The sequence below is a fragment of the Haliotis rufescens genome, unplaced genomic scaffold (assembly GCF_023055435.1).
Source record: "Haliotis rufescens isolate VD_foot unplaced genomic scaffold, xgHalRufe1.0.p SCAF_6, whole genome shotgun sequence".
Classification (NCBI taxonomy): domain Eukaryota; kingdom Metazoa; phylum Mollusca; class Gastropoda; order Lepetellida; family Haliotidae; genus Haliotis; species Haliotis rufescens.
This window is the reverse complement of record NW_025964334.1, coordinates 33,649,370-33,719,559: the sequence shown is the minus strand read 5'-3', so window position 1 is coordinate 33,719,559 and position 70,190 is coordinate 33,649,370. Positions and strand designations below refer to the sequence as shown.

The 70,190-nt window shown below is 40.3% G+C and overlaps 1 protein-coding gene across 2 annotated transcripts; it reads right to left on the bottom strand.

The window, feature by feature from the left end:
• Positions 1 to 17,749: 17,749 nt before the first annotated feature.
• LOC124116041 (nitric oxide synthase, inducible-like) lies at positions 17,750 to 69,690 on the bottom strand. 2 transcript variants are annotated; one of them, XM_046477250.2, is made up of 28 exons: positions 69,503 to 69,690; positions 61,868 to 62,285; positions 58,672 to 58,814; positions 58,066 to 58,228; positions 55,492 to 55,583; positions 54,716 to 54,857; positions 53,901 to 54,040; positions 53,031 to 53,205; positions 51,619 to 51,720; positions 50,689 to 50,883; positions 49,595 to 49,668; positions 49,206 to 49,338; positions 48,396 to 48,500; positions 38,308 to 38,357; positions 38,072 to 38,128; positions 37,266 to 37,440; positions 36,067 to 36,211; positions 33,641 to 33,719; positions 32,314 to 32,507; positions 31,785 to 31,954; positions 29,028 to 29,238; positions 26,933 to 27,014; positions 23,385 to 23,518; positions 22,588 to 22,745; positions 21,376 to 21,567; positions 20,876 to 21,046; positions 18,232 to 18,335; positions 17,750 to 17,930 (listed from the first exon to the last, which is right to left on the bottom strand). In XM_046477250.2, the coding sequence occupies exons 2-27, from the start codon at positions 62,228 to 62,230 to the stop codon at positions 18,255 to 18,257; spliced, it is 3,726 nt and encodes a 1,241-aa protein (XP_046333206.2). In that variant the 5' UTR covers positions 62,231 to 62,285; positions 69,503 to 69,690; the 3' UTR covers positions 17,750 to 17,930; positions 18,232 to 18,254. The 2 variants fall into 2 exon arrangements, with proteins under 2 accessions (XP_046333206.2, XP_048242375.1); XM_048386418.1 differs by lacking the exon at positions 69,503 to 69,690 and adding an exon at positions 66,020 to 66,093.
• Between the last annotated feature and the right edge of the window lie 500 nt (positions 69,691 to 70,190).

The following is a 70,190-nucleotide window of genomic DNA, read 5'->3' as shown; positions in this document are numbered from 1 at the left end:
AAGTGATACATCGCCTGAATATGCGAACCAATCACTTTGTGAATCCTATTAACAAAGACATCAACACAGAATGTCTTCTTTTATCCCATCAGGGTGCAAATGCCGCTGATGATGGCCTTGGGACTATATATATGAACACCTACATTGGAGTGTATTCATGATAATAATCATATCTACCAATGACACCTCTTATCTGTGATATATTCAATATTGGAAACTTAAACATTCCTCTGATCTAACCCTGAAGATCCAGGGTAGAATGGTCTTCAGTAACCTATGCTTGACGTAAAAGGCGACTATGCTTGTCGTAGTAGGTGACTAATGGGATCGGGTGGTCAGGCTCGCTGACTTGGTTGATGCATGTCATCGTATCCCAATTGCCTGGATCGATGCTCATGATGTCAATCACTGGATGGTCTGGTCCAGACTCGATTATTTACAGACCGCCGTCATATAGCTTGGAATATTGCCGAGTGTGGTACAAACATATTTATGCTTGTTACTTTGCTTTTTATGTTACATATCCCTTTGTTTCTGATGTGTTGTTGTATTTATGTCTGCATCCATGACGTGTATCAAACTTTTAAGTAATCTGCCCTATCAGAGAGTTGCAATCCTTCTTTAACCAAGGTTTAATTAATTCCCAAATACTCCTCCATCCCAAATGTCCAAGAATCACAAACTCAAAATGCAATTCTGAAAGCACATATATCTAACTTCTATGTGTGTCTTCCCCAGCCAAGGGAGTTAACTATGTACATGCTATTGCGAGTTAAGTCACTTCTGCTTCCCTCCTATTGACCAATCAGATTCTGCCTCTCACATCACTACCATTTATTCAAACTAAAAAGGCGCCCAGTCAAGAAGTTCTGATCAATAATCAAAATCTCTATTGTTATAAAATGGGTCTTACTTCACGAAGTACATCAAATCACATGGCACCTTGATTAAAAACAAGAAAATATTTGGAAAATATCTGTTGACACTGAGTTGGTGGGACACATGTTTTGCAAATCCTGCAATCAACGAAATCTACACGTCAGTTTATGAATTGGATGTCGATTTTGTTAAACAATTTTGATTGGACCATGCATAGACTCATTATTCCAGCCAAAATATAACTTCATAATTCCAGCCTAGTTTGGCATGGGTGGAAACAGGACTTTTATAGTAAGTTAATTCCCTTGCCTCAGGAAAATGTCTATTGTGGTACCTGCTTCAAGAGATGCCATAATGCCCTGTTTTTGTTGAACTTATCCTGATATGTCATTATGACTCTTCATTTCCATTAGGAATTGGTCTGTATCACTTTAGGCTAAATACATGTTTTCTCTCAACTATTGACACTACTAACAATACATTAGACATTTTACTTTCTACTTACACCAGTATTATCCCATGGTTTTTCCTAATGAACCTGTTCATCAGCATTTATGCATTTTGGGTTTTTGATGATTTTTAGAGAACCTTCTATTCGGGAAGTGTGGTGTACTTTTTGCAGTACATGGTATTTTGTATGATAAGTGATGTAATATTCATGTACGAGGGTGGTTGAAATGTTCTGAGCCTAACTGTGATGGACTGCAGCTGCCTGGAGGGAGTTGGCTGCTAAATGGGGCGGTCGGGAAGCCTAGTGGTTAAAGCGTTCACTTGTCACGCCGAAGACCCGGGTTCGATTCCCGACATGGGTACAATATGTGAAGCCCATTTCTGGTGTCCCCCGCCGTGATATTGCGGCGTAAAACCATTCTCACTGACACTGGTTGCTAATTATTTGTGAACATGGATCCCACTGATGTAGGAGTCTTCCTCTTGGTGGTGTTTTCACACAGCGGTACCAAAGTTTGTCCATGTTCATCAACAGCAGCTAAATGCAGCTTGTAAGCATGGGACGTATTTTTTAAAAACACTGCTTTCACCCTTTGTAGTTTGGCTCAGAACCTTTTATCAACTTCTCGTAGTTTGGGAAAGTTTAAGACAATCATCTGTCTTTGATGCTGTTAACAGAATGTTAACTGTCTTAGTTGTATTATTTAAGGGCATACTACCAGTTTTAAAATAAATTTTCATCCCTACCTCATATCATTTTATAAGTCTAAAAGACAACTAGAAGTCAATCACTGTGTGTTCCCTTCTTTGTGTATTTGTTTAAATACACACGTTGTGTAGTCCTGCCATACATCCATGCTCCATATAAACAACAGCCGACAGTGACTGTAAATGCCTAGTTTGTTTCTAAGAAAAAATAATCGAAATGTTTGTGAAAAATGGTAGAAAATCTAATAATTAAGTCATTGTGGCTTTAAAGGGGTACTGATCTAACGGACTGGTTGTTGCCTTTGTTATTGTTTTTTCCCCCGTGAGTACCCGGATGATACGCAACGCAACTGAGCGTGACCAGAGACTGGGGTACCGTCTGCAAGGACAGCTTAATAAACTTGGAAGCTGGAGGCAATACTTGTTTTACGCATTTTTGAACACCGATTGGTTAACTGTGATCTATAAAGATTTCGACAAAGGGCGCATGTTAATTCATTTCTTCAGCCTAAACAAACAGACAAAAAGAACAAGGGAGCTCATCGGATGTCGTCATTTGGTAATACCCCAGATGGTTATAGTTTAATACTAAAAACAGTATCCATACAGTGAAAGCATTTTCGGATTTCCGCTTGCGTCGATAATACGATTACTACTCCCTTGTTGTCATCCACGTTTTCTCGTATAACCCTACACTTGTGTATTTGTCGTCATTCACTTGATGCTCAGTTAATGAATTTATTACAGGTACAATTAGTGGTAGCACCACTTATATTACCTGACAAAGGTTCCCATTTGGCATTTATTGTGTCTGGGGTAATTATTCAATCAAAATCCAGGTTTGAAGTGAGGTGAAATGTGTGTTATGTAATATGCACGTGGCAGCCCAGCAAGAGATGAATGATCAGTTGATTTACTTTTTTTTGTAAATCAACGGATCGTTCCTAGTCATCAAAGGATTAACAGAAAATACGTTGATTGATTAATCACTGTTATCTTGCACAGTGGATATGTCAAGAGTGAGTGTTTACATGTCTAGGTTTACTAAAACAAAAGGAATACACTCATATCATGGCGCGAAGTGCCGATGTAAAAACAACATACTTTGTTCAAAGGGTTAACTGATAATACGTTGATTGATTGATCATTGTTATCTATCACTCAATGGAATTTTTAGGAACCGTAGACGCTATGAAAATAGTTGTCACGTGGACTTTCTCAGCCGACCATTGAGACTTGACACCTATGTAAAACACCTGAAACAATCCAAGCGATCAGTTGAGAAACGAACACGGGTTATAATATCCCGAAACGATATATATCTTTTAAAATATTTGATTGTTACTGAGACACGTGACATCGAATAAGTTTCTTTGTACAGCTGCAGACGAGTGGGATATTGTTCCTCTGTGTGGATATTCACGAATACATTCCTCGAACAAGGAAGCTGCCTAAAACGTATACACATAAATTTGGTAGGTTGTAATTATGATATCTGCATTTTGTTTTCCTACATTTGAACCGATTCGTTCTTGTTTCTCTACGTCTTGGTTGGGAAATTCTTCCATGCGCGATAGACGTTGTTGTCACAGGTCTTTTCCTTTGTAAGCGTGTATATATTACCGTCAATTTGTAAAATGTGATTCTCTCAGGCAATTTATAAATATTTCAGTCATTTTGACTAAAAAATCGGTCCAGATTGATCAAGACGATCGAAAGGGCCTACAGACATCACAACAGATTATTATGTAGGATTAAAAGCCAAACAACTTAGAAATGTACTTTTCAACGTTACATTTTCAGTCTCTTGGTGATGACATTAGACATCAAAATGTTTGGAATTCGTTGTCATAATAATACAGATGGAAATGTTTTTTAGTCACTTTGTAAAATAACTGAATATTTAGACGTTTAATAAATTTGTTACACATTTGACAGTAAAAATATATACACACTATAAAAAAAGCATATGCTCAGGTGAAATATATACTTTGTGTTGCAAGTCAAAAGGGTTATAGCTAAAACGGCACCTCAGCAAAACGTCACCTGGCGAAAACGGCACCGATTGGCGAAAACGTCACCTCGCCTCAGGCGAAAACGGCTACTATTGCCTGGCGAAAACGGCACCTTATGTTTTTTTAACCTTGATAAAATAAATGATATTAAATAACATGGTCGCTTGCAAACACCAATAATTGTGAAATGTTACAACTATCTTACATTAGAATTTAGCCTCTACTCCAACTGTAATCAAACTTAGCCTATACGCAACTCAACTTATTGTGAAAACATAACATGCCTTGAAGTAAAATAAATGAAATTAAACTCACATCGACTCTTACAAACACTAATAATAGTGAAATGTTTAAACATGTTTACAGTAGAAATTAGCCCCCTACTGTCCAGGACATTTTTTGTGAGGCCAAGAGAATAAATATCCTCCTGGTAAATAGAGGTGCCGTTTTCGCCTGTCACATAGTAGGCCCTAGCCGTTTTCGCCAAATGCGGTGCCGTTTTCGCCAGAGAAATCGGTGACGTTTTGCTGAGGTGCCGTTTTAGCCTGCACCCAAGTCAAAATAGTGTAAACGAAAATCGCAAATTTACCAAGCAAGTGACTTATCAAAACTTCGTCACTATTACCGATGCTACTCACAAAGATACCTACATTTCCTTATTATCTCGAAAACTGTATTTCATTTTGTTGATCAATGTGACCATACGCCCTTATTACTATCCATAAAAGTGACTAATGCGCTTACGAATGGCGCAGCAGAGGTCGCGAACTAGTCTAGATTTCTGCTATACATCCGGGTATTTACTGGGAAAAAACAATAACAAAGGCAACAACCAGTCCCGGGGAATTGCGTTAGATCAGTGCCCCTTTAAGGAAAGATTTGTCGTTTGCTGCTGTTGACAAAATGTCGCATTTGTGACCAAAGCTAAAGGAACTTATGTCTTTAAACAATGTGGTCACACTTCTTGAAATATGTTTGTTCTTTTTTGTCTGTACATAAAGATTAACTATTGAGTTTATCTTATAATGTGATGAAGTACTTTCAAAGGCAAAAATAAATACCATTTGTTTTGTAACTGAAAATAAGTAATGATCTGGACTGGGAGGCCTCACAGATTGGTCTGTGTACGCAACAAACCACTTGTCAAGATAAAATAGAGTACTTCGATGCTGTTTAAGTGCCTTATCACCCTACAAGTTTCTTTGCCTTTCGACTATTTCTAATAGGAAATGACACTCATTTGAAACTGAATTTGTAATTTACGTCACGCACGAAGATGTCAACTGGCCTGATGCGCTCAACCATATCACATCATGTCATTCGTGACCAACTCGTGTTATTAAGGGACAAGCCGAATAGCGACTCGTGCCCCTCTCGTGGCCATTTTTGCAACCGGGTTCCGTCTTTGCGCAAACGGGCATACCTAAAACAAATGTCAACTCGTTGTGTAATGGTTCACACATATTTCCCCGTATATTATATATATTTTAGATACAATTTAAAGCACATCAGGACATGCGGATTTATACAGTATGTTTGAACACATTTAACTGTGTCTTGGGTATATTTTTAGATGCAAGACACATGTAAAATCAAATATTATTTCTGAGGGATTCTTTGACAAAGAACTTGAAATCAAACGAGCATTCTGATTAGTTTGTCGTATTTTCGCACATAACATTCATCGATAGGGGGACGAGTCTTCTTGCAGGTTACGGAAAGGGGCGAGTGGTGACGAATGCACATCATGTATGAACTATTGCCCCTGGAATCAGTTTCGAGGTAAGCTGTGTGCTTTCGTAATTTTACTAATGATACGTATTATCATGAAGATAGTTTGACATAACCATTAGCTCCAATGAGTTACCGCTCAATCTGAATGAAGGATGCGTTGATTCTTGAGCCAATCAGATGCCAGCTTTCTGAAACGATTCGGCTTCATTTATTTATCACCTCGATTCGGAAATGTCAATATGTTGAAGTGAAACCCGCCACAGAACTATTCCTTTGACTGACTCCCTTTTGGTTCAAGATGCATTGGAGCTTAGAAATGTCAGGTTGTGTGAAGCATCCACCATAAAATTTAGTCGCGGTTACTTTCGGTTTTGAGATACAGATTTGCTGCATTCGTGACCAACTCGCGTTGTTCCTGGACAAGCCGAATACATTCGTAACCAACTCGTGTTATTCCGGGACAAGCCGAATAGCAATTCTTCTTGCAGGTTACGGAAAGGAGCGAGTGATGACGAATGAAGCCGAATAGTGCAGGTTACGGAAAGGGGCGAGTAGTGACGAAGCAGATTGGCTGGTTTCAATGCCGCTCGCACTCGTACCGAGAATGTAGAAGCCTCGACGCTGATTGCAGATTAAAAAAGTTCACCTATAGAGGTGTCCTCCGATCCTCGCGCAGAGAGGTACTGTATTTGATTGAAGATCTGATTTATTGAGATTGTGTTATATTGAGGTTGATTAAAATGTATGGAATAATGACTGATGCAAGTTTGTCTTTATTTGGATTCTTCATGGTCACTTATAGCCTACGGTATGACTGGCCCAGCCGTCAAAGACGAACACGATGTAATTCGTTTTGCAGAATTGCGCTCCTTAGCCGTATCGGATCTACCGATTCAGGGTTCGAATCCCAACCCCCCAAGTTGAAATGCTACCTATCATCTCAGTGATATTAGTATGATATGTTTTTGTCAGCCTCATACCTGTGCTCGTGGGTTTACCAAAGTGGTCAGTGTAATAGAACCGAATCACTTCGAGCTTTCCTCACACATTAAGCTGACACACCATGACAGAGCGGAAATGACAAAGCGGTGTTAAACCCAACTCACTTATTCACTCACTCGCTAATAATACACAGTTGGAGTACATTACTTGGATGTGTCGAATTCCCGTTTGTAATGTAATTACATGTATGCATAAATGTGTGACAGACCTATGGATGTGATATTTTTTGTTTCATCACTGACATAAGTTGTAAACATCCTAAAGCTGCTGTGAAGTATATTGAGACATCGATCGCTCTATTGAACTTAATGCTGTGCAAGTACACACTATAGAGCAGACATGTAAGGTCACTGCATTTTGCCGACTAGATGATTACCAATACATAACTCTAGTTACCATGGTGACATTAAAGCATTTCATTGGAAGGATTAGCTGAAACAATAGTAAATGATCATTGCATAATTGACAAATCCATTATAAATTGATTTTCATTTGTTTCTAAATTATGTTGAATTTTTTTGAAAATAATGACAACTCAGCTGTAAACAAGTATCCATAATGCTGTAAATGGTAACATATTTTTATATATCTGCCTTTTTTCCACTCAATCAATTCTTATTCCATACATTTGAGGTGCATAAGTAATTAACTGCTATGAAATGATTTGTCAAGAAAGTGATAGTGGCAGCATAGTGGTTAAAGCGTTTGCTCGTCACGCCGAATGCTCTGGTTCGATTCCCCACGTGAGTACAAAGTGTGAGGCCTATTTCCGGTGTCCCCCGCCATGATACTGCTGGAATATTGCCAAAAGCGGCGTAAAACCATACTCACTCGCCCACTCGCTAGTATAACTCTAAATACTATTCTTCTGAGATCACTGTGTAATGAAGAACGGTGTAATGTGTCGAAAAACTTTTACATAATAGGACCCAACTTTTGGCTAACAGCATATCCAAGGAGACTATATACTATATCTACCATATATAGTGTGCCTCACTGGAAGGTGGTTACCCGACAGTGCGCTCGTGGCCGATTCAGTGCGGGAAATGGGAATATCTCCGTTCGCTCGTTTCCGTGGTCACTCGGAAATACGCGAAAACAGCATCGGGATAGCGCCGCGCAGAAACTAGCAAGAACAGCCGAAATTTAACCCGATAGTGTTTATGCTCATGATGTCTCCGTGGTTTCTATCCATATCATCTTAAACAAAACTTTTCATGACTGAAATCAATATAAACAAAGAGAACTGAAAAATGTATCTGTACACGCAATTTATTTCGGTTTATAATGCTATAAGCTGACGAATGCTATGGCAAAACGAAGATTTGTTTGTTTATTTTTTGTTTTTAACGCACCACTCAGCAATATTCCAGCTATATGACGGCGGTCTGTATATAATTTAGGCTGGACCAGACAATCCAGTGATTAATATTATGAGCAACGATCCACGCAATTGGTATACGATGACATGCATCAACCAAGTCAGCGAGCCTGACCACCCGATCCCGTTAGTCGCCTCTTACGACAAGCATAGTCGCCTTTTACGGCAAGCATGGGTTGCTGAAGACCTATTCTATCCCGGATCCCAAAACGAAGTGTAGACATTTCCACAGATGGAAAATTTCCCACACCCTACTTTGTTTTGTTTAAAAATATGTCTTCTGAAAAGACATCTTATTACTTGTTAATTTCAGTACGTTTACCATTCCCCAAGGTGTCATCCGAAGGCAGATCTCCGTCATGATGATTCACACGCACGCACGCACGCACGCACGCACGCACGCACGCACGCACGCACGCACGCGTGTAAGCATACACACTGTCATTGGAAACAGCCCCTCTTAATTCAATAACTAAAGATATAATAGGACAGTGCATTTTGGCACTCGTGATATTACCGGGTAATTGCTCTAGAAGTATTTAAACAACGTCACAAATGCCTGTGAGACGGAGGTGCTTCTGTGCTCTTGAGTTTAAGATCTAGACAAATCAGCAACACGTGCTCTTGCCCCAAGTTCTGAACCCCTGGCGACATTTCTCATTATGTGTGCACCCTGTGAAGATCTGGGTTAGAATTGGATTTCAGCAACCAATGTTTGTCGTAAAAGACATAATATATAGGATCGGTTGGTCAGGCTCACTGACTTGGTTGATGCATGTTATCGTATTCCAGTTGCGTAGATCGATGCTCATGATTTCAACCACTGGATTGTCTGGTCCAGGCTCGATTATTTACGGATCGACGTCATACAGCTGTAACATTGCTGAGTGCGGCGTTGATAAACAACAAAGAGTATATCTACGCGTGCTTGCTGGACTGTGTGTGTGTATACATATGTCTATATAGATATATATTTAAGCATGTATGAGGTCATGCATGGACACGTTTGTACAGGTAAAATGTATGCAAGGGCGTGTACGTAATATGTATGCAAGTGCGTAAATATATGTACGTACATAAATGCAGTTGTATGTGTGCTTGTTATCACTTTTTAATATTGTTCATATGTGGAACGTTTTCCCCATGCATGAGCGTAAGTATACTCTTCAAAAAAGAAAGAAACGCAAAACGGATATTTTTGGCCATAAAAGCAAAATTAGCGGACCAAGATGTGCAAAATGAAGAGGTTTAATGTGTTATAGTGTCAGTGACAAACTTCCCGGATCAAAATGATCACAAGGATATGCAAACCATTAGTCGGGAAACACGTACGATTCGGAAAAACGCACCCAGTGCATTAACCAAAGGACCGTGCACTTGCAACAGCACTACGAACGGTATTCATGTGCAGGGTTTTTGATAGCCTGGCATCTGCGTCAATCGAACAATGACAGTTCAACAACATGCCAAGATTAACAGAAGTGCAAAGAAACAACGCCATAGGCCGCTTGCAGACAGGGGAATCCCGATCAGCTGTAGCTAGGGTTTCCAATGTAGCACTCAGCACCATCACAAGGCTGTGGGATCGGTTTCAACAGCATGTGATCGGCCAAGGTCGGGACGACAAAGAGTAACCACCCCCACCAAGATCGCTACACCCGACTGCGCCACCTACGTAAAAGGACGACCACGGCCACCTCAACCACATCCCAAATACCCGGACTGTGCAGAATCTCCGACCAGACCGTACGAAACCGTTTCAGAGCAGCTGGTCGACGAGCAAGACGTCCTGTTCGACGCATCATATTGAGTCGACAACATCGTCCACAACGACTGCATTGGTGTCGTCAACACAGGGTATAGCCTCAACTGCGATGGAGAGATGTCTGGTTGAGCGACAAATCAAGATTTCTCCTCCGTCGAGGGGATGGAAGAGCACGGGTCTACAGACGTCGGGGAGAACGTTACGCCGGAAACTGCGTACAGGAAGTGGACAGGTTTGGTGGGGGTAGCATTATGACGTGGGCGGCTATCTCTCATCATGGCAGGACAGGCTTGTCCACATCCGGGCAATCTTACGGTTCAACGATAACGCTCGACCGGATACAGCACGGATCACAGGAGCCTGTCTACACAACAACAACGTTGATTTTCTCCCCTTGCCCTCCAGATTTGAACCCGATAGAGCACCTGTGGGATGAATTGGATAGACGGCTACGCCGTCGTCAACCACAACCCCTATGGATTCCAACGGGGGACGCTTGCCGTAAAAGGCGACTATGCTTGTCGTAAGAGGCGACTAACGGGATCGGGTTGTCAGGTTCGCTGACTTGGTTGATGCATGTCATCGAAGCATGTCATGTCATGATGTCAATCACTGGATTGTCTGGTCCAGACTCGGTTATTTACAGACCGCTGTCATATAGCTGGAATATTGCTGAGTGCGGCATAAAACAACAAACCAACCAACGGGGGACATACGCGTTGTTGATGGTAGCTGACCTTCACCTTGGACCTTTCCTATATTCCGGCAACTGTGATGACTACGATCACCACAATATTTAGACTCAATACCTTGTTCGGTTCCTCGTATAAATGTATTTTCCTACCTCACACCAATCTGGCTTTTCGTTTCTTTTTTTAAAAAGAGTATATTTTATATTTTGCCTTATGATATGTATGCCTCGTCGGCCTAATAGTGTCCTTGCACGAGTTTTCAATTAATTATCCAGAATATGTGTAAATGTAGATTACATGTATGACATTATATAATATATTGTGGACATTCATCCGTTCGTTCGTTCGTTCATTTATTCGGGGGCACGGGTGGCCCAGTCGTCTAACATGTCTAAGGCACGGCAATTCAATATGCGTCTCTTGGGCACGCCAGAAACCTGTGGTTCGAATCCCGGTTCGCCCCGATTATGTTTCTAGGTTTGTCGGCACCCTAACCATGCTCGTGGGTTTCACCAAATTGGTAAACCTCTGAGACCTGCAACACTTCGGGCTTTCCTCCCACATAAAGCTGGCTCGTCAGGAATATTGTTCAAAGCGGCGTGAAACTCAACTGACTCACTCGCTCTTACTCACATTGATTCATTCATTGATTCATTCATTGATTCATTCATACCGACATGACAGGGGACACAGATATCTTATTCAATAATATGTTTATTTGATATGACATGTTAGTTCAAATATGATATTGAGTTACAAGCAAACTATATAATGTCTTATAACATGCATTCATGCACGTGATTTAACGATAACAACATCGGCTAACCATGATACATCTTATCGAATGACTTGATATGTTTCGATTTTTGAAATATCAAATATATAAAAATAATTTGGAAGCATGATCCCCTGATGACAGTCCTACAATTTAAAATGTTATGTAAATAGGTAAAGATGAAAAAATATTAAAAATATTACCCAGTTATACAAATAATGGTTAAGAAAATTCGAGATTATAAAGAACGCCTCAGTGATCTTGTGGATAGTGGAAGGTCGGTGGTTCGATCCCCGGCCGCATCATATCAAAAAGACGTTAAACGATATAGGAATTCTTGTTACCCTTCCGACCCATGAAGATCCGGATTAGAATAGGTCTTCAGCAATCCATGCTTGCCCTAAATTTTTGAAGGCGACTATGCTTGTCGTGAGAGGCGACTAACGGGATCGGGTGGTCAGGCTCGCTGAATTGGTTGAGACATGTCATCGTATCCTAATTGCTCATTACAAACCGCCGTAATATAGCTGGAATATTGCTGAGTTTGGCTTTAAACAATAAACAAACAAAACAAATTTTACCTTGCCTTGCAATCGGTATTGAGAAGAAAAGACAGGGACTGGTCGGCTCGGAGATAGTATACTGTGTCTAAGCGGGGTATCCATGTTAAACTGCGGCATGGTATCTCACTTGGCTAGCACTATAAAATCGGCATCAGTCCGGACTAGTACAAGCAGCCACACATACAGCATGTACGTCGCTATATAAGTCGATAATCTCCAAGGTTAAACCCGAATTCCCCTCTTCTCTTGATTATTATGCAAATAGGTAAAAATTAAGCTAAATGCTTAAATTAGTATGTAAATGGGTAAATTCTGGATTATCAGTGTTCACACATTATCATATTGTTTAATTAATACACTTTAGCATATATGTAAATATTCACTGTTAACTAATTGAAATCACATTTGCATTGTGGATTGTGCATCTGCGTCGATACGCAATTGAATTGTTTTGGTTTCCCGAAAAAGGTCAGTATGTTGCTTGAATAATTTCAAACCACGAATGGTGAAAGCTAAAATAGCTGTCGGGCTTTAATTGACTCTTCAGCTTGTTTTGTACGATACTTCTATAGGTCTATGAAGAAGAAATAAAGTGACAAACACTCAGCAATGGCTTTTCACCGCCAAGAAATGTGGTTAACAGTGTAAATGTTTCTAAAATGCGTAAACGGGATAACATTATATATACAGCATTACTCATTTCCGTGACGTGTGTGAGACTATGTGACTTTGTGTGTGATTTCGTTTGTAAAACTGTAATGTGACATTGTGTCAAACTGGTGTAAACGATTACCAGAAAACAATATGTTAAGGGAAAACACCGGTGTAAACGATTATGGGAAAATATAATATACGCTGCATTACGGGAGAACACCGGTGAAGACGATTACGGGAAAACTTAATGTATAAAGCATTTTGAGAAAACGCAGGTGTAAACGATTACGGGGAAAACTTAATGTATAAAGCATTTTGAGAAAACGCAGGTGTAAACGATTATGGGGAAACTTAACGTATAAAGAATTTTGATGACGAAAAACATTACGTATGCAGCATTACGAGAAAACGCCGGTGTAAACGATTAAGAGAAAAAACTTAATGTACGTGGCATTTCGGTGGTGCAAAAGATTACGGGAAAACATAATGTAGAACGCAGCATTTTGAGGAAACATCAATGTAAACGATTATAAGAAAACAATGTTGCAGCATTAAGGGAAAACACGGTTGTAAACGATAACGGGAAAACATAATGTTTTCGGCATTAAGGGAAAACATCAGTGTAAACGATAAGGGGAAAACAAAATGTATTGGTCATTAAGGGAAGATACTGGTGTAGACGATTACGGGAAAACATAAAGTAGTATGCAGCATCTTGAGAAAAACGGGTGTAAGCGAATATGTGAAAACGTGTGTAAACGATTACAAGAAAACATAATGCAGTATGCAGTATGCAGCATTTTGGGAAAACTTTGAAGAAACGATTATTGGGAAAACATAATGTATGCAGCTTTAAGGGAAACACCGGTGTAAACGATTACGCGAAAACAACATGAATACGGCATAACGGGAATACATCGGGGTAATTACGATTACGGGAAAACATAATGTATGCAGCAAAATGGGAAAATACCGGTGTAAACGATTACGGGGAAAACATAATGAGTGCAACATTAAGGGACAACACCGGTGAAAACGAATACGGGAAAACATGATGTATGCAGCAATAAGGAAAAACACCGGTGTAAACGATAACGAGAAAACATAATCTATACAGCATTGAGGAAAAACATTAATAATATACTACGTAACTTTGTGCATAAAACTGTACCTTCAGCATAACTTCGACTGCAAACCGGTGTAACATTGTTAATGGCTGATTAGTTCACGTGATCTAGATTAAATACTATGCATCTGGCCTAGGGGATGGTTACACATTTCTGAGCGAAAGATTAAATCCCTTATACCCCGCCACGAGGAAGACTTGTTGCACGTGGATTTCTGAGCGGAATAATAAATCCCTTATACCCCGCTTCGAAGCAAAAAGCCGCATGTTTTTTCGAGTCAATGAAAGTCATGTGACAGCACAAGTTAACCTCAGTTCAATCGAACAGATGTGTTCTATCAATTTTGAATTGATTTTAATTATTTTACAATGTCACATTAAAACATGTCGGTAAGATAAATCGGTGTAATAGGATCACTCGGGGTACATGTGGTTGTACATGAGTACCTCGATAGGTACTGCTACAACCTATAATGTGCACAACCAAACGAAAAATCCTGAAGATATTAAAATGACTGATCACCTTGTGAGTGATAAGGGATTTGCTGACGTAAGCATATCCTGAACTGACAAAATAATTTGCTTCCGGTACTATAACATTCCTGTGGTCATCAGGAGCATATAGTATGTTATCAAGATCACGCGAACCAATCATATTTTATCATTCTAACATGGAGCTAAAATAATTGTATATGTACATGGACGTATTATACAATTGTAAAAACGCACAGGCTGTCATAAATCCAAATTGTTACACAAATTCCCCCAATAAATACGGTAATATACAAGGTTTAACCAGCTCCCTGGGTCCCGTTTTACAAAGCGATCTTATCGTTTAGACCATATACTCCTATACTTTAGCATAGACTTATGACAGTCGTAGCGCTAAGATCGCTTTTGGGGTTTCCAGGTTTATAACCGTATTAATTCAAACCTTGTTATTAAATATATCACAGTGGTGTGGTTGGCAAACCAGATGACACATTATTGTATGGCAATTTAATGCAGTTTTTCGATAAACGTTTCTGTCGATTCCATGTAAATGATTATTTTAAAATACAATATTGTGTCAGTGAAATATACACATTTGTATCACAGTTCATAGTACACATCAGTACGTGCTACAGAACACAATGAAACGTATTCATATGTAGAACAACGTGTCGAATACGAAGGCCCCTGAGAAAAAAATCGACTTACCCGAGTGTTCCACAAAGTAACATTTGTATTTTGACATCGATGGTTATGTACGGAAGGTTAACATATATTCAGTTTTCAATTCGACTTATCAGATCCATTTTGTACTTCTGGAGTATTGCAATAGTGGGCCATAGTTTCCATGTTACACTAAAAAAGTATATGCACCTTTTTACTCTTGCAATGTCTCTATTTTTGAATAACAACCTCTCTGCAATGTAACTTTAAACAGAAAGGAAGACCATTTTAGCCTTTTGCTTGATCAGCTGGAAAAACTGATAAATTGTAAAATTTGGTAACGAATCATGTCAAACCTTCCTATCTCCTTTCGTATGTGTAACAAGTTACTTTACACATAAATTATGAGAATTTGTCTCCAAATGCAATAGCAAATATATGCTCATTACTTAAAGTATCAGTGAATATAACCATGGAACTTACACAAATCAATTACGAGTGGTGTACAAATTCCCCGTTTTCTCTAAACATGGTACACACTTTTCTTTGCAAATTTAACGTTAGATGAATGTATATCTAAGTGTGGCCGGAACAGCTTTAATGATCCTTTCTGTACACTCGTATTTTGGGATGCCATTGTCAAGCGTTTGTGGCCCAGTATTAAAAAGTGCAGACTTAGAACTTTCATTTGGGACAACATCCGATTCGACTTGTAAGTGTTAATAAGTAAAGTAAAGACCGAAGAAACTAAATGAGATTTTGACGCAACGGCGTTTAACTGTACTTATTCCCTTCTACATGTATAACACACAGCAATGAGGGCTCTGATAGGGGTCGATAGTAGGCAAGTAACATTAAGGGCCTTTATAAAAAACAGTAATAATTTTACCTGAAATCGAAGCGAATAGGTTTTGAAATTCTTATTTGGTCAGTAAATTGTGGAACACACATATAAACTGTCAGGCAAACGAAGCTATACACTTGAAAATTGACACTACTATGTACTGTGAAATTGCGACCCCCATGTTCCTTGAGACGTCATGTGCGCGTCACCAGTTGTGAGATACCCACTAATGTGACGCAAGTAATATTGCCGTTGATACCCGTATCATATACATCACCATCGAATAACCATTTCCTGTTTGTTTCATTTTTAGGCACCATCATGGGTGTACACTTTCTCCTGCTCGGCAATTTACTTTACTCAGATAAAGTTTTTTTAACATTTAACACCAACCCCCAAAACATCAAAAGTAGACAAACCAAACAACAAAAATAGATAAGGGAACGAAAGCTATTAATTATAATGCAGTGTATGCAGGACGAGTCTGATCCTATGCTAAGTACTATTTCAGCGTTGTTTTATGGTAAAATTCAGACCCATCTTACCTTACGACAGTGTTTTGAGTGGTGCTACACTGGATTAGGAAAACCCACGAGGGCCCTCAAAATACACGAATGCTCATGATATCAATCACTGGATTGTCTGGTCCAGACTCGATTATTTACAGACCGCCGCCATATAGCTGGAATATTGCTGAGGGCGGCGTTAAACAACAAACCAAACCAAACCAATATCACTTGTCTTGAATGCTTTGCACATCTTAAATGTTTACAACAAATAAGTATAATATGGCAACATAAAGGGGGACATTCAGCATTTACTTTCTATATTCTATATTTTCTATTACAACAAATACCTAGGACAGATTCGCTACTAAAGCTTCGTAAGGTGACGTCACCATTTCTGGTATCTCTAACACAGCACGGGGCGGTCGGGTAGCCTAGTGGTTAAAGCGTTCGCTCGTCACGCCGAAGAGCCGGGTTCGATTCCCGACATGGGTACAATGTGTGAAGCCCATTTCTGGTGTCCCCCCGCCGTGATATTGCTGGAATATTGCTAAAAGCGGCGTAAAACCATACTCACTCACTCACTCTAACACAGCACAATATTACTCTAGCTCATCAGTGTGATATGATTGCACGGCTGTTTTTAGCGTAGCGAATGTATCCAGAGTATTTATAAATAGTATGGAATGGAAGTATGATACACTGACTTATCGAGGATATCGATAAGATTTGTGCGCACAGACGCAACCCGGTACAAACAATATCACATGCACCTATCTTCAACAAGTTGCCTCGCCGGTGATGACCTTAGCACGGCACTATATGACTTGTAAGAAGCGACTAAATTGAATCGCGTGGTCAGGCTCGGTGACATGGTAGATTGCTGTCGCGGAAGTTGCTTATAATATCAACTGCTTGTATAATTTGTCCAGACTTCGTTATATACAGGTGATATAGCTGGAACATTTCTGATTGCGGCGTTGAACACCAATCACTCACACAGCACAGTTCTATGTATACAGTTAATGCCAGACCTCGTCATGAGTTCACGGGTTTGTATACACTATATGGGTGGGTCATGGAAGATGTCTGCGTGAACGCTCTCGTGAAGTATCGTCGATGTCTGTCACAAGAACCCCGTATATATCGTTAATATAAGGGTTAAAATAAAAATATATTTACATAGGAATATGTTAATAAATTAAAGATTTACCACCCAATAATTCAAAGTCGTTGTTTACAGATTACATACTCCATTGCATCACGAATCGCAATCAGTGGACATGAAGGCCAATGAGTTGGTTCCTGACAGTCCCTTACATGTCCACTTCTTAGCTTCGCACGGGTGGTCCAGTCGTCAAAGGCGCCGCGATTCGCTGTGCAGAGTTGCGTCCCTTGGGCACACCAGAAACTATGATTGTGGGTACGAATCCCGGTTCGCCCCGATTATGTTTCTGGGTTAGTCAGCACCAGACCCGTGCTCGTGGGTTTCACCGAAGTGGTAAACGTCTGAGATCTGCATCACTCCGGGCTTTCCTCCCACATTAAACTGACACGCCGCGATATAACTGGTATAATGTTAAAAGCGGCATTAAACCCAACTCACTCACTCACTCTTAGCTTGGCTGTTGGCATCACGAAGCTATGTCGTCTATTATCTCCCTTTGATCTTCTTCCGGTTCTGCGTGAATGAAAGAACATGGTGAACAAGAGGATGTCCTGTGCTTGACAGTGGATAAGAAAACAAATGGTCCGAATATGTTACACCAAATGATTTGTTTGTTTGTTGTTGACATCTTGAGCATCGATCCATGCAATTGGTATACGATGGCAATTGGTATAAATGCACTGCTTTTTTGGTCACAATATGGATGAAATACCGTCGATGTGATTTTAAATTTTAATTCACTCACACTGTACTGGTCCATGTACCAACACAGTACGTCCACAAATATAACGTGAAAAATAATAATGCAACTCACCTAGCGTTACTGTTACCACGGACCTAGTTGGACTCTACACCTGCGCTGAAGCCATCAAGTGAAGTTAGTGATGTATTAAGCACTGCCCGGCGTACAAACTGGTTCTGCAACGTAATGAAGTGACAGATGTACAAAATAATACTTTGAGGCTGCTTTGTGTCGTCACAAGGTGATGCAGAAGCTCACTCAGCAGGTCCATCACCTTACGGGACATGAGTGGCCAAGTAGTTAAAGTCGTCATTCACCATACAGACTTGCGACACATGCAGGGTGGGTTCAAATTCTGAATGCGGAAGATAATCGACTCTGATTGGTCAATCAGAAGTTTCAAATCACAGCAACCACCTCTGATTGAAGTATCTGTTTTAAGTGCTTCATCACCGCAGAAGATAATATTTAGGGGAAAAAATATTTATCTCTCAGTCATTGTCCGTAGGCGTTTTGAAATAATAATATTAGATAATAATATGCAAAGTTGCGGTTACAACGTCAACATAGAGCAATACTGATGGGGCAAAAAGCACGATAGCAATCGACAAGAGCGTATTTTAACTATGGTACGAACGCGCAATATTAATGATTGTCACCGGATCGTGAGACCCAATCGGCGCAGCTCGGTGTCTTTTGCTCATTAGGGTATTGTCGAAGAATTTTTTGTTTTTAAATTTTATTCTCTAGCAGTTAAATCGAATGCTTTTGTCTTGTATTGATTTCATATATGTTATCCAATATATGTCTATGCAATCTTATTCATGTATTGAAAGTGTTTTGTAACTTTTTCACGCAGTATAGGGGTTACCTAGTACTTCGTAGATATTTCACATGTATTCATAGTTATTTTTCCAACTTGCTAATAGCGGTCGGTCGGATAGCCTAATGGTTAAAACGTTCGCCCGTCACGCCGATGACCCGGGTTCGATTCCCGACATAGGTACAATGTGTGAAGCCAATTTCTGGTGTCCCCAGTCGTGATATTACTGGGATATTGCTAAAAGCTCACCTTACTAATTGTACATATCTGGTTGTAAATGTTTAATGCTTCCCTTTGGTGGCTTATGTTCAGGACATTATTTTGATACCTATATTCCTATATTGGTTTAGTAGTTAGTTTGCTAATCCCTCGTGTATTCCCTATCTCACACTGTTCTGTTAGCTCCCAAAGGCTTTCCTTTGCTAGCTTGGGGTGGTTGTCTGCATCTAGGTCCGCATGTCTCGTTTAGGAATCTCGCCACTATCGAGTGTGTAAATTACCCCTCTACTCAGCAATCTGAATCCAGATCAATTCAACTCACTAAGATCGAAAAAGCGACAAGCGACTACTAATCACTTCAAAGTGACCACTACCAAGCCTTCGACATGATGAGGCAAGACTCACAAAATGGAGTAGAAGGGAACATGGCAAACGCCATAGACAGCTTCATGCTGTTGCTGTCAGTTAAAATAGGGAACAATCAACATGATCCAATGCCACTGGACAATGGCACGCCACAAGGCATTATAAGCCCAACCCTGTTTAACATTATGATTGATCATGTCAACTCTCCTTCCCAAGTATCTAAATTCGCTGATGACGTAGCAATATGGGTAAAACACAGAGATGTTTCACAAATCCGAAAACAACTCCAGTCAGCCCTGGGTGGAGTAGATCAATGGTGCAATAAATGGGGGTTCAACCTTTCAAGTGAAACAAAATTGTGGGAGTTCTACTTAAACACTTTTGGAAAGATGCTAATATGATATCCCGTCTCTCAATAAAAGGCAAACCAATCAAATTAAAAAAACCCTCAAAACAGGCGATTCCAGATCCAGATCCCTGTATTTCCTTGTTAGTCCAAGCGACTTGAGTCTATGAGGTTAAAGTTTTATTCAGGCGTATCCGCCAACCTAAATGTCCAAGAGACATATTTTAGGGATAAGCCTTCAGTGCCCATTTCTCCCTACCATCTCAACTCAGCTCATTTATTCTTAGAAAAACACCCACGGTGGAACATCAGATACAATTATATACAATTTTCAATAAGTACAAAAACGAGTGTTGAGTTAATTAACTCCCAGGTGTAAATTGGTTAAATGCTTGTCTATGCGACTTGTCGATTGTTTTGTTCGAGTGTGGTTTTATCAATCTTTGGTAATAGCTGTTATACAGTTGCTTAGCTAATCAGCTGGTATATTTGTTCATGGTTTATTAATCAGTGATTACGGTCAGTGTCAATGGGGGTCTTGATTCTTTAGATTGCCTCTCTTAAATAATAACAAAACTGTGACCGTTTACCACGTTTTCTATGATGGCTTTATACTTATATCATGATACCCTGGTATCAGGAGCACAGCTCCGGGACAATGGTTCCAGGCTTGATACATTGTGGGTGGTATAAACCTATTCTAGGATTGGATAGGTATACACTGCGCACTGGGGACGGGGGTGAAAATACTTAAAGGTACCCCAAGACATACATTTTACCGTTAGGAGGTGCCAAGCCTTTTTTTGGTCCCACAGCACGTCTATTTCAGAAAACCCAGTTATTCTTCCTTTTAATTATTTCCTTCAAACAGATCCCAACCAAACATCGTAAGGTGTGAAGAAAGCTCCCAGCTAATGGTATGTGATGACACCAGGGTCATCAATGATTAAGAAGCACCGTACCGTACTTGGGAACACAGGCACCACATTTCCGCCCTCGTCGACAGAGTCCGTTATTTTCCGAATCCAGGGCACGTCCTCCTCGACGTTATTTGTCTGGACCGGTGACCTGGTTTCCACTTTCGTTTTCTTCTGTAAAACTCCGAATATGTCTTCGTGGTATCTCTTGACACTCTGCAACACAGTACATATAAGCACATTTAATACTTTATGGTAGTGTGGTCTTGTCTGATACTGTATAGCACAGCTTCAAGACAGTACAACAAATAGAACAAATCCGAGTTACATTTATTCATCCTTCCTAGTATGTTGCAAATGCAGCACAAACCTTTATTTCCAGTGTTTATATTTACTCTCAGTTGACAAAGGTAGTCTTTGGCTTCTACTTATAGTGTCTATATATACCCTCAGTTGACAGATCTAGCTTTTGGCTGCTTCCAGTTTTTAAAAGTACCCTCATTTGACGATTATAGTCTTTGACTGCTTCCGGTTTTTATACGTACCCTCATTTGGCGAATATATTCTCTAGCTGCTTCCGGTGTCAGGTTCCCTTGCTCACTCAGAATCCGCTCCAGTGTCTGCCTGACGTCTTCAGCCATTTCTACATCGCCGCAAACGTAGATGTGTCCGCCAGCTTTGACCATGGTGTTGTAGACGTCCTTGGCATACTGCTGCAACATGTGCTGGACGTACATCTGTGGAGGAGACGGAACATGTCTCTATCAGGTGTGGAGGAGGCATAACATTTCACAAGCAGGTGTGAACATTACACTAGCCAGTGAGAGAGGAGATGAAACATTTCACTAGCAGGTGGGGGAGGAGATGGAATATTTCACTAGCAGGTGGGGGAGGAGATGGAACATCACACTAGTCAGTGGGGAGGAGATGGAACATTTCTCTAGCAGGTGGGGAGGAGATGGAACATTTCACTAGCAGGTGGGGGAGGAGATGGAACATCACACTAGTCAGTGGGGAGGAGATGGAACATTTCACTAGCAGGTGGGGGAGGAGATGGAACATTTCACTAGCAGGTGGGGAAGAGATGGAACATTTCACTAGCCAGTGAGGCGGATATGGAACATTTCACTAGCCAGGGAGGGAGGAGATGGAACATTTCACTAGCCAGTGGGGAGGAGATGGAACATTTCACTAGCCAGGGAGGGAGGAGATGGAACATTTCACTAGCCAGTGAGGGAGGAGATGGAACATTTCACTAGCCAGTGAGGGAGGAGATGGAACATTTCACTAGCCAGGGGACGGGGAGATGGAACATTTCACTAGCCAGGGAGGGGGGAGATGGAACATTTCGCTAGCCAGTGGGGAGGAGATGGGACATTTCACCAGACAGTAGGGGAGGAGATTAAACATTTTAGCGCTCTCAGCTGTAGAATTTGTTCAGCTGTTTGATCGAGAGATAAATGCCTATCGCTTTATAAGTGTACCGTCAGTCACTGACTTGGGCAAATACTCTTGACAATTTATTGTCGCCAAGATTTTCAGCTCTCCAAGATGTTCTATTATCTATTATCAACGATGACCCAGTATATCCTCAGGGATTCTCAGGACTGGCTCAACGAAATCAAATATGTTCTGGTGTTCAAGTCTGGCAAAACAATTATGCAATCTTGCTAATGATGTTCAGGTCTGGCTCAAAGATGATCTGGTCTTTTTTTCAGCGATGTTCAAACATACATTGACGTATAAAACACCCCTACCTTCGGTTGGCCTGGCTCGCGGGACAAGGCCACATAGTAGTCCTTCAGCACTCTCTGGTCCTTCATGGCTGCCAGCTCCGAGTCATAGACGTGATCCTGGCTGGACGACCGGCAGCCGAAATACAACCGCATGTCACCCCAGCCTCGCCGCCTGGCGTCTGAAGAACAGAATATACAAAAGTTCACTCGCAGAACATAACGGGAACACAACCCCATGTCACACCAGCTTCGCAGACTGGCGTCTGAAGAACAGAATATACAAAAGTTCACTCGCAGAACATACAGGGAACACAACCCCATGTCACACCAGCCTCGCCGATCGGGGTCTGAAGAACAAGCATACAAAAGTTCACTCGCAGAACATACAGGGAACACAACCCAATGTCACACCAGCCTTGCGGACTGGCGTCTGAAGAGCAAAACATACAAAAGTTCACTCGCAGAACATAACGGGAACACAACCCCATGTCACCCCAACCTCCCCGATCGGGGTCTGAAGAACAAAACATACAAAAGGTCACTCGCAGAACATACAGGGAACACAACCCCATGTCACACCAGCCTCGTGGACTGGCGTCTGAAGAACAGAATATACAAATGTACAGTCGCAGAACATACAGGGAACACAACCCCATGTCACACCAGCAACCCCACAACAACATGTCACTGGCGTCTGCAGAACAGAACATACAGGGGATACAACGTCATAACAGAGTGGTGTTGAATGAACTGAGCAGATGTCGCCTTTCGAGAACAAAGAAGACGGCAATCACAAGCAAGTGCAATAGTGGACTCACTTGTCGGAGTATGCCCTCTCGCCAGGTCCACCTGTCGCTGTTGCCAGAAACTCCTGAAGGGGGCGATACCTGTCCCTGGCCCCACCATCATCACCGGCAGCGTCTTGTCCTCTGGTAGGCGGAAGTTGGGGGCGCTGTCGCAGAGAGAGAGAGGGGTGAGGTGAAATGGGGTTTAACGTCGCGTCCAAGATTATTGCACTTATATAGCGACGTGCATGCACGTGTATGTGTGTGTGTGGCTGCTTGTACTATTCCGGGCTGATGCCGATTTATAGTGCTAGCCCACTGAGATACCATGCCGCAGTTTAACATGAATACCCCACTCAGACACAGTATACTGACTCCGAGCCGACCAGTCCTTGTTTTAGCCCCTTAATGCCGAGCGCCAGACAGGGTAACAACAAGTACCATCTTTTAACGTCTTTTGGTATGGCTGGGGACCTTCCGCTCTCCGGGCGGACGCTCTACCATTAGACCACGGAGGCGGTCCCCGCAGAGAGAGAGATGGATACAGGTTTTTAATCTTATATATGAATGCCCTTTGTCGTGATAAGATTCAATCTTGCTAAAACCATGTTTATTTGTTTGTTGTTTAACGCCACACGCATTCCAGCTATATGACGGGGGGTTGTAAATAATCGAGCCTGGACCAGACAATTCAATGATTGATATCATGAACATGGATCCACGCTTTTGGGAAACGATGAAATGCATCAACCAAGACAATGAGCCTGACCACCCGATCCCGTTAGCCGCCTCTTACGACAAGCATAGTCGCCTCTTACTACAAGCATGGCTTTCTGAAGTCCTATTCTAACCCGGATCTTCACGGGTCAGTCTGTTCTATAGGTGTGTGGCCTTTCAGTATATGTGTAAATAAAGATTGACATATTGCATTTTGCAAGTGATAAAGCAGCACTGTTGTCAGGGGATTGTTACGCATCCCAAGTGTTTACGGACTTATTATAATGAGAAATACCGTTTGTTAACGATTTTCAGACGTGTAAATACTATTCTTCTCTTTGTGCTTATTTTTCAATTTCAAAGTAAGTATGAATAACGGTTAGCAATTTTGGTTATCTCTCAAATGTCAAAAGTTCCCATACAGTTAAACAAAACATTATAATGAACCAGTTGTTTACGCATTTTAAGTTGTTGTTCGAGAAGGATTATTGTGAGATTGGCAATCCAGAAATAGGAAGAAATGTTGATGAAGTCACCAAATCTATTTTGGATTCGGCCACTGAACAAGAGGAGGTCCATAAGGCCATTATGACGCAACAAGACGGTAATGCTAGTCATCTGATAATGACAAGTTCATTTCTGAAATGTAAATATTCTGCTGACGCTTAGTACCTTATATTAGAATTATCTTTAATATTATGTTTGAAAAAGCCTATTTTTCAACTTCATTGTCAGATGGGATTATGGTCCCTTTGTACAAGAAAGATAATGTGAACTCCATTTACACTATTAAATGTGTTCAGTAAGATATACTGTATTCGACGTCACAAGCGCCCAGGGCGCTCTCAAAATTAGAAATAGGGGCTCTTATTAGAATATTATTTTGGTGAAAAAAAAAACAGAGTTGAAAGATCGTAAATTTCGTGGTTTATGCTGACAGCCTGAAATGTTTACATACAACAGATATTTTTTTCCAGAAGTCAATTGCCCATAATTAAGGGTGCATATAAGACACGAGTGCGTATTAAACACCAATAAATAAGTCTTGTGTACATTGATCAATCGGAAGGGGTGCTAATATCGCCATGGGCGCTTATTAGAGCGAGGCGCTTATTACGTCGAATACGGTATGTTTAATTCTTAATACAAGACAACACTCCTGGAGTGAATGCTTTGATAAAATTATCGAATCCCAGCCTGGTTTCCGTCGTTGTTTACTCAACAACTGACAACATGTAGATTTTACAGTCAGTCATACAATGATATCTTGGAAAGAAGCGAGGCAAAAAGTATACTGTATTTGTCGATTCTATGAACATATCCACACTTTGGACAGTTTTAAGTGATAATGGGATTTCAACAAAAATGTATAATTCCATTTAAACAATTTATGATAGTGTTAAATCTTATGTAAGATTTGATCACCATTCAGAGTTCTTTGAATCTAACGTCGGAGTCAGACAAGGGTGCGTTTTGAGCCCGTTTTTGTTCGGCATTTTTATTGATGACAGCTAACGAAATAGAAAAAAACCTGTGAACCAGAAATACAACATCATCTACGTATTATTCATCTTTTTCTTGTGCTTTTCGCCAATGGTGTGATCCGTATTTCTGATGCAGGTTTTTGACTTTAGTAGCGAATTTATGTCTTACCTGAGTATTGTAATAATAATGGCTTAACTTTCGATAAGACCAAAGTTGTGTTTAAACGTCGGTGTATTTTTTCCAGGTTTGAAAAGTGGTCTTACTGTGATAAACAGCTAACGTGTGTTTCTCCACATAAGTATTTGGGCGTTGTTTGTGCAAGTAACCTATGTTGGATTAGCAGCATATTACTAATGCTGCTAAACAGGCTAAGAGTGCACAATTCACTGTTTTAAAAACTCTTGTAAGTCTTAAACCTGTTCCATATAGTTTATTTCAAGGGTATTTGACACTTAAGTTCTGCCTATTCTTTTATATGTGTCTGACATTTTGGGTATTGATATTTATATCCAAGAAAATGTTATGATATGCAGTTTCAATCTATAGATAATGGTAAATGACTGGGCTTCAAAGTTCAAGGTTTTATTAGGGAAACATATACAGAGGAAAACAAGAATTTGTCTGAATTTGTTTTACGTTTACAATTTTGTGCAAGACTGGCATTCATCTTCAATAAATAACTCTAAAATGTTTGAAACTGAATTTGTTGCTGAACCTCATATCTCTCTTATATTAATTAATAAATTTCGATGTGCATTAGCTCAGTTTTGCTGAAGCTTTCACACTCTTCATGTAGTAACGGGAAGATATCTTAAAACACCAAGAGAGCAAAGGTTATGCAACGTTTGTAAACAGGGTTGCATTGAGAACGAACATCATTTTCTATTAGTGTGTGAGAAGTATGATCACTTGCGTAAACAGTATATCCCTTCAAAATATTATGTCTATCCTACTTCCTAATAATCAATATACTCATCTCCTTTAAAAATGAATGCATTAAAAGAAATGTCACTGTATTTATATATCCTTCGAAGAGCCTGAGAATGTTTTATTTTGCAGCCATTATGGTAGACAGGGATCAATGTCCTCACTTTAATTGTGACTTTTGAACACTTATGTATACTTATATATTATATTGTATGTCGACCAAGTTCGTACCATAGGCCGATGGACCACAAATGTGCAAATACTTTATATCTTAAAAATTAATGCGTCTCCAAATTATACAATTAGACTGGTGACCCATAGCCAAAAATGCAAAAAGTAAACGAATGAATGCACCGGATCTTCACGGGTGGCTAAAACCATGTGATGTACTTAATGCATGCAAACTCATCCATGGTGATTTCGGAGTGATTCAACTTTTTAAATTTACTTACGCTCTGATAGCACACGGGATGACCTGCCCGACTTCCAGTTTGTTCAGCCAACCGGAACACACACCCTCGTGTTCGATGCCACCTAGATCGAAAACTATTTTATTGATGTCATGTTCTTATTACGTTGGCAATTACCCTCAATAAAAAGCATTTAGTTGTTAAATAAAATATAGACATAACTTCATGCAACGTGAAGGCATCCGGTGTTAAAGGGTGTGTGTCCAATTTTAATCAGGTAATAAAACTCAAGTGACGTCAAGTGAGCCCTACTCCGTGCGTGAGGTGGTGAGGTGGTGAGGTGGAAAGGGGTTTAACGTCGCGTCCATGATGATTGCACTTATATAGCGACGTACATGTACATGTGTGTGTGTGTGTGTGTGTCTTCTTGTACTAGTCCGGACTGATGCCGATTTATAGTGCTTGCCCACTGAGATACCATGCCGCAGTTTTAACATAAATACCCCACTCAGACACAATATACTGACTCCGAGCCGACCAGTCCTTGTTTCAGTCCCTTAATGCCGAGCGCTAGACAGGGTAACAAAAAGTTCCATTTCTTAACGTCTTTTGGGGTGGGGTTGTAGGCATAAAGCTAAAAGGGGCAATTAAGTTTCGCAAAGAATCCGCAGACTCTCTGTGGAGTTTTTGCTGAGCAAAGTAGAAGTAAAAGACTTTTCTCTTGTAGTATATGTGAATCTTTCTAATTTACTACAATACAAGAAAGTAAACATTTGCGAGATAACATTCTGTATCTATATCTAACACATTTATCTTCACAACAAAATGTTGAAAGAGTTCTGCGTATCAAAGGCAAATCGCGGTGAATATTATAGGATTGGATCACTGAGCAGTAGCAAAAACCTTTTTAATGTACGGCATTATGAGAAATATCGGTGTCTTGTTCTATCGCTTTCTCGTCTCGTGTTATCACTTTTTTGTCTCGTGTTATCGCTTTCTCGCGGCCGCAATAATGTCCGCTCTCGGGCACTATAGTAATGGGATGACCTGGGATCACTTGTCTCAGATTCTTTGTTTTCCCTCTCGCACGAATGAGGTCATGGCTTAATTCCTTTGTTTATAATAGCTACTATACGGTAACGCCCTCGCGTGTATCATGAGTGATGGAGGATGCAGTGTCTATAAAGCATGAGGTATTGACGATGCCTGTCACATAAACTGTTTAAATATCGCTAAGTATCGGTAAGGGTTTAAATCAATGAATATCTAACGGGGAAAAGTTAATAATTCAAACATTTACCAATCTCATTAAAATCAGACCTTAGTTCTCGCTACCGCTAAACAAAGATCTGAAGACATTCCATTAGGGGCACGTCAGAACGACCTTTCCTCCGACCAATGAGGGCGTCGCTTACCAGATCATGAAAGTTACAGTCGGAATGTGATTTCTAATCATACAACCTCGAAAACTTTAACACGGGGTATTCCGAACGATAGTTACAGGTTTAACGACTGAATCCATACAATCTAGACCATCTATTAGCCATTCCAGAATGTTCTTTTGTTTAGGTTTCAAATTTGTAATCGAGAATTTGTCCAAATATGTTTCGAAGCGTTGTCACCAATTTGAAATTAGTGCCGTAAAGCACGAGAAAGCTGCCTTCTGATTGGCCATTCTATTGGTCGGTCAAAGTTCGCGCAAGGTCGGCCTGACGTGACCCGTAATAAGATGTCCTCAGATCTTTGTTTAGCGATAGCGAGAACTAAGGTCTGATTTTAATGAGATTGAAGATTTACCATCCAACTGTTTACAGATTTCGCTAACAGCGGACATGAACGCCCAACGAATGTAATGTATACAGATCCGTAAAGTATTGACGATGAACTATTTGGTGCTGAAATACTATAATATTTGAAACAGTTCATGGTCGTATTCACAAGGAAGCATTGACCTTGGTTGTGTACTTGTTAGAGCCACACTAATGTAACATGCTTTTGAGTTTGACATGGTATATCTGACATTTGAGGAATGAGTATTGCTTTATGCCGCATAAGCGGTGTTGCAGCTATTCGCGGCTTCTGACATTTAAAGAGTGAATGACATTGTACTAGTTGCCATGTACAGAACCGTATTGACCTTCAGTCGTGTACTTGAGCACAGCGACAGTGGCATGGACCTCGTCGGGATGGGCGTCGGGAGACGAGCTGATGCTGTAATAGCGCTGTTTCAGCAGGGGGAGCTGTGTGACCAGCAGCGAGGCGGGTACCCGGAGGGAGGGGAATGCCTTCAACACCTCCAGGAGAGTCGGCGCGTTCGTATCCCTCCATTCCTCATAAGCGTTGGAATCCTGGAAATGGAACAGTATTGAGATAATAGCCTCGAGAGATGTGACACATGGCCACTGTGAGGTTTCACACGACTCAGTAAACTTAAGATATTCAACCTCATCTATCTGCCGTATGAGTATGAATTAAAAAGCAAACATTTAGTCTGTGTCGAACAGTACATTCCACTGATAATAATGAAGTCATATATAATATATAATATGTTTAATGAGTTAATATTGGTGGATATTATGCGAGTGAGTCAAAATTACAAAATGTCGTCTTTGATACCGTGGTTTAAATGCGTACGATAGTATGTATTACTGAACTGGGAAGTTTGTCCTGTATGCAATTAAGCTCGCAAGATCGAAGGTTCACACAGTTTAACCAGCGCTTTTAAATCGTTCACACTTCAATGAACCCATCCAAACCGACGTTCAATTCTCATAATTTCATACTTTGTAGTTAAGTGGTCTCGCCGAATAATATTGTAACAATGTTTGCTTAATTTTGAAGTCCTCTGGTTTCGCCGAAGAACATTGCAACAATGTTATTTTGTCGGTATATGCCGGCTCTCGGTCACATACGTTTCCCAACTCATACTCAGTTACGCAAAGAAAAATAGCTTTTTGAATATATACAACATAACCTAGAAATATGTTAACCTAATTTCATTCTCTGAACAAATTTACAAACAATATTTGGGATATATCAAATCTTAAAAATAGGTTACAGGCGAGGTCATCCTTCAAGCGCGGATTTATATATGACGTCACATAAGTTTGTAAAGAGATGCATTTCGAGTCGAACGGGAGCATGAGGATGAAATTTATACTTACTGCTGTTGAAAATGACGTTTATGGAGCAGTTATGGAAAACATCCCAACGCGTGAACCCTCTCATGGCACTAGCAAATTGGGAATATCACCGATTTATGAATGTTTTGCTTGTGTTTGGATAATCGCAAACCAATTCGGACGATGCGGAATGGACTGGTGGGGATAGAACCGAGTGCACTGAAACTTGCGTTTTTTGTCTTAATTTTCAACGTCAGGGTGTGTTATATTTGGAGTTTGGGATTTGTCGCGTGTGCTGGAATACTTTGCTTAGCTGGTGTTTCTTGTCACCTGAGATGGACCTACTGTATGACTAGCTTCATTTCTGTGCCCCGTACTCCTCATGTGCCACCGCTTCTCGGCCTGGAATGCGCGGAGAAGGTCGGCCAACTCAGAAACCCGAATAGTAGATTTCTAATTTCTCAAAATCTTAGATTTTTTCCCCGATGCGACAGTGAATCGGGTTTTAGTTTGGGATTGATCAGGAGCAGTCGCGTTTGCTCTGTGCCAGCGGCCACATCTGAGCAGGGCGCTACATTGTTTTCATTGTTGCTTGATTCCTGTCATTTCCGAAAACAAGGCATCAAAGTCAATATCGCTCAATAAATCAATTTCGTTCACCTCAGAAATTTTACAGAATTAATTTTCTTTACTTGCGTTATTAGTTTTGAAAGATAGCCATTCCATATCCAAATCACCGTAAGGACAATCCATTTTGTTTCATGTAGCAGCTAGACGACATCAAACACCAGCATTTATTTATTTATTTATAATTCAGATGAAATGTTACAAGACCAGGCAAAATATTCAATTAATTATATTGCTGATAAATGCAGGTATTAAAAAGAAAATAGAAAAACGAGTTAATCGTAAACACCGATCGAGAATTCGGGGAAGCCCCGGAAAGTAGTTCCGGCAAAAGTTCACGCGATCAATTTCACAAAAAATTGTTCACATCGTGTGGACGGTTTTTGTCCGTTCACAGGTGTGTGAACCCCAAATATCAGATCACGTGACTACCCCTTCAGCCAATCATCATGAAAGAAACTGTAAACTTCAAAGTATGAAATTATTGATGAACCACTGCCGCAAAAATAGGCCCAAGACGATTAAACATTCAATTAAATAGCAAGGCCACATTCAGATAACGTTATTTTTAATTTAAACATAGTATATACCAACCCGTTACGTATTGGCAATGGCCTACTAGTATTTGACGCGTACATATTACGACTCGTATTTGAAACAGTTCTTGGTCGCATTGCTCCGGAAGTAATGAGTCAATAACAAGTGCAGTACTTTAGAAAAAGAACATATTTCTTCTGTTCATACTTTTTGAGCTAAGCGTCATTTTTGTTCTTGTCACGTTCTTTCATCTTGCATTTGATTTGTTTGTTTGTTTGTTGTTGTTGTGTAACGCTACACTCAGTAATATATATGACGTCAGTCTGTAAATATTCGAGTCTGGACCAGGCAATCCAGTAACCGACACCATGGCCATCGATCTACGCAGCTGGGATACGATGACATGCATGAACCAAGTCAACGAACCTGACCGCCCGATCCTGTTAGTCGCCTCTTACACGTACAGCAATCCTCGGTTGCTGAAGACCGATTGTAACCTGAACCTTCACGGGGCTAGTCAAATATGAGGCTTACCATAATTGTTTTAACCAAATTATCCTAATTTCGGTTCCTAATATATGTTTATCATGACGTATGTCTCGACTCACGGTGGTCAACAGGTCCAGCCTGTCTCTGTCCTGATTATTGTCTGCCAAGGTGGACAACGTCTTCAGGAGGTCCTGGGTTGGGGGCGTGGTGATATCCAGGTACCGGGTGAAGGCGGTTCTTAGAGAACACGATGGTACCTTATCCCATGTCACCCAGTTCTCCACGGTGCCTGGAATATCGCAATGTCATGATGTCAAATACAATTATATATAGAGTACAGATGGGTGACTGTGTAAGTTAATTTCAATTTCCGCTTCGAAAAGTGCACGTGGTGCATGCCTTAGAAACCCGTGAGCACGGGTATTATGCAAACAAACCCAGAAACAGATCAAATAAATCCAACAACCCTATAGATAAATCCAACAACCATAGGGTTCTGGTACGCCTAAGGGACGCAACTCTCCACAACGAACTGCGGTGCCTCAGCTGACTAGGCCATCCGTGGAACGTCTAGATATTATGTTCAACGTGAAGTACAGATTAAAGAAGCAAAGAAATTGGTTTTCAAATCAATGTTATTTAGTTTACCTCGCGCGGTTGTCTCCTCCTGCATCACCTCTATCCGCATGATCTGTCCAGCAGAGGGCGCTTCGTGTAGGCGAGACAAGATGGCTTCCACCATTGCCGGTGAATTTGAAGGAAATATGGCAACGTGATCACCTGGGCTGTACTTCATGGCAGTAGAAGAATTAGTCCCCAGCCGTACCAGGATAGTTTGGCGCCTGAGTGAACCAAGTGAGTCTCTCATTAGTGTCAAATACACTCAGGCAAATTATCACCAACCTGACCTTAACTAATAGCTAAGGGTAATATGAGACAGGTAAAACCTAGCTAATGAACGAACACAGTATTCTGTGGCACAATTGCGAGTCCATTAAATATTAATAAATATTTATGCTGTGGGTCAAAATATATGTATTTGTACACATTTTATGAGTGTGCAAATACACCAATCAAATGTACATGACCAGATTCATTCAGACTAATTTAGACTGCCTCCGTGGTCTAGTGGTAGAGCGTCCGCCCGGAGAGCGGAAGGTCCGAGGTTCGATCCCCGACCGCGTCATACCAAAAGACGTTAATAGATGGTACTTGTTGTTACCCTGTCTGGCGCTCGGCATTAAGGGGCTAAAACAAGGACTGGTCGGCTCGGAGTCAGTATACTGTGACTGAGTGGGGTATTCATGTTAAACTGCGGCATGGTATCTCAGTGAGCTAGCACTATAAATCGGCATTCAATCCGGACTAGTACAAGCAGCCACACACACACACGTGCATGCACGTCGCTATATAAGTGCAATAATCTTTGACGCGACGTTAAACCCCATTTCACCTCACCTCACCTCAGACTTATTTAACAGAAAGATCTGTTCTGTTAAAAAAATGACGACTGTGACCGTAATATGTTGTGGTTATCAGCTCATTATTCAATGAAGCTCCTTTCCAGCTTGTTGCTGTTTGGAAGCTGATATATTAGTAATAAAATACTGACAACACAATAATGCCACTAGTACTAGCACATCCTTCATGTTGGTGTTCTTGTTTTATATAATTGTTCTCATGACTGTTGAAATACTTGCAATCTGTACAGTGTAAAAAATTTCTTTTCTCAGCAATATATTCACTTAACATTTTATATGCACTAGTTGAAGTGATAGTTTCCTCACAACATTAGCGTAGATCGGAATTCAATTCATCTGAATTATCGCCAGCTATGCTGTACCAAGCGGTGGTCGTACCTATTCACAGGTATGCATGGTGTATATACACAGCCTGTGAAGTATTGACGATGTTGAAAGCGGCATAAAGCCTGATGCTATTGATACAGGGGTTGAAGTGAATTGCAAGTACATACGGAGACGTAGCAGACTGGAGCTGTCGCCTCTCTTGGACCTTACACGGCTCCACATGCTTGTTGTGGAGCTTGCCTAGAACTGGAAGAAGAGACGGCAGATAGAGTGAGTGAGTGGATACTGCTTTACGCTACATCAGTAAAAAATTACAGCTATTCACAGCGAAAAGATGACAGAAACCGCATCATCTAACGCGCAGTACTCCATGGTCATACCATAATGTTTTACAATATTTCCAATCATATTTGTCTGACACTAGTCGAGACAAGTTACAAGTTGTATATGGTGGCCGTGTTTAGCTGGACCCAGTAAAACTTTGATATCGCTATGGGCATTGGTTAGGGGGCTATGGGTCAGGGTAATTTACGAACGGCTCAAGAATCTTTTTTTAAATCTGTCAATGACCTCGGCACTGAAGAAGACTTCAAATATCAAAAAGCGCACATGCGTCATGTACACAATACACTACATATATATACAAGAGTAAGTGAGTATGGTTTTACGCCGCAATATTCAAGCAATATCACGGCGGAGGACACCAGAAATGGGTTCCACACATTGTACCAATGTCGGGAAACGAAACCGGGTCTACGGCGTGACGAGCTAACGCTTTAACCACTAGGCACGAGCACCCCCATGTATCCAAGAAGAGCTTCCGGATTAACGAGGTTTGACTCTACTACCTGTATGCAAGCATGGTTTCCGGATTAGCAAGGCTTCCTATATGGAAGGGTGAGTTCAGGAATAGCGGAGTGTTAAATACTTGCCGTATATTATTAGTTATGGTGTCTTTAGTTTCCGTATACGGTGTCATATAAGGTTAGTAGAAATATATTGGGCGAGGCGTGAGCCAAGCTCAATAATTTTCTGCTAACCTTATATGACAGCGTTCACAGCAACTAAAGACACCGAAACGAATATATTATGCCACAAAGTACACACTGTTTTGTTTCTTTATGGCACATGTCATGTCAAATGAAAACTTGACACTTACAACCGGTATAAACGACAGAACCAGTACGTCTGCTTAAGATACAACGCTTTTATGTAAACATACTTACCTTAACAATGGAACATATAATGCACTTAATGTGAGTGAGTGAGTGAGTGAGTTGGGTTTAACGCCACTTTTAACAGTATTCTAGTTACAGCACGGCGTGTCAGCTTAATGTGGGAGGAGAGCCCGAAATGATGCAGGTCTCAGACGTTTACCACTTCGGTGAAACCCACGAGCACGGGTATGGTGCTGACAAACCTAGAATCATAATCGGGGGCGAACCGGGATTCGAACCCACAATCATAGGTTTCTGGCATGCCCAGGGGACGCAACTCTGCTCAGCGAATGGCGGCGCCTTAGACGACTGGGCAACCCGTGCCCCCGCACTAAATGTGAACGTTTAAACAAATGTTATAGCTAAAATGGAAAACATTATCATACAAATACCCGCGTGTTATCAGAAATCTGCGGGCCACTATAACTATAACGACCATCTTTCCGAGGCAAGAGAGTTATCTGACTTTAAAAGTCCAGTTTCCACCCTTGCCGAACTAGGCTGGAATTACTGGGTTCGATCGTAGCGCCACCAGTGGCTATTACCAGTTATGTTCCTTCTAAGCCTCTCCTATGGACCAATCAGATTCCACCTCTCGTATCACTTGCGTTTGCTTCACACAAAATGGTGGCGCCCAGTCAGGACGATCTGATCGATCATCAAGATCTATATTGGGATAAAACGGGTCTTACACCTCGAAATGCATCAAATCACGTGAGCACCTTGATTAAAAACGTGAAAAGGTTTGGAAAATATCTGCTGACAACGAGTTGGCGGTGCACATGCTTTGCAAATCCTACAATCGACCGGAATCTGCACGACAGTTTACGAACCGGATTTCGATTTCGGTGCACGATTTTGATTAGACTATGCATAGACTCGTTAGTCCAGCCAAAATGTAACTCCATAATACCAGTCTAGTTCGGCAAGGGTGGAAACTAGACTTTTAAAGTCAGTTAACTCTCTTGCCTCGGGAAGATGATAACGACGGGCTGCTATCTATTCTATTGCTATCTGACGTCATTGGCGTCACGTTTATTGTTTAAGACGTCATCCTATAATTATTTTCTATGACGTCGCTATTTGTAAATCGGAGACCTCCGTTGTGAGCTTTTTTTTCTCTAATGTCACGAACGTGGATTCTTTAAACTGAATGTGTTTGCACAACACAAGTAATGATATTAAAAGACAAACAGAATTATCATGTGAAATATGTGCTTTGTGTGGGTCGATTAGTTACAACAATCTCGGATTTTTTTTAACGGTACACGGGCTGATATGGGGTTAGTATTTCTGCTCGCTGATTGGTCAGTCTCACTTTGAGGCATAATTATAGGTCATACTGCACTACCTGTATATAACAGAGGTTTCACTACCTGTACACAGGTCTCCCTCCTCCCCGTCAGGAAGTTCTGCTATACGGAATCTGCCGGGTGTCCACGTGTCGTCGCCACTGGACAGGTCGCCGTCGAGGTCTGTCGTGTCCATGTCACTGTCCACGTTGAACGCCGTGAGTGAGGCCTGCATTTGAGAGAGGTTGTTTTGAGGGAGGCTTGTGGTGGCAAGTCGCAAATCGGGGAGAGGAACTTCATTTTGGTTTGAGATTAGATATTAAGGAACTCAATTCTTTTTTCCGACATTAACTGGTGCTCAATTAATTATTTCAAATAAATAAGAATAACTGTATTCGTGTCTGCATGAAAAGTGGACATTATTTGTTACCTACGATGCGAGCCATATGTACAATTTATTTAAGTAAAACACGGGCTTGATTTGTATTTTGGACAAAAACGTGCCCCCCCCCCTCCAATAACATCCTCACTCTCCACCCCCCGGTTTCACGCAGAATCCATGTCATGGAATCGGTTAATGAAAGCCACGAAAAAATGCTCAATATGGTTCGAAATGGCCTTATGAACTTCCATAATCTGTTATTTTTGTACTTTACACTAGGAAAAGCAAGTTTATTTGGAACTAATTCTCCAACTCTCAAAGACAAAGAATTGACGAAAACAACAGATCATGTCCCGACCTCATCTGTAAATCCGTGGTTAAAGTTTGGCACTCCTCATGCAATGTTCGTGTATCAAATGGGAGACAGGTCGTCGAGTTTCGATGTGTCATAATCCGCTGGTTATATGTTTGAATCTTAGAATCGTCCCGAAAATGCGCGTGGGTCCCACCATGGTGGTAAAGACCGCCTTCGTAGTCTAGTGCAATGAGTGTCTGTCCGATGAGGCGGAGGTCCATGGTATGATCCCCGGCCGCGTCAAACTATACCTTTAAATATGGTACTTGTTGTTACCTTGCCTGGAGCTCGACATTTAGTGGATAAAACAAGGATTGGTCGGTTGGGAGTCAGTTCATATTAAACTACGGCATGGTATCCCAGTGGGCTAGCACTATAAAACCGGCATTACTAGTACATGCACCTCGCCATAATGCTAAACTTTTTGTACTTTCATAAGCTCAAATGCAGTATATAACTGATCAAATACTGTTCAAATAGGCATCAAACCTAACCCAACTCATTAGTGTATTAATATTGTTCAAAAGCTTCATCCGTCTACCTCACCTTAAAGGCACGCCGTGCCCAGGTCTTAAAGGAGTTCTCCTGTCCACTCAGTTCATCCCCCTCCCCTGTCTCCAGGATCTTCTGACCTCCCAGGTCCCCCAGCAGCGAGTCCAGGAAGTGGCCGAAGGCGCAGAAATTGGGGTAGGCCCTGGATCCCAGTCCAAACACCCCGTATCTATACAATTAGAAATGAAATAAAATACTGTTGAAACGGCTTTAAACCAAACTAAACTTTAATTCCACACACGTTTACGCCGTTCCTTACTTGTACCATGTTTAACAAATGCTATATTTGGGGTAACACTTGTGTAAAGAATAGATTCTCGTACTTGTTTGTTTGTTTTGTCCGGGATTCAAACCCACGCTGCCAGAGTGAGGCACCTAATCGCCACCACACAAAGTCAGCGATTTATCCCACTCAGCCACCGAGGCTTCCACAAAAATGAAAGTCCGACAGCTGGTAGTCTAGATCATGTATTTTGTGTACCCCTCATACAAAAGTACGAGAATATGTACTTTACTCAGGAAGTGCTATCCCAAATATAACATTGTGTGTTTGTACCATGTTTGTTTGTTGTTTAACGCCGCACTCAGCAATATTACAGCTATATGACGGCGGTCTGTAAATAATCGAGTGTGGACCAGACAATCATTTGAACAATGAGTATTGTTCCCTAATTCAAGGAAGATGATAATAACAAAATCATACATATATTAGTTGAATATAATGTTATAAGCCACTTCTCGTCACTTAACTGTGTAGGGATTTCATTAAAGAAAATGAAGAAATGAAAGGAAACATTTACCTGATGTTTTTTAGTGCTCCTCCTCCGTTGGCGTCCCCTACTTCAGTTCCCTTTTTTCTGGATCACAAGACGACATTGTATATGAGAGAGTCTACAGCGCGAACGGTTGCAGAATCTGTCCTGTAGGACCAATGCTGACGCTATTTCACATACACGTTCACACCCAAATTCAAGACCATTTACGAATTTAAATATAATAATATTTTGAGATGAGTATTTGTGAGAGGAATACGAACCTTTCTAGAGACCCCGACTGTATGACTTTTTCTAGGCTCTTGGCGAAAGTCTGGAAGAGAGAACGTAAACAAATTCACGTCTGCCCCGAAATATGGACAACAGATTTCTACATAAATATATGCTCCATCTTCTGATGACTTTCTCCATGTCTGTCCCACTACTCTAACCCTTCTCTCTCGTTATCTGTCTACCCATGCTTCCTTCATCTGCCTGTCATATCTTTCTCCACTCTCTCTATCACTCGCTTAAATTTGTCTACTCAATCACTCTCCCCTGCCTCATTTTGTGTCGGGATGGTGGGGTAGCCTAGTGGTTAAAGCGTTGGCTCGTCACGCTGAAAACCCGGGTTCGATTCCTCACATGGGTACAATATGTGAAGCCCATTTTACGCTCTCCCCCGCCGTGAAAATGGTGAATATTGCTACAAGCGGCGTACCATACTCACTCACTCATTTTGTGTCTATCCCATCTCTCACTTCCTTCACCCTCTTTCCCTCTCTCTATAACTCTTCCACCTCTCTCCCACTCTCTGTGTCTATCCCACCTCTCTCCCACCTCGATCTCCCTCTATCCACCTGTATCCCCGTTCACACTGACCCTTTGTATGTGTTTATCCCACCTATTTCTTCTCTCTAAGTCTCTCCCATCTTCCTTCCTCTTTTTCTCTCTCTCTCGTTCTCTCTCTCTCTCTCTCTCTCTCTCTCTCTCTCTCTCTCTCTCTCTCTCTCTCTCTCTCTGTCTACTCCATTTTGCTTTCACCTTATCTGTCTCGCCTTCCGTTTCCTTTTTTTATCCCCCCGACATATAATGACGGGGGGATATAGCCATCAGTATGTCCGTCTGTCCGTCGTCTGTCCGTCTGTAATCATTGTTTGTCCGGAGCATATTTCCTAAACCGTACAACCTAGTTTCACAAAACTTGGTACACTTACCAATAAGGCTCAGTAGTAGTGCCTTTTGCTATTTAGAGATTTTTAGAATTTTATGTTTTTGTCGTGTCCATGGAAATATGATGAACTTAGGAAATTTGAGGGTAGTGCTCTTGTCCGGAGCATATTTCCTAAACCGTACAACCTAGCTTCGCAAAACTTGGTACACTTAACAATCAGGCTCAATAGAAGTGCCTTTTGCTATTTAGAGATTTTTAGAATTTTTTATTTTTGTCGTTTCCATGGAAATATGATGAACTTTGGAAATTTGAGGGTAGTGCTCTTGTCCGGACCATATCTCCCGAACCATACAACTTAGCTTCTCAAACGTTTTTACGCCTATCAAGCAGGTTATGTAGTGGTGCCTTTGCTATTAACAGATTTCTATTTTTTTATTTTTTTCAATTTAAATTGAAAATTGATGAACTTAGGGTAATGTCCTCGTCTGGAGCATATCTTCTAAACCATGTGACAGAGATTCACCAAACTTTATGCACATATCAATCATGTTCACCAGTAGTGCAGTTTGTTATTTATAGATTTTAATCTTTTTAATTTGTAGCCCCTGACATATAATTCTAAGGTGTACTATTTACCTATATCATATACTATATATGATGTGAGCTACATAACCTAGTACATTCTCTTTAAGCCTTTGTGTCATGGGGCTACTACAGAGCTATTCATATGCGAATCTGCGAAGTTATTGTTATTACAATTTCATGAGATCATCAGAAAGTGAGCTACATGAACCAATATTTAATAACCTTCATTATATTTCTGGTTTGGGCATCAAGGAAAAAGATTTCCTTGCCAATCTAAATACATTTGACGGTACACACAGTTTACCGACATGCCACGTCGGGGGATATGTCATCTTCAGATGACTCTTGTTTTATAAAAATTCACATTTCAAATAAAATACAACGTGTAGTATTTCATCAATTATACATTATTCAAAAACCAATCCATTTACATCAAACTTTCAAAACATATTGCAAATATAGACAATCATAAAATATGATATCGTACTAGTATTCTGTGCTAGGATTGAAAAGTTTGTGGAAGGAAGACCAGAACTGAAAGAAAGCTGTTTAACTGCAATTTGAGAATGCAATTAACTTGGTCATATTGTAGTATTTAATAACTTCACGTTGAATATGTTTCAACTTTAGCTGAAAACCCTTTCGTGATTGTTTAAACACAATAAATTTGATAAGAAATATAACTACATTGAGAGATTTGTTATTCTTCCCCTTAAATCCAAATAAAATATTCTCTTTACAGAAGTCAAGTCCTCCTTTCACAGATGTCGTTAACCAGTTGAGAACAAGCTCCCACATGTGAGCAACATATTCACAATCATAAAATGCATGTACAATAGTTTCACTATATGTACCACAGAAGTTGTAACTTGGTGAATCTTTAGAACCTATACTATGTAAGTAATTATTTAAAGGTAATATGTAGTGGATAACCCGAAACTGAGACCATCTCATTCTCACTCTGGGTACACCTTGTTGCCTTCAAATTAAATCCCACCCACTGTTCATTGGTAAATACTTTCTGTAAAGTTTCTTCCCACTTAAGCATTCCCTGACATTTTATGAAAGCTGGTTGTAAGAGTGTGTTATAGAAGCGTTTACTGCCTTTATTACACCTTGTGAGTGGTGAAACATTGTATGGCAAAATAGGTTGAAAAGAGACTCTAGGCATACTCTTAAAGTTACAATTGTTTTTTTCTGGCAAGTTGCATTATTGATTGAACTATGCCCTGATATGTTAGGAAATCCGTTATTATTCCATATCTATCAATACAAGATTCATAAGAATATATTTCACCCGTTCCATCAAAACCATCACCAACAAATGTAACTCCCTTACAATACCAAGTCGGATAAAAGATGGACTTTCCTCCTATCTGAATGTTGTTATTAAACCACAAAGCCTGGTTTACAATGTCAATACTACCACTAACATTACTCTTTAATAAATAATTGCTCCAGGCTTGTAATACATCTTTCCAAAAGTAGTTGTCTACATCAGGAATAATTTTATCAGTGACATATTTAGCATCTGCCATCCATAATCTGTTAATGTTTGGGATAGAATTCAATGAAAGTAATACCCATTTTGAGTTACAACAAAGTAATTTTTTCACCCAGGACAGTTTTTGTGAATCTATCATATCTTTAATAATAAGTACTTTGATCCCCCCAAACTGATATGGCTGTGATATTACATTTATTTTAACCTTGTCTGGCTTTCCTTGCCACACAAAACAAAAACAATTTTTTGAAAGTTGTCTATTACTTCATCATTGGGGCTAGGTATAGATGTAAACAAGTGATTTAGTTTTGATAACAACAGTGATTTTAAAACTGCATTTCAACTTATTGGGGTCAATAATCTTGCTTTCCTTACGTTCATTTCCCTTTCAATTTTTTCCAAATTTATCTGTATAGTTTTAGTCAATAATTTCTTCCAAATCAATAGAAAAATTAATTCCCAATAATTTAAACGTCATAGAAGTCCAGTCAAGATTCCACTCTTTACAGAGTTTATATCGTGATCTCTTTTTTGAACCAATCCATATCAGTTTGGTTTTGTCAGTGTTAACTTTTAATCCTGTAAACCTAGCAAAAAAATCTAGTGTATTTAACACATTGTAGAGGCCTTTTTCAGATCCATCTTACATCAAAGTCGTATCATCTGCAAATTGTTCAAGTAAATGTTCAATACTGCCAGTCTTTATTCCCTTAATATTTTTGTTTTTTCTTATCATTATTGCAAGTATCTCTGCACATATAATAAATATATATGGCGACAATGGATCCCCCTGACGACAACCTCTTGTTATCTTAAAACAGGGGCTAGCAAAACCATTGACTTATACACTTGATTCAATTTCGCTGAAAAGTATTGATATCCATTTTACTATACTTGGACCAAAGTTGAAAAATTTAAATGTATTCAAAATATAATGTCTATCAACAGAGTCAAAAGCTTTTTCAAAGTCAATCAGCATTAGTAATCCAGGTATCTGATATGATTCAGTATATTCCATCAAGTCATATATAAATCTTGTAACTTCCCCAATATATCTTCTCGGAACAAAACCTTTCTGATCTTCACTAATAATTATACTTAAAACTTCTTTAATTCTATTTGCGATTACTGCTGACGCTAGTTTATACGAGGTATTCAAGAGAGAGATTGGGCGCCAATTTTTTAGGTAAAGTTTCGACTTATTTTCCTTAGGAATACATGTTATTAATCCCTGTTTTTGTGTTACTGATAGAGATTCGTTTCTATATACATGATTAACAGACTTAAGCCAAAATTGTCCAATATCATTCCAAAAAAACTTTAAAAATTCTGTTGTGAAACTATCCGGGCCAGGACTTTTCTCATTTTTCATTCCTTTCAGTGCTTTCAGAGCTTCTTCATAAGTGATCTCCCCCTCTATTTGTAGGGAAATAGATTCTGGTAATTTTGGCACATTATATCCCTCAAATAATTTATCTAAATCTATCTGTGTACAATCTTCACTTGTGTATAATTCTTTATAAAATCTTTTGGTTTCGCCTATAATTTCTTTCTGAGTTTTTATTATACTTCCATCTGTAAACTGCAATTCACAAATTGATTTAATTAAAAAATTCTTCTGTTCAAGGTGTTCCTCAATTTCATTTTTAATTTCCTCTATTTTCTTTAATATATTTTTCTTTTCTATTTCCACTTCTGTACTATCTAAATCCTTTTCAAAATTGAGTAAATCCTTTTCAAGCTTTTTTTCCCTTGCCCCTGTAATCATTTTTTTAGTTGAAGAATAATATATTGTTTCACCCCTTATAGCTAAAAGTATTATTTCCCATAGCAACTGATCGTTTGACACATAATTTCTATTATCATCATTATTTTTGTCCTCATACTAATTTAATGTATCTTTAATTCTTTTTTTAATTTTCTCAAAACATTCTTTATCACATAACAGAGAATTTTTGAATTTCTAGAAGCCTTTTCCTCTTTCAGTTTCGAGTATATCTAATGAGAGACAAACCAGAGAATGATCAGAGTCCAGCTCTGGGTGGATGTCACATTCACTGACCGAGTCGACAATATTGTGGGATACAAGAATTTTATTTATCTAGCTTGCTTAATAGGGTTAGGCTGTCGCCAGGTGAAACGCCTGTCAAACGGATTTGAATCTCGCCAAACATCTTTCAAATCAAAAGTTTCCATAATACCTAATACCTCATTCCTTCCTTTGGGATTGTTTAAATGCTTATAATTAAACGTATCCATATTCATATTCATCGCCAAATTCCAGTCTCCACACAAAATAAGTTTATTTCCATCTAGTTCTGTAATAACATCTCTTAGTTTTGCATAACATTCAGGCTTATCTTGATTCGGGCCATATATATCAACAATAGTATAAACAATGTCTTGTATCCTAATATTTAGTTCAAAAACATTTCCTTCTGCATCATCTTTGATTACTTTTAAAATTAAAAATTATCATTAAATAAGATAGCTGTGCCTCTTGCTTTACTTTTATAAGGACTAAAGTAACATTCTCTGTATCCCCATTGCTGCTTTATTAATTGTTCCTGCTCTGCGGTAAAGTGTACTCCTTGCAGACAATATATTTGTGCTTTACGCTTTCGCAAGAACCTAAATACCTTTTTCCTCTTTAATGTATTATTTAGGCCTCTACAATTAAAAGATATAACTTTAACTTTTTCCTTCATAGTCATATATTTGGATGTTTCTAATGCATTTCCCTAAGGGAGAGATAAAAGTGAAAAGGTACACATTGTATTCATAAAATTCAAATTTGACATCAAGAAAATGTACAATATAAACATGAAAATGACTTAACCGATTTTCCATCATATAGCGTTTCTCACACTCAAACAAAACCCATACATTTTCATAAATATTTAAAGGTACCCACATGCCTCATGGAACCAAATTGAAAAGGCATAGCATTAACCTCAAAGGATGTAGTCTCCTTTCTCCCCTAAAGTTAATAATGTAAACCTTCAAAGACTTGTTCAAAATCCTAGCTAAATTCGATACCAAGTCAATTTGAAAGTTTGTCTAAACAATTATCCAAGTCAAATTTGGAAGTATAAATATTGGTAGACAGGTACCTTTCCCCATCATAAAATAAATCTACACGACCAGGTAAATTCTCTATATAAGTCACGTATGTTTGCAGTGTCGTGATAAACAGATATCTTGATCTAATTCCATCAAATCTACTTGGTGACTGGATATCTCTAACACTCATTAGTGCAAAATTGCCCGGGACCAATATAACACTGTAGCTGGCTCCATAACCTTACTAACCATACATGTATATAATGTTTAGATCTATCATAATGTCTTTGTTGAGAGTTGCACTCATCAAATAAAAGAAAAGTTGAAACCAGACAGTAAAAAGGTACACATGCTAGTGATGATTAATCACGTGCGTCTATTTATAGTAAGATACTTTCTACTCCACACCAGAGACCATATATTATATGGTCTCTGTCCACACCAAGTCAAACACCGCTATTTATCATGTTCCAACGTGCCCCAATTGTCCGTGGATAAATAAGGATTTCATTCGCTTCTTCGAAACTATCACTATATCCTTGCCGAGGACTTAATTCTATGGAACTATATTAGAAATGATGTTCATACACCTTACGATAGTTCACATGAATGAATTAAAGCGTAAATAAAAAGTCACGTGTTCATCACGTGATGTTCTATATTTGGGTGGTCCACGTGGGTAGGTCTACAAATTTTAGCAGTGCTTTTAGCAGAAGAACTCGTTCAGGTTTTAAAATCGTAAAATAATGCGATCAAATGTTATTCTTGCTAAAATAAAAAGTAATAAATCCTAGTTAATAGTCCAACAATACATTAATTATCACTGTAAATTCAATATCTGGGAGGGCGAAATCAAATTCTAACAAAAGAAGCATTTGAGACGATATTTATATGTAAAAAAATCCTTTATATCTAACATCTAAGGAAGAATAAAAAGTAATAAACCACTTGCCAGTAGGAATTCCTGTATAATCCTTATTCCATGAAATTCCATGAAAAATACAAATCACAACTACCTGTTATTTTACACACCAGCCACCTCACACTTTTGGCAGATAACATGAGGTCGCTATGCGTCCAGAAAATAAAACTGGAAAATAACAGGTCCTTTTCCAATGAAGAAAATGTGGACATACAGTCCTTGAACGCTCAGTCTATCTTAAGCAAACACGTATTGTCCAAACCGTTACTAGTGTTAACACATGTGTAAACACACCCATGGTTCTGAATGGCCCTGTAAAACTAGTCAATGCACCGTATCATCTGGTCCAATGCTGATCCACTCTGCACTTGAATTTCTTCTGTACTGTAGTGTCAATACTATCCCCCGTTCCAGGGTCCGGGTCTGGTAGCGATGGGGCTGTCTGATTTCATACGCCCTATTGGCAAGGCCGCGTTTCTGTTTTTTTAACACAACTGGCAGGTCTGTGCGAATGGAGACCTTCTTTCTGCTTAATAAAGCTGACATCTTAAAACTTGCCTCACGCACCATTTGTCTATCAGCTATCAAAACAAACTTCATAACAATCGGTTTGGGCCTGTCAGCTGATTGCGATGTATTAGCCATACGGGGTAACCTGTGTATCGCGGCAAAATGCATGGTCTGTGCACCGGGTTTCTCCCATAACAGGGCTTGATCTTCAATCGCCAGCAGTGGTTTATTCGCAGTGGTTTATTTTTAATCACCCAATCTGATTGGCTGTCATCGCATTTTGATGGGCTGGATAAAAATAATTGACGGAACTATTTTCGGATCGGGGATTCTCAGAAAGTTGGTGACCGAGAGAAAATTTGTCGGGGGTGGTGGGGGAGGAAGAAGTGTGATATGTGGAAATATATCAGAGAATTTCGGCTTCCCAATGTACGAGATCCAGTTGCAGAATGGGAAGACGGTAACCCAAGCGAGACACCGCTTCGATATTACGGGACCAGGTGAGCCACTCCGGTACATTCTTTACTGGGCGTTTTCAAGACTAATAAAACAGCTAATGAAACAGTTAATTAATTCATGTAAAAATACTGATGAAATAGTGAAACAAACCATATTGTTTTTTGTATTTAAAAAAAAATAACCATCAACCACATAAGAAATGTCACGTTATAACGAAGTGTTGATCTGGAGCCGATCGATCAAAAACATATTTCAAAGTTATATTAAAATAATCGAGACTTAAATTCAATATTTTAGGAAAATAAACACTCAAATAATTTGGATCTAAAGCAATACTCAAATTTACTGCAGGAAACGATCAACTTTGTCGGACCGAACATCTCACGACCAAGATGTTTTCCAACCACAGCAGTTGTTTCCCCTTTCAACAGGTGGAGTTTATCCAGATTAATATTATTAATTTATTTAAACATACATCTCAGGACAATTAAGAAACTCATTTTTTTAACCCCCTCAAAAACCCCATTACCATGTTTAAACTTGAATGTATTAAGTCATACCAAGATCTCTGTAAACTCAATAAGGTAATTTCTGTATTTATATTTTTCTTAACTATTTTGATTTCTTATAGGGAGCAGACAAAATGATGAAGATAAAGGGTGGGCACCAATCAACCTTGTTAGGTATTTTTTTCAAAAACAATATTCTTTTCTTTTTCAATAATGATTTACATTTATGCATCTTAAAATATATTTGGTATTTTAGATAGGATGAAATAATCTCAAAATTAATTTCATATTATTATTCTTTAGGTAGAAACTCAATATAACAGTTAATTATTTTCAGAATTAACAGACAATACAGAGGATTAAAGACATGTAGAATTATGTTTGTCTCAAGTATATTCTTTAAACCAAAGATTTAATATATACCATGTTTACTGAATAAACACTTCTTTAATAATGCAATTGTTATATTACCATAACAGATAAAGAGCCCCAATATGCATAGCTAGCTTAATTTTAATGATAATTATTTAACATTTCTTGGGATGATAAACTGGACATATGACAAAATAAGAAATGTATTTTTTATGTATTATTCTCCCATTACAAGGTTTACAGTGGTTTATTTTTTTCACATAATCTAATTTGCTGCCTGAGAGTGGATAGCTGTGTCGCTATTTTAATCAGAGACCTTAAATTATTCTCATGTGTAATGTGTAAATTTTCAGAACATGGTAAGTAAAGAAAAACTCAAATTTATGGGTGATGAAGAAATGACCAACAAGTGGTGGTCTTATAACATATTACCATACACCTCATTTCTTAACATCAGCAATGACTAATGTTAATTTTAATACTTTTCACCAAAATATATATTTATTATGAGTCTTGTTTTCATGAAGATAAAGAGAATAAAAAATAAAAAAATAAAGTATTGTGCTTGTCAAATTCACATTGTTTCTTGTCATTCACAAATATGGGGAAATTAGATAACTCATTTAGTAACATTTTTGGTATTATGATGTTAAATATTATGTTCAAAAGAAGAATTGTCTACTAATAAGTTTATTTGTTTTATATAAGAAAAACACATATGTTCAGGAACAAAAAAGAAAAGAAATAAAGATGACATGAAATTATCATTTTACATATTAAATTATTCACTGTAAAATTTGTTTTAAAGAGGAAAATTCGTTCAAAAATATTACAATCCATTGATGGATTTGAAAACATTTACCTAGCAATAATCAGCTGATCAGTTGCCTGAGTTAGTATAGAATCTTGCCTGATCAATCCTGCTGACAGTTCCTTTGGCCCTTGTTTTTCATTAACAATATTTTATAATATTTAAGACAATATTTAATTTCCTCTGAATTGGGTTTATAACAATTGTTATGAGAGAAATAGAGGATTAACCATTGTGTTCGGTTGTTACCGAAAAAATCTACACACGAGTGATTAATCTGTCACGATTAGAACGAGGATTATTTCTTGTAGATGGGCCCATTTTCACTTAGATTTCAGCAGATTTGTTAGGAGCGATGTCAAACACGTCCTGTTACATTCGCAGCGCCACCGGAAGTCTTCCTTTTCCGTTTCCTTTTGTCTTTCATTTCAAGATAAAGGTTTTTTAAATCAACAATACTCACCTCGCCATTCTCCGGGCCGTCGCCGTTGCCGAAGGTGCTGGTGACGACGAGGATGAGGTCCTGCTGCTGCAGCTCGGTCAGGTCAATGTCCTCCATGCACACGACCTGTGGGGGAACGACGGAGACGACGGTTTTGTTTGCAAAATTAAGGGACGTTCGTAGTCAGGCACTCATCGTCCTGTCAGTTGGTCACAAAGTTTGACCACGCGAGAGACCCCCTGAATGACCCACCATTTAGATTAATAATTCTTCACAACATATTTTTCAGGACATCTTGCATGTCCGTCGAAACTGTACGCTGGGCATTTCAGACCACAGTCTAGCGCCCTAACACTAAATCTTTCCCCGTTGTTAAACGTACGTTTCCAAGAATGTCTGACTCAAGCGCCTGGCGTCCTGACACCATAATCTTACCCTGGTAGTAAAGGCAGGCTTGAATTTCTGACACAACCGCCTGTCGCCCTGACACCATAATTTTACCCTGGTAGTAAAGTCACGCTTGAATGTCTGACACAACCGTCTGTCGCCCTGACACCATAATTTTACCCTGGTAGTAAAGGCAGGCTTGAATGTCTGACACAACCGTCTGTCGCCCTGACACCATAATTTTACCCTGGTAGTAAAGGCAGGCTTGAATGTCTGACACAACCGTCTGTCGCCCTGACACCATAATTTTACCCTGGTAGTAAAGGCAGGCTTGAATGTCTGACACAACCGCCTAGCGCCCTGACACCATAATTTTACCCTGGTAGTTAACGCACGCTTGAATGTCTGACACAACCGTCTGTCGCCCTGACACAATAATCTTACCCTGGTAGTAAACGCACGCTTGAATGTCTGACACAACCGCCTAGCGAATCGTTCTGATCTGCCGGTCTCTGTGGCGAACACGATGACACAGTTAATGTGGCTGGCCACTGCCTTGGCCTGAGACTGGGTCAGTCTGTGGACAGATTGGACAGACTTAATTATTACTGGTGACCACACATAGTGCTATAACAGAAACAAATAAAACTTTTTACAAGTGCTTCAGAAATTGCACTCAATGGCAACGTGGGACTTTAAATTTTGTAATTGTGACGTAATGTGTTTATGATGACATAGGTTAAACGACCTGCCTTTTGCTAGCATTTGGTTACCGGAGTACTCTGGTGACACCATGTCATGTTTAACATGTCTGAAGACTACGACACACCCACCTTTTGAGTCGCGCCTCCATGTACCTTTGTTGTAGGTCCTTGTTCTTCCAGACATGGGCTGTCCAAGCGTCCTCCTGGATACAAACTTTGATGGTCACTGGACACGGGTATATTGGACACACACGCACGCACGCACGCACGCACACACGCACGCACGCACGCACGCACACAGAGCCACAGACACACACACACTATCACACACACAAAGACACACAGACACATACACTAACACACGCACGCACGCACATACAGAGAGATGCACACACACACACTGCGAATAATCGAGTCTGGACCAGACATTCCAGTGATTGACATCATGAGCATCGAACTACACAACTGGGATACGATGACATGCATGAACCAAGTCAGCGAGCCTGACCACCCGTTCCCGTTAGTCGCCTCTTACGACAAACATTTTTGCTTAAGACCTATTCTAACCCGGAACTTGACGGGTACACACACAAGTTTTGATCAATTTGCGAAATTTATAGCACATTAACATTGATACAGACAAACGTTGTAACATATGTATTTGACGAATTAAATAAATTTAAATACTATCAATTATACGTTGCGAAAATGTTAACATTGTGAATGATTTCCTCATATGCCTCTACAGATAATATATACTGTATCTAGTATAACATATGCGCTAAGTGTACTGACATGCACACCAACCCTCTTCGTTTTTCATTTCGACAGGTTGCGGTTGTGTAGCCTAGTGGTTAAAACATTCGCTCATCACGCCGAATGTTCTGGTTCGATTCCCCACATGAGTACAATGTGTGAAGCCAATCTCTGGTGTCCCCCGCCATGATGTTGCTGGAATATTACTAAAAGCGGCGTAAAGCCATATTCACTCACTCATATGGACAGTACAATAAAATCATAAAGATTTCGGAAATACATATCTCCGAAAAGAGACGAACGGAAATGGTGGGGAAACTCAAAGACTCACAGACTCTAACATATACCCGACAGATATGGCGCGGACAAACCAAGGAAACACAATGAATGTCGGATTCGAACCCACGCAGCTGACACTCGCAACTTACAGTAAGAGGTATGCATTTGACTGTAACACGAATCACTACCTGGTACTCATAAGAAGGCTTGAGCTTGTAGACCGTCATCTCCTGGTGAAACACCTCCGTCTGACTCCCGCTCATCGGGGGAACGACCCACACCCAGTCAGCGGGACACCCTCCACGCTGGCGCTGCTCGTTATGGAGATGCTGGATGAAGGACTCGGACGCGGTGTGGTGGTCAACAATCGTCGCACCAACCGACTGTGGCGAAATATTGGCGACATCATCAACGACGTAATAGCAACAATCTAGACATGTACGTTTGTATAAAGGCGTCAGGTATTTGAGTTAGGATTAACCACGCCTTGCATATTTTTGTTATTTCAAGGCGTATAATATAAGCTTGATGTTGACGGGAAGGCTTAAATTACTCGTGCCGTAGCCGTTTATCACTTAAGCCACGGGGAAGCGGATTTTTGCGTATCCTGGTATGAGTAATATTTCTCATTTGACTGTATCGTTACTGATGTTAAATCTGTACATGTGCACGTGGTTATTGTCAGTGGAATTCTATTACTCAGAGGGAGGATGCGGATGTATATCTAATATACTACACGCCCAATAGTTACTGATAGACGCATTCACCCCAAAACCAGTGCGTTCAATCTCGAGTTTATACAATAATCTAATAATCTTAGGTATGGAACATCATCAGTGTGTTTGGAATTAATTTCAACTGACGAGTCAGGGTAAATAGAAATAATTACATATAAATCATGATTGAACAATACTTAATAGAAATGATCTATTGCACATTCATGTACTTTTAGTGGTACAGTAAAATGTGAATGTTGAAATCCTGCGATCATGCTCATCCAATTAATTAATTATTATGCAGAATAACTAATTATATGCAGATGAGAAGCATTGTATTGCCATTGTCGGTTGTTAACGATATTACCATCAAGGGTTTTGAGCTCTTAACATCACACGTACTTGGAAGCTGTGCAGTACCGCAATGTTGACCTCCACTAGGGCTCGGTCACGCCACAGTGAGGAGGTATTCTCAGTGTTTAGACCCATCTTAATCGCAACTTTCTGAAAAATAATAGGCGAAATGTAAAAGTATATAACATGTGACACATTCACCCCGCATTTATTTTAGATAATTATGCAACGAGCACAAGGCATAAAGACATTACTCTGTCATTGTTAATTTCATTTGCTTCTACCAACTTACAAGACTGACGTTGTATCTAACGGGGTTATAGACGTCACTGTGGAACATCACCCACCTGAATGATGTCGTATTTAGCAGCGTCACATATATCCCCGTGGTACATCACCTACCCGAATGACGTCGTATTTAGCACCGTCACAGACGACCCCGTGATACATCACCTACCTGAATGACGTCGTATTTGGCACCGTCACAGACGACCCCGTGGAACATCACCTACCTGAATGATGTCGTATTTAGCAGCGTCACATATATCCCCGTGGTACATCACCTACCTGAATGACGTCGTATTTAGCAGCGTCACATATATCCCCGTGGTACATCACCTACCTGAATGACGTCGTATTTAGCAGCGTCACATATATCCCCGTGGTACATCACCTACCTGAATGGCGTCGTATTTACTACCGTCACAGACGACCCCGTGGAACATCACCCACCTGAATGACGTCGTATTTAGCAGCGTGACAAACGACCCCGTTGAACATCACCCACCTGAATGACGTCGTATTTAGCAGCGTCACAGACGACCCCGTGGAACATCACCCACCTGAATGACGTCGTATTTAGCAGCGTCACATATATCCCCGTGGAACATCACCCACCTGAATGACGTCGTATTTACCAGCGTCACAGACGACCCCGTGGAACATCACCTACCCGAATGACGTCGTATTTAGCACCGTCACAGACAACCCCGTGGTACATCAACTACCTGAATGACGTTGTATCTAGCAACGTTAAAGGCATCCCCGTGTTACATCGCCTACCCGAGTGTCGTAACAAATCGCGTCACAGAAACACATACTTGAGCGAAGATACACATCACTCGGGCAAATTGTATCTTTCGGCGTCACGCGTTCCCCTGCTTCATCAACTACCTGAGTGACGGTGTGTCAAGCGGTACACTTACCTCAGTCATATTGTATCTTGCAGCGTCACACGTTCCCCTGCTTCATCAACTACCTGAGTGACGGTGTGTCAAGCGGTACACTTACCTCAGTCATATTGTATCTTGCGGCGTCACACGTTCCCCTGCTTCATCAACTACCTGAGTGACAGTGTGTCAAGCGGTACACTTACCTCAGTCATATTGTATCTTGCGGCGTCACACGTTCCCCTGCTTCATCAATTATCTAAGTGACGGTGTGTCAAGCGGTACACTTACCTCAGTCATATTGTATCTTGCGGCATCGCAGAAATTTCTGGCCCCGACCTCAGTCCCCAGGTACCAGCCGTTGAAAGGGACAGCGGGAAACTCCAGCCCGCCACAGTCGAGCACCATCTTGGACACACCCGGAAATACGAACCACTTCAAGCCCAACTCCTCAAACCACGCGTATCTAGAAAGTGGAAGAGTCCATATGTAGTATAGTTCTTATTGTAAAAAAAGCCTTTCTTTCAATTTACAAAAAGAGTTATCATGTATATAACGTGTCATCGCCATCACTGGATGATCCAAGTGAACGAAATAACACCAATAGCAAACCAAAGCAGTGATTTATCCCGAATTACTCAAAGCAAAGATATAGTTTATATTTTCTGACTCAGGGAGTCATGCTTCTGGTCTCTATATCAGTGAGTGAGTAAGTGAGTTGAGTTTAACGCCGCTTTTAACTGTATTCCAGTTACATCACGGCGTGTCAGCTTGACATGTGAGGAAAACCCCTAGTGATGCAGGTTTTAGACATTTGCCACTTCGGTGAAACCCAAGAGCACGGGTATTGTGCTGACAAACCTAGAAACATAATCGGGGCGAACCGGGATTCGAACCCACAATCATAGGTTTCTGGCGCGCCCAAGGGACGCAACTCTGCACAGCGAATTGCGGCGCCTTAGACGACTGGACAACCAGTGCACGCTCCCCCCGGACACATTTTATGGATAACAACTTCTTTAATACTGTAAAAAGCGCCGTTTCGGTATAGATTCCTGCTTGACAACGGTATAAATATCTATACCGAAACGTCGCTTTTTACAGAAGTAAAGAAGTTGTTATTCATAGGTTGTGTCTGCTATGAGAAAGTGTTGTACAAACTTGGGGTGTTTCATCTCCACCTCCAGGACAAGCTTCTCGGGAATGTCAAACACCTCTGGGTCTCCGCCTGCGGCTGACAGAACGAGTGGGAGGACATCAAACACCCCGCCTTTTCCACGCCAACCCAGCGCCTCGCATATCTGATCATAGGTAAAAGAAGGAGAGACATTGTTAAAGGTGGGCCTTTGATATTCTGGAGGTGAGGTGTGGTGAAACGGGATTTAACGTCGCGTTCAAGATTATTGCACTTATATAGCGACGTGTGTGTATGTGTGTGTGTGTGCGTGTGTGTGTGTGTGTGTGTGAGCGTGTGCGTGTGCGTGTGCGTGTGTGTTGGTGTGGGTTTGTACTAGACCGGATGAATGCTGATTTTCTAGTGCTAGACCCCTGGGATACCATGCGGCAGGTTAACACGAATAACCCATTCGAAAACAAAATTATTTCTCAAAAGGCTTTACCCCCAAAATAAATAGCTGAAAGGGATATGCTGGATGTTCTGACGGAAAAGATATATCCCCCCAACCCAAAACCACCAGCACCAGCACCAGCACCAGCACCAGCACCTCGAAACACACGCATATTCACACACAAACACACACCTTGCCACACACAAACACACACCTTGCCACACACGCACACGCACGCACGCACGCACGCACGCACGCACGCACGCGTCATTATCAGCCCCAACCCGTCACATCATCCAGACGAATAACGAGAGGTGTATATGGATGGGGTTTTGTTAGACCTATTGTGTTAGAAGATTCTGTTATCGTAGCTGTTATCTACAGCGTGCAACTTGAATGTAAACAAACCTCCGTGAACTCGACGTTGGCGGGGTCGCCGATGACGCTGCCGTCAGGCTGACGGTAGCCGGCGTATAGGATCAGCTGGTTGTTCCATACCCGGAAGTCCTCTCTCCTGGATCTACGCGGGGCAAACACCGTGATTGTGGACCTGGAACAAGTTTGGGTGGCAGTCGTAGTTGGTGTTGACGTAGTAGTAGTAGTGGTAGTAGTAGTAGTAGTAGTAGTAGTAGTAGTAGTAGTAGTAGTAGAAGTAGTACTAGTGATGCCAATTTAAAGTGCTAGCCCACTGACATACGATGCCGCAGTTTAAAATAAATACCCCACTCAGACACAGTACACTAACTCCGAGCCAACCAGTCCTTTTCTATTTCCTAAAGGCTGAGCACCAGGCAGGGTAACAACAAATTCCATGTTTTGGTGTGGCGCGGTCGGGGGTTCGCATCAATAATAATAATAATATTAATGATAAGTGAAAATCTGGGATTCGAACCCACGACCGAGTCGTAGAAGAAGCAGGAGCAACAATAGTTTAACAACAGTAGTATACATGTAGATAGAGACAATGAAGACGTCATACAGTGTCATTGTTGACGGTGATAGCTTCGCCTCACGGTTTTCAATAGAAGCCTTTTCTATTTCTGGACCCACATTGGCCATTGCATATGACCAGTCAGTGTGAGTAAACACAACCTTAATGATGTTTGCTATATACTCGCGGTTACAGATACGCACTTCAGTACTTACTTCTATCATCACAATATCATATCGGACGCTATCTTTACCTGAGGTTACCATTGTTGGTGCCGTATTCAAGATGGGAACAGATAGCTTCAAACATCCCCCGAGTCGTGGACACGTGACGAGCATCCATCACCTGGAACCAGTAACACACACCTAATGATGGAAAGCTCAAATAAATAACGAAAAACATTGCAATGAAGCCAAATAATGTCCCGGTAATGATAGTTCTAGTGCTACCAATTCCTTATACAGACACACATCCTGGCAATGATTGTTCTGGTGCTACGAATTCCTTCAATGGACACACATCCTGTCAATGATTGTCCCGATGCTACGAATTCCTTCTGCACACACACGTCCCTGTAATGATTGTCCTAGTGCTACCAATTCCTTCTACGGACACACATCCTGGCAATAGTTGTTCTGGTGCTACGAATTCCGTCAACGAACACGTCCAAGTAATGATAATTCTGGTGCTACGAATTCCTTCAACGGACACACGTCCAAGTAATGATTGTCCTAGTGCTACCAATTCCTTCTACACACACACGTGCGTGTAATGATTTATCTAGTGCTACCAATTCCTTCAACAGACACACGTCTCTGTAATGATTGTTCTGGTGCTACCAATTCCTTCAAAGGACACACGTCTCTTTAATGATTTATCTAGTGCTACCAATTCCTTCTACAGACACACATTCTGGCAATGATTGTTCTGGTGCTACCAATTCCTTCAACGGACACACGTCTCTGTAATGATTGTCCTAGTGCTACCAATTCCTTCTACGGACACACATCCTGGCAATAATTGTTCTGGTGCTACGAATTCCGTCAACGAACACGTCCAAGTAATGATAATTCTGGTGCTACGAATTCCTTCAACGGACACACGTCCAAGTAATGATTGTTCTAGTGCTACCAATTCCTTCAACGGACACACGTCTCTGTAATGATTGTTCTGGTGCTACCAATTCCTTCAACGGACACACGTCTCTGTAATGATTGTTCTGGTGCTACCAATTCCTTCAACGGACACACGTCTCTGTAATGATTGTTCTGGTGCTACCAATTCCTTTAACGGACACACGTCTCTGTAATGATTGTTATAGTGCTACCAATTCCTTCAACAGACACACGTCTCTGTAATGATTGTTCTGGTGCTACCAATTCCTTCAACGGACACACGTCTCTGTAATGATTGTTCTGGTGCTACCAATTCCTTCAACGGACACACGTCTCTGTAATGATTGTTCTGGTGCTACCAATTCCTTCAACGGACACACGTCTCTGTAATGATTGTTCTGGTGCTACCAATTCCTTTAACGGACACACGTCTCTGTAATGATTGTTATAGTGCTACCAATTCCTTCAACAGACACACGTCTCTGTAATGATTGTTCTGGTGCTACCAATTCCTTCAACGGACACACGTCTCTGTAATGATTGTTCTGGTGCTACCAATTCCTTCAACGGACACACGTCTCTGTAATGATTGTTCTGGTGCTACCAATTCCTTCAACAGAAACACGTCTCTGTAATGATTGTTCTGGTGCTACCAATTCCTTCAACGAACACACGTCTCTGTAATGATTGTCCTAGTGCTACCAATTCCTTCAACGGACACACGTCTCTGTAATGATTGTTCTGGTGCTACCAATTCCTTCAACGGACACACGTCTCTGTAATGATTGTTCTGGTGCTACCAATTCCTTCAACGGACACACGTCTCTGTAATGATTGTCCTAGTGCTACCAATTCCTTCAACAGACACACGTCTCTGTAATGATTGTCCTAGTGCTACCAATTCCTCTTACGGACACACGTCTCTGTAATGATTGTTCTAGTGCTACCAATTCCTTCAACGGACACACGTACCGGTAATGATTGTCCTAGTGCTACCAATTCCTTCAACGGACACACGTCTCTGTAATGATTGTTCTAGTGCTACCAATTCCTTCAACGGACACACGTCTCTGTAATGATTGTTATAGTGCTACCAATTCCTTCAACAGAAACACGTCTCTGTAATGATTGTTCTGGTGCTACCAATTCCTTCAACGGACACACGTATCTGTAATGATTGTCCTAGTGCTACCAATTCCTTCAACGGACACACGTACCGGTAATGATTGTCCTAGTGCTACCGATTCTTCCCCCCCACACACATCCTGGTAATATTTGTACTGATGGTACCAATCTTTAAACACAGACAAAAACATCTTAGCAATAGATCCCCCATCCTAGGAAAACTGCAGCAGAGAAAAACTGCAATAAACTCTGGTAAGACTGCTTTACTACTACCAATTTCTTCTACAGAGATAGGTGTTGGTAAACATTGGTTCTGCTTCTACCAATTACTCCTTGAGTGAGTGAGTGAGTGAGGTTTTCGCCGCTTTTAGCAATATTCCAGCAATATCATGGGGGGGGGGGGGGGGGGGGGGGGCACCAGTAATGGTACTCCTAGAGACGCACACGCTGGTACTGACAGTTCTAGTGCTTTCCCTCAACAGAGACAGATTTTGGTTATGGCCATTCTAGTTCTTTGACTACCAAATCATTTTCAGACATACATGATTGTTCTAGTGCTATATTTCGGCTGCGGGCAACCATCTGACCTTCAGTTTTGACCACTGGATTCTTCCAATACACCGTGGCGCGTTTCTCCATGCTGTCTTCACACCGAAGGCTAGCTCTTCCAAGGTCAGGTCATATGTCCCGGTTGCCGCTATGTCTTCTTTAACTTCTGCCCATCTCATCATATGGCCTGCAGAGTCGAGGCTGGTAGGAATGAAGTAGAAATCTATAATTACCACGGATGGTAACGGCCGATATTTTCGTATTTTCATAGGTTGGGGAGGTGGTGGTTGAATTTATATTTATTTGTTTGAGATAGAAAATTCTTATTATTATTTTAAATACAAGTCCTTAAATAAATGTATACTGTTGTTTAACTGCTCGTTCTGTTTCCGGTAACATACGTCTTTGATATTTTGCGATGAGTGGTCATCTTTCAGAACATATATTATAAAATTTATTTGTGATGAGTGACCATGTTTCTCAAAAGAATATTCATAATGGCCATATGTCGTGAAAGTATACGTATCACTGTACGAATAATGCTCTTCAATAGTTGGTACTTAACTGATTATTCAATGATTCACTAAAGTGATTTTGTTATATCTTTGGATCTTTTTACTTCTGCTGGCATTTCTACTTAATACCTTTTTAATGACGTGTAATACTGGTCAAGGAAGTCCTCGGCATCGGCAAGTAGACCCTCCCTTGACCTGATCGTCTGAGGGTGTTTCATGTCATCGTTTAACATTGTTGATCCCATGCAAAGATTGTTTGTACATATCCCGGACTGAGAATAAAAAAATAAATGAATGAATAGACCAGATTACAGTTACAGTTTGAAAAGTACATGTACATAGCCATCAATCGCTCATGACGAGATCTACATTACCATGCTGTTGCGCACGTCTTTTTTGGCTTCACAAGTCCTGGCTTGACGTTATAACCCTTGTGTTTTGTGACAAAATGGACTTTCATTGTGACGTGTTTAGGTCACGTTATAAGTTAGATCTTCCAGTCTGTGGGTGCCGTTCAATGGCTTTCTTTAATGGGTTTGGAACGTCCAAAATAGGCCATTTACAAGTTTGGTCGAACCGACAAGCATGGTTAAGGTGTCAAAAAAATCATGATCACTAGTTTGGAAACTAAACATATACATGCAAAACAAATCGTTTAATTAATTAAGGGTTTTTCATCCAACACTATTTCAGTCACGTCACATGGAAACAGGCTTCAAGTATTTTTCCAATGATTAATGAATATTTATCCATGTTATTATTGATGATTGCATGGTAGTTGAATAAACCTACATCATACTGACGTTATTACACATAACTGACTTCATTATTACTACATGATACTGACAGTATTACAACTAGTTCATTACGACTACATGATACTGACTGTATTACAACTAGTTCATTGCATCATACTGACGTTATCACATATATTTGACTTCATTATTACTACATGATACTGACAGTATTACAACTAGTTCATTACGGCTACATGATACTGACAGTATTACAACTAGTTCATTACGGCTACATGATACTGACAGTATTACAACTAGTTCATTACGACTACATGATACTGACAGTATCACAACTAGTTCATTACGGCTACATGAGACTTACAGTATCACAACTAGTTCATTACGACTACATGATACTGAAAGTATTACAACTACCTGATTTCGACGACATGATACTGACAGTATTACAACTAGTTAATTACGGCTAGATGATACTGACAGTATTACAACTAATTCATTACGGCTACATGATACTGACAGTCATACAACTTGTTCATTACGGCTACATGATACTGACAGTATTACAACTAGTTCATTACGACTACATGATACTGACAGTCATACAACTTGTTCATTACGGCTACATGATACTGACAGTATTACAACTAGTTCATTACGACTACATGATACTGACAGTATTACAACTAGTTCATTACGGCTACATGATACTGACAGTATCACAACTAGTTCATTACGACTACATGATACTGACAGTATTACAACCAGTTCATTACGAATACATGATACTGACAGTATTTAAACTAGTCCATTACGACTACATGATACTGACAGTATTACAACTAGTTCATTACGGCTACATGATACTGACAATATTACAACTAGTTGATTACGGCTACATGATACTGACAGTATTTAAACTAGTCCATTACGACTACATGATACTGACAGTATTACAACTTGTTCATTACGACTACATGATACTGACAGTATCACACCAAGATCATTACGGCTACATGATACTGACAGTATTACGACTAGTTAATTAAGACTACATGATGCTGACAGTATTACAACTAGTTCATTACGACTACATGATACTGACAGTATCACAACTAGTTCATTACGACTACATGATACTGACAGTATTACAACTAGTTCATTACGGCTACATGATACTGACAGTCATACAACTTGTTCATTACGGCTACATGATACTGACAGTATTACAACTAGTTCATTACGACTACATGATACTGACAGTATTACAACTAGTTCATTACGGCTACATGATACTGACAGTATCACAACTAGTTCATTACGACTACATGATACTGACAGTATTACAACTAGTTCATTACGGCTACATGATACTGACAGTATCACAACTAGTTCATTACGACTACATGATACTGACAGTATTACAACCAGTTCATTACGAATACATGATACTGACAGTATTTAAACTAGTCCATTACGACTACATGATACTGACAGTATTACAACTAGTTCATTACGGCTACATGATACTGACAATATTACAACTAGTTGATTACGGCTACATGATACTGACAGTATTTAAACTAGTCCATTACGACTACATGATACTGACAGTATTACAACTTGTTCATTACGACTACATGATACTGACAGTATCACACCAAGATCATTACGGCTACATGATACTGACAGTATTACGACTAGTTAATTAAGACTACATGATGCTGACAGTATTACAACTAGTTCATTACGACTACATGATACTGACAGTATCACAACTAGTTCATTACGACTACATGATACTGACAGTATTACAACTAGTTCATTACGGCTACATGATACTGACAGTCATACAACTTGTTCATTACGGCTACATGATACTGACAGTATTACAACTAGTTCATTACGACTACATGATACTGACAGTATTACAACTAGTTCATTACGGCTACATGATACTGACAGTATCACAACTAGTTCATTACGACTACATGATACTGACAGTATTACAACCAGTTCATTACGAATACATGATACTGACAGTATTTATACTAGTCCATTACGACTACATGATACTGACAGTATTACAACTTGTTCATTACGACTACATGATACTGACAGTATTACAACTAGTTCATTACGGCTACATGATACTGACAATATTACAACTAGTTGATTACGGCTACATGATACTGACAGTATTTCAACTAGTTGATTACGACTACATGATACTGACAGTATTACAACTAGTTGATTACGACTACATGATACTGACAGTATCACACCAAGATCATTACGGCTACATGATACTGACAGTATTACGACTAGTTAATTAAGACTACATGATGCTGACAGTATTACAACTAGTTCATTACGACTACATGATACTGACAGTATCACAACTAGTTCATTACGGCTACATGATACTGACAGTATTACAACTAGTTCATTACGGCTACATGATACTGACAGTATTACAACTAGTTCATTACGGCTACATGATACTGACAATATTACAACTAGTTCATTACGGCTACATGATACTGACAGTATTACAACCAGTTACACACCTGACGCTGCTTCTCATGCAGCGTATCCACGGCAACGGTTCCATCCAGGTAGTTCCTCAGAGAGGTCACTTCGTTTGCTGTTGGTCCATGATTCATCACAGGACACTTTGGGGGCCCGTTATTTGTCAAAGATGTCATAGGGTTCGTTTTTGATACGTCGTTCGGAAAATAGGACTTCTGGGTCATGAAAGAGATATCTGGATTCGTTGTGGACGTCAACAGCGTCACACCGTTCCCGGTCGTCTTTCCTGTAGATTCTGCAGACTCTTGCTCAGTTCTTGACGAGGGGATTCTTTGCCTCTTCCTCAGGCAACACAGCACTGAGGAGCAGAGTTCTGCGCTCAGATAACCTGCGGCGGACATAACGTGGGGACTTGTCCAGGCTACCAAAACATACAACACGCTGAGTCACTGGATTCTGGAAAATTGAAGATACTCAATTAAACAACATGATAAACTCACATATTCTGTTTCTTAATTTATTGGTGGTGGTATAAGAAAAAAATGTTATGAATTACGACCCGTTTAGCGATCTTGACCTTCATCGCGGCGGATGGTAACGGAAGAGTGAGTGAGTATGGTTTAACGCAACTTTTAACATTATTTCAGTTATATCACGGCGTGTCAGCTTAATGTAGGAGGAAAGCCCGAAATGATGCAGGTCTCAGTCGTTTACCACTTCGGTGAAACCCACGAGCACGGGTATAGTGCTGACAAACCTAGAAACATGATCGGGGCAAACCGGGATTCGAACCCACAATCAAAGGTTTCTGGCGTGCCCAAGGGACGCAACTCTGCACAGCGAATCACGGCGCCTTAGACGACTGGGCCACCCGTGCACCCCGGTAACGGAAGAGCAGATCATACATATGGGTACCCGTTTCGCACCAGTTGTAATAAGTTTATAAAGTTTGATTCGTCGGTATAGCTTCAAATGAATATAGGGGCACGGGTGACCCATTTGTCGAAGGTGCCGCAGATGGTTGCGCTGAGTTGCGTCCCTTAGGCTTGCCAGGAACCTGTGGTCGGGGTTCTAATCCCGGTTCGTCCTGATGTGTTTATAGGTTTGTCAGCACCATAAACGTGCCCGTGGCACCAAACTGACACACCGTGATATCACTACACAGGTCAAACGGGGTTAATCCCAACACCCACCTACTTTCTTTGGACCGTTTCGTTTATGTGACATTGTTACGAATACCCTAACGTTTCGTGCATGGTTCAAATGGTAGACGGTCCAAATGATCCGGATATACAGTTAATTTAGTATATTTTCATAGGCAATTGAACAGTTACGGCGTTACAACGGAGTGATTGAGTGAATCTTATATAACTCGTAGTATACATCCAGGAATATCACGGCGGCATGGCCAACAGACCAGGGGTTGATAGCATGAACAACTATCCACGACATGCAATAGTACACAGTCAGCCCGGTCACTCTTCGTAACTGTTAGCTTCTTTAGTCTAGTTCTACAACCACGGGCTGCTGAGGACCTATTTTGCAATAAAATATCCACGAAGTCATTGCAACAGTTCGGAAGTAATCAAATCCATAAAACAACTGTTGTAATTTGGCAACGAAAAATTTCAAGTTTTAGACTCTCTCCGTCCCCTACCCCGCATCGTACACACGCACGCACACGCGCTCGCACGCACGCACGCACACGCGCACGCACACACGCACGCACGCGCACGCACGCACGCACGCACGCGCACGCACGCACGCACGTTAGATGGTAGACATTTTCTTAACCAAGGCCCAGATGTACTCTAACTCTGATGCAGTGCCTCTATAAATATATGATAATAACAGTAGGTAAGTTGACAATTTTCACGTTGGGGCAACCGGTAATAAAATTTAAAAAAAATGTTATTTACACTATCGCTTCCACGCCACTTCTGCCCGGAAACTTTGGCGACCATTCATTCACGGATAGTCAAACGACCTGTCCCTGTGAGCTAAGATATATTTTCTACTTTTTATCAAACGTTCACTCACTGCTACGTCAAAGATCACGCTTTTCTCAGCGATATATATTGTCCATTGTTTTACGCCGCACCCAACAATATCCAAGTTATATGACGGCGGCTTATATATAATCGAGACTGGACAATACAAAACAGTGATTAATACTGTCGTGTACAATGACACGCAATCCATCAAGTCGTCAAGATTGAGCAACCGATCCACTTGGTCTTCTCTTACGACCATCTTAGGTGCTGAGGCTTATTCTAACCCGGAATGCCAACTGGACCCAAGATGAAATACTTCAACCCTATAATCATAGATGAAGTTGGCATTGAAATACTTTGTGCCCAATGTAACAGCAAACACGTTGTTCAGTTATGCCTATGTTAAGAATATTGCAATTCCATTGGTTTATCCGTACCACGTGACGAAACAATACATTTCAATGTTGACCCCTAAATCATGTAACTGACACTGACCTCGAATATTGAATCGTCACATTATCAGTATTGACCTTTCACGTGATGAATATTGACTCGTCAGCGAGAAAACAAGATGGCGTCAGGGAGCTAGCATTTCACGGTTGTGAGCGATGTTACCGTAATGAAACAGAGGGCGATTTAAAGGCTTCGTAAATTTTAAAGTGAATTTCGGTATAAAAAGTCGAACGATTACTCTTGACGAGGATAATATTCGAAAACAAGGACCCTTGGACCTAGACATGCGTAAATATTTGTATCGTACTTTTATTAAGAATCTCTGCATTTCATTGGTTACTCACACTATGTGACGAAACAATACATTGCAATGTTGAAATGACAATAGAAAACTGACCTGTAAAGGTTCGGTCAAATCATGACATTGATGCATTACTTGATAAATATATACATTGATAATATTGACTTGTTACGTGACCACTATTGACCACAGTGTGTTAAATACCAATTTCGTCTACTAGAAAACAATATGGCGTCTGCGAGTGGCAATACAAAGTTCGCCGATCTTTCTGAAAAAAAATTCGACTGAATTGTATCTGCAGAGGGCTTTCATAAAGAGGTGAAATGACATAAACATGTCAAAAATGAACTTTGAGTTAAATAAAACAATTGATTACTGTTGGCGTGATCGTAATGCTGAAACAAAACCCGAAGACACAAAACCATCATTGAAGGGGTAGGCGTCCTCTGGTCCTTGTATTCTGATGATGACATTACCAAGAGTAATTTGTAGGGCTGCAACGAATACACTATGAGGCGAATACGATTCATATCACGAATATAGGGTAACGAATACGAATATTAATTCACAATTACATCAAGTCAGCAGTTTATGTATTATTTATTATATTCAGTGAAACAAAAACAACATAATTTATTTGACATGTTTTGTTAATTATTAATAAATTATACATTTATATACTGCACTTATCCAGGTACTAGTATCTGCTCAAATGCGACAATGACCAGTGACCACATAACTGTCAAATTAAATATTATTAGAGTGTTGTCATTGAAAGAAATCTATGCATATAATATGTTGTTATGGGTATTTTTAGGTACAGGGTATGTAAATATACATGATAGCATGTTCATAAATATTCGATTCTAGTGGCCATGAATAACGAATTCAATTCATGAATGGTTACGGTTCGATTCACCGAATACGCGAGTGAATCGTAACAGCCCTAGTAATTTGTGTAATATTCACACGGAGATGAAGATAACCTCCAGAAAACTGTCAAAAGAAACTTTGTTAATGATACAGGCTTTTGCCAATTGACAATCATCATGCAGTTATGAGGGGCGGTCGGGTAGCCCAGTGGTTAAAGCGTTCGCTCGTCACGCCGAAGACCCGGGTTCGATTCCCGACATGGGTACAATGTGTCAAGCCCCTTTCTGGTTTCCCCCGCCGTGATATTGCTGGAATATTGCTTAAAGCGGCGTAAAACCATACTCACTCACTCACTCATGTAGTTAAGGAGACTTCACTTACAGAAAGACAAGTTCCCAGTTTTAACCGAGTCACGTAACACTGCGCTGATTCTTGGATGGAAGGAACAGACGGGTAGTCTAGTGGTTAAAGCGTTCTTTAGTTCAGCGTTTCTATTGCCGAATATTTGAAGCCATTTTGGTTAAATTGCCGAAATATTGCTAAACGCGACGCGCCCTATACTCACGCACCCACAAGACTGGAAAGGGACCAGAGCGTAGAACCTAGCACCGTCTTAATTCTACCCTCACCTACTGAGTGTGTTGAGGGAGGTCGCTCTCCACCAGTACTTTCCTTATATTTACAAAAGAGGGCTGTTCCCATATACTGTGGATAAACAGATAAAACCCGCCCACCAGGTTACAGAGGTATCACACACCAATCATGACATCAGCGAAAAAAACGGACAAACTTTAAAGTCCAATCTTGAAATACCGAGGTATCCCACTGACGTCAGCGATTGTGTTCATACTTTGGCGACTACAGAGAAATGGTATCAAACCATCTGTTTCATCATGACCTAATTTACAGTTTAGAGGCTTGCTTTTTTATATTCGGGCATTCTGTCAAAAACAACATAATTTCTCTTTTAATTAACAAAAAAGTCGTTCACTAGACATTCTGGGTGGTTCGTAAATATAAAACGTCAATGCCAGAGAATAATTATATAAGCAGTTTCCGAAACTGATTCCATAGAACATAAAAGGCAAAATAGAGGTGAAAATTATATGAATGGATCACTGAAAATTAGTGATGACACCAGGTGCTGGTGAATAGGGTAAGCATATCCTGTCCTACCAGTAGCACCCGCCACTCACAGAATTTCATTAAAAAGAAATTGTTTGTTGAATGTGGGTTCCCAAAACGCGGAAAATATTGATTATCTTGAAGTGATGACTGATACTGTATTCTGTTTCAAACAAAACCCAAGCTCCTAAGAAAATTACAACTGTTCCTTAGGCCCCAGCAAGCGTGGATAAGAGTTCAGATACCCAATATAGTATGTGACCAATGCGTTACAATGTGCCCAGGTGTGTTCTGAAACCCAATACAGTATGTGACCAATGCGTTACAATGTGCCCAGGTGTGTTCTGAAACCCAATATAGTATGTGACCAATGCGTTACAATGTGCCCAGGTGTGTTCTGAAACCCAATACAGTATGTGACCAATGCGTTACAATGTGCCCAGGTGTGTTCTGAAACCCAATATAGTATGTGACCAATGCGTTACAATGTGCCCAGGTGTGTTCTGAAACCCAATATAGTATGTGACCAATGCGTTACAATGTGCCCAGGTGTGTTCTGAAACCCAATATAGTATGTGACCAATGCGTTACAGTGTGCCCAGGTGTGTTCTGAAACCCAATACAGTATGTGACCAATGCGTTACAGTGTGCCCAGGTGTGTTCTGAAACCCAATACAGTATGTGACCAATGCGTTACAATGTGCCCAGGTGTGTTCTGAAACCCAATACAGTATGTGACCAATGCGTTACAATGTGCCCAGGTGTGTTTTGAAACCCAATACAGTATGTGACCAATGCGTTACAGTGTGCCCAGGTGTGTTCTGAAACCCAATACAGTATGTGACCAATGCGTTACAGTGTGCCCAGGTGTGTTCTGAAACCCAATATAGTATGTGACCAATGCGTTACAATGTGCCCAGGTGTGTTCTGAAACCCAATATAGTATGTGACCAATGCGTTACAATGTGCCCAGGTGTGTTCTGAAACCCCATACAGTATGTGACCAATGCGTTACAATGTGCCCAGGTGTGTTCTGAAACCCAATACAGTATGTGACCAATGCGTTACAATGTGCCCAGGTGTGTTCTGAAACCCCATACAGTATGTGACCAATGCGTTACAATGTGCCCAGGTGTTTTCTGAAACCCAATACAGTACGTGACCAATGCGTTACAGTGTGCCCAGGTGTGTTCTGAAACCCAATACAGTATGTGACCAATGCGTTACAATGTGCCCAGGTGTGTTCTGAAACCCAATACAGTATGTGACCAATGCGTTACAGTGTGAACACATGTGTTCTAAAACCCAATATTGTATGTAAATAGAGCGACAAAACCCTTTCTATATCCAATAGAAATAGATTTATGATTCCGACTGTATCATGCGCATGTGTTTATGAATTACTATCGAATAGTAATGATACCCTAGGTGTTCGCGAAAAGGTGAGCGTGTCCGGCCCCACCCCATGACAACCGTCACACATGCATAGGCAAGTAAATCTTTCACCTGCAAAAACACGGCAACATATGGTACAAGTCAAAATAGGGAATTGCATCGGACATCATTTTCACTGGAAATGTCCTCCACATTTCTACCATAAAACCTTTTGAAAACTTTACTGAGGCCTTGAATGTTGTAACTATGATCAAACAACTTCTGAACGCGAGTCGTATGACACTCTTTGAAATCTTAGTAGAAAGAGCATGCTCAAAAGTTGTAAAATGTAAACACCAAAGGCTGGAGCTGCAGGAATATTACCCGACATGAAGGGAAATGGTGACCATTGGAGAGTTGAAGCCATCCCTCTTGTCATACAGTCTTTTGGAGAGTGTTTAGTCGCTATGAATCTTTATGCATAGATCTAAATATAAAACAGATGAGGCGGTCTCACTGGTCTTGTTCAGGTGGGTAAATCAGTGGAAGGGAATGGGCTATTTATTATTATTGAACGATATCAGATTATCGATATACCTGAAGCTTAAGTTAATCTTCTTGACCAAATCACCCTCTTTGGACTTTGCCAATCAGAACAGAAATTCCGATTCATATGAATAGAAAAAAACAGATCCGCAATAAGGGGAGCACAGTTGGTGCCCATGGGGATGCCTACTTCTTGCCTAAATGTCTTACCCCCTAATTTAACGTACATGTTAACAATGAGAAAGTCCAGCATTTTACATATTGTTTTCTCGGTAAACTTCAGATGACATTTGCTTTCATTTTTCACAAATTGTCCCGAACCTCTGAATATAGACACGTAACTGTATCTGTGTTCACTACGTTTTGTAACAAATGCGTTACAAAGTGCCCAGGTGTGTTCGGAAACCCAATATGCATGTGATCAATGCATTACAATGTGCACACGTGTGATCTGAAACCAAATATAGTCTGTGGCCAATGCATTACAATGTGTGCACGAGTGTGTGTGCACGAGTGTTCTGTTAGGTCAATATTTGTACAGATGTAATTTATTGTAAGGGATCTACAACATTTTTATGCTTCAATAACGTGATCAGCCTTGACCATGCTAACATTTAGTATGCTGACAGGCTTTCATTGCAGTCAATATAACTTTTCACATGATGCGATTTCCAAAAGATGTCACAACGGGTAAGCTTTGAGAAGATCAATAAAGCTTTGAATATTGTGTGTTCTGAAACACAATGTTGTATGCAACCAATACGTTACAATGTGCGCACGAGTATTCTGAAACACAATGTTGTATGCAACCAATACGTTACAATGTGCGCATGAGTGTTCTGAGACACAATGTTGTATGCAACCAATACGTTACAGTGTGTGCACGAGTGTTCTGAAACACAATGTTGTATGTAACCAATATGTAATAATGTGCGAACGAATGTCATGAAACAAAATATTGTACGTAACAATGCATACAATTAGTACATGGCTAATCTGATACTCACATTGATAATTTAGATGTAGTGGTCCACAGTGTCTGTTTCTGGTCGCACTGATAAGGCTGTCAGATTGATGGCGTATTTATATCAGAGGCAGCATCTTACAAATATCCAATTTTTGTTATGTCAATAGAAAGGCAACAAGGTGAAACGTGATCCACTTTGGGAAAACACACCATTAAAGCATTGTCGAAAATAACCCGTCCGTGCTGATAATGATTCACTTTTCTAGACTTCCTGGTGCACACGGAGACGAGAAACGATTGGCTCTTACGTAATAAATCATTGCCCACCAGAATACTGCCCTGTTTACATTCCCCCTGACTGACGGTTGGTTAGTTTTTTTTATAGTGGTAGTGTGTTGTCGTTACAAAAAACAATCGTCATGAGTAAGCTTTTCCATTTCAAAAACCGTTGTATCATTGTTATTTATTCAGCAGGTTTACGGTCACGTGGGCTATGGGCCCATGATACAGCTGTTGTACATCAGCCATTATTGTAATTGAAATTTACATCAGTAGTTTTGTCCTTAATTCGATAGACTTTCAAATATACATAGACAAATTTCTTGTTATTAAATTTATCACTTGACATCAAGACATTGAATTTGTGTAATGTGGGGAATACATAGTAGTTTAAGGAATGTACTGTTCACGCAATTCGCCATACACCGTGCATACAAACAAGAAATGAT

Excerpts from the sequence above, each read along its gene's own strand:
- LOC124116041 (XM_046477250.2), bottom strand. The coding sequence starts at position 62,230 with ATGTCCGCCGCAGGTTATCTGAGCGCAGAACTCTGCTCCTCAGTGCTG. Across the intron at positions 51,721-53,030 it reads CAAGATACAATATGACTGAG|AAAGTTGCGATTAAGATGGG; the intron begins GTAAGTGTACCG and ends ATTATTTTTCAG. Across the intron at positions 21,047-21,375 it reads AATATATTCGCCAAATGAGG|AGTGTCAAGAGATACCACGA; the intron begins GTACGTATAAAA and ends ACTGTGTTGCAG.